We start from the raw sequence: 67,900 nt of genomic DNA, 5'->3' as shown, positions 1-67,900 counted from the left end.
TTGTTTGTTTTTTACATATACAGTGAGGAAAATAAGTATTTGAACACCCTGCTATTTTGCAAGTTCTCCCACTTGGAAATCATGGAGGGGTCTGAGATTGTCATCGTAGGTGCATGTCCACTGTAAGAGACATAATCTAAAAAAAAAAAATCCAGAAATCACAATATATGATTTTTTTAACTATTTATTTGTATGATACAGCTGCAAATAAGTATTTGTAGTCACTTGGGTATGTTAGGATGACTTGCTTTCTTTTCCTTTAAAAAAAATAAAAATAAAAAACTTGCAAGATTACATTAACTAAATGTGTGTTGTAAATTTGATTTTATGCTTAGATTGAATATGATAGTTGCAAAGGCTGATATCACAGGGACTGCGTGTGCAGGCCAAGTTTGGAGGCAGTTTTTATTTGTCCTGGATGTCAAGACCCTGTGTAAACTGTTCATGTATGTTAATTTTTTTAAATCATCTTTTTGTAATCATATATCTTGTCCACATACACTTTTGTAAATAAAACTTTAACACCAAATAATTTGCTGTCTATTATATTCAGCATAACTTTTGTTTTACAGTATTAACTTGTTTTACAATAAATGTGCAAACTAATATGGTATTACTTTGTCATTCGTTCTTACCATCTCTTTTCTTTATTGCACTCATCTTTTTACCAGTCCATCAAACAAATCTGGTAAGTTGGAATCAATCAACAAACATGGTGAGTTATGACATCTTCTCCTATTATTGTTACTTGCCCTGCCTGCCTCAGATTGTAGCCTTCTCTGTCAGCGGTGAGGGTTTCACATGTGATAAATGCAGAGAAATAGTTAGGCTGACAAAGAAGAATTCAGAATTAGAGACACACATCCAAAATTGACAAAAATAATGCAAGGGCTTTAGATACTGCTTTGGATGCGACAAGTTTAGCGATCCCCATACATTGTTAGGATCCGGTTGCAGAGCCCCCACAGCAGGGCAACTGGGTGACTGTGACACAGCATTTTCACGGGACAAAACATCACTGTTCCATTCCGATTATAACATCAAACAGGTTCTCCCCACTCAGTGACGCACACACTGAAAATCCTGTTGAAAGTGCCCTAGTGATTGCCGATTGTATCTTCCTGACTTGTCTCAACTCCTCAGCATACCAGATAGCTTAGAAGAACTCAACGTTGCAACATAAACTATCAACTCTCTTTTCTAGCACTTTAGACTTGGTTGCTCCTTCAAGCTTAAAAATGATGTAAACAACAATGCATCCATTTCATACTTATTTAGAAAAATAAGTACTCTCAATCACAAAACCATCTGTTATTGTTCAAATGAATGCATGCCTGACAGTTCAATCTTTGTGCAGATTTCTGGACAAATTCCTGGCTGGCCTGTCTCGTGAGATTAGAAGGAAAGAGTCATCTGACACTCTCACCTTAGGTGATGTATGACCAAAACTCATAATATTCATTTTGTTCCACCCGTAAATCATCACATAACAGGTGCCTCGTGTGAGAGAAAGTCAAATTATTTACAAATTCTTCATTTGACATTGAGACCATTTGTGGTAATTTAGATATATTTTTAAGAAGTGTTATATCCTGTGATGTATTATGTGGTGATCTGTGGGAAACTGTGGTGTTCTTGTGCGTCAGAATATTCCTACTTTCCTACTAAATAGTAGGAGAAAACAGTACGTGAAAGGAGTAGTATGTCTGAAACCTCAGTACTCATAAGTAGTATTAACATATACCATGTGTCACTTTTGGGTTAATATTTGATTGATTTATGACCCCCTGTCACTCATGATTGACAGGGAATCCGTGCGTCAAAAACAGGGTCTCTGATTTACGGTGTCGAGTTTGGTGAGATTTGCGTCCTGATTGACATGTAAATACTCACACCTCACCATATGCCAATGAAGTTTTTATGATATGGTCCTCCCTGGTCTGCCTTTTCACACCTACGTCACTATCTACATCATGGATTAAATAAGGTTAGGGGGTGCTATGTTAGACACAGAAGACTTTCTGCATCTTATCCTGTTACAATGGCTGCTCCGGGAACTCCTAAAACCCCTAGAAAGATCATGTGTATTTCGCCAACAAGAGGACCTGTTGAAATGAGAGAGGAACTGACTTTTGCACCTAGGAAAAAGCAAAATGTTAGCTTGACAAAGTTTCTTCATGAAGACATAGCTAATGTGAAATGTGATTTCCCAATGTCTGGTAAACGCATGCTGAGATATACGTTTGACAAGGTGCTGCGTGTTGTGAAACTCTACACGGCAGATGTTGGAGACGAATTTACATGGCATACTCCATGTCTGATTTTTCAAGACAAAGACTGGTTTCTGTTTTTCAACTACGTTTGGAGAGATTTGAACGACTGTGGTGATGATCCCTTATACGTTGCCGAGTGGGATGGCTTAACTCCTAACACAAGATTTCGTGTGGTCGGGGACCATAGTAAAAAACTACCAGACGACTGTGTTTATATTTTTTGCTGCAACGACAAGACAAAGCTCAATGCACGAGCATGGCCTATTCGTGAATCTGAGCATCACATGTGCTACGACATGAAATTTCTGTTTCAGTGGAAGGATGTTCGTATGCTTGACAATATATTTACAAGCATAGATAAGATGTTTAGATGGTGTGACATGTATGATCGTTACAGCTCTGTAAAGATGCAATTGTTTCACCCGGAGAAGGGCGTCACCAACTCCAAAGACCGCCTCTTAAGCCCACCCACATATTACAGTCATTAAAAACGCATACGGAATGGTACAATCGCTACATTCATCCACCATGTCTCAAGGATCTACACCTGTCTACTGCTACAGCAACACGCCCGAGACTGTCCCTGCGATGCCTGACGACAATGCCACACCGCTGGAACCCCACCCCCAAACATGTGACAACAGTTGGTTGGATAAATTTTGCATGGATCTGGGATATCACAACCTGACCTTCCTTACAACTCCATACGGCAACAGTGGTGCAATAGCTGGAGCTGCAGCCTTAGCAGGAATTGACGACACAGACAGTTGTATCCGTTCTGACGGATTCAAAATCATAAAAGCTACTGTTGTGGTCCTTCTGGAACACATCATCAACAAAAAACTGAAAGAAATCTGTTTGGGGTGTGAAGTGGATCACCCCAGTCAGATTAGACATTCCTGCTTGTTTGAACCGGACCCCTATTTCTTTGACTCCTACTTTGAGGAATTGACACGTAATCTGGTGAGACCAGACCTTAAACACATCGTTGCTCAAGCATTGAGCCGTTGTGGTTTAAGGGTTCATCCCCAGAGGATTCAGGGGTCAGTGGATGCTATTTTACATGAACTGCGTGACGAGGTTTTCATTGTGGAGAAGCTTCATGAAGCCAGAGAGAAAGTTGTGGACGGCAGCAGTGAACAAATTGTCTATGACGCTGTGGACAGCTGGAAAGGTATTGTCCAAGTTGACTGTTTGTGACAACAGCATGGGGAACACTTGTTTTGCAGCTGGACTGGCTAAGTGTCTACTTAAACAACGTATTAGATGTGAGATGACCACCTTATTGTATAACTACATTAATGAATGTGCCAATGTATCGGTTACTGTAAACAGATGTGGTGTTGATGCCAAACGTTTTACAAACCTTAAGAAACAAATGTGTGTTGTAAGAAATGTGTCAAATGAATGGTCAGATATGATGCGATTATGCGTTAATGCTGGTGATCCAGTTTGTGTAACCATCAGAAAAGTTTTAGACCTGATGACTGAATGTGGTAGCTTTATTAGAATAGCTGATATATTGTGCTTGTGTACATATGTGTCGGATTTATGTGTAGACATATTGACAAGAAACAATCAGACTGATGTATGTGAAATTGTTGAAACATTGATTGATTACATTCTTGAGAAAAACATTGTGATGTGTATAAAATTTCTTCACTACATTGATGCTGTATGATACCTTTTGTATCCTTTTAATATTTAAGAAATAAAAACCCAAACCACTTAAACCAACTGTGTTATTCATTTGTGGAGCCTGAACTGTCAATATGTCAGAAGAAATGAAAAAGTTTTATTACACACCTTCTAACCCTGGTTCTTTAGGGGGTAAAAAACGTTTAAAAGAAGCTGTTTTAAAAGAGACGGGGGTCCGTTTAACCGATAAAGAAGTTTCAGACTGGCTCGCTGGCGAGGATGCATATACACTACACAGAAGTGCACCGCTAAAATATAAAAGGAATCGGGTTTTTGTCTATGGTGTTGATATGCAGTTCCAAGCCGATCTAGTAGATATGTCTGCATATGCCAAGGTAAATGACAACAACCACTTTCTGTTGACATGCATCGATTTGTTTAGTAAGTACTAATGGACGCGTGCATTAACAAACAGGAGTGGTGCAGAGGTCTCTAAAGCTTTTGAATCCATACTGAAAGAGGGTCGTGTGCCACAGAAATTACAGACTGATAAAGGAAAGGAGTTTTTTAACAAACACTTTCAAAACGTGACAAAAAAGTACAATATTAACCATTTTGCAACAGACACAGAATTAAAGGCTTGTGTTATCGAGCGGTTTAATAGAACCTTAAAAGGAAGAATGTGGAGATATTTAACAGCTATAAACTCCAAACGTTACATCGACATACTTCAAGACATTACACAAGGATACAATGTGAGCTATCACAGAAGCATCAAGATGAGACCGATTGATGTGGGAAAAGAAAACGAATCTGTGGTGCTACATAACTTGTATGGAGATACCAAACCTTACAATGTTAACCCCATATTTAAATACAAGATCGGTGACGTGGTTCGAATTTCTAAAGTCAGAGGCCCGTTTGCAAAAGGGTATGAGGAAAACTACACACAAGAGTATTTTACTGTATCAGCGTGTATTCCACGAGACCCCCCTGTTTACAGATTGAGTGATTATGATGGGGATGTTATCAACGGTGTTTTTTATGCTGAAGAATTGCAAAAAATATTTGTCAGTAAAAACAAGACATTTAAAGTTGAAAAGATTTTGGATAAGAAGACGAAGGGTCGCAAAACATTAGTACTGGTACAGTGGCTCGGATGGCCTGCAAAATTTGCGTCATGGATCGATCAGAAAGAATCAGTCGACGTACAGGTACCATAAAAACAAAGGACAAGGACAGACTGTCTGCAGTTGTATAAAAACAGACATGGCAGAGGGTGGATTTTATGTCACATTACCATGCAATGCTTCACAGTCTGTATACCCTGATAATACAATCTCTAATTATAGAACAAGGCTGGCTACCCCTATAAATATAAAAGGAGAATGGGAGGTGGGCCTTGTTCAAATCGAATATCCTAGAAGTTGGTACACCTTTAACACCAAAGATGCCATTTTTGAGATAAACATCGAACCCACCACAGTCGACGACGAAAAAAACACTAACAACATACGCCGTGGTGTAGATGTGAAGAAGACCGAATTATCGAGACTACACATACCGATAAAAACAGGTTATTACAACAAGGTGCCATCCCTTGTTAGTGTAATAAATGATTTACTAGCCCCTCATGGGTCATTCGGTTACGATGATGTAAAAAACAAAGTATTTCTGAAAGCAAAACCTAACGTTTCAATAACTTTACACGGAAAACTAGCCATTATTTTAGGGTTGAAACCAGGCGTCCCGATAGGAGATTCTATGCGACAAAAAACAAACCCTGGAAAAACTCATTTTGAAAAGGATGTTGTAACATATGCAATGCATCAGGCGGACATACACGGTGGCTTCTATACTCTTTATATATACACAGATATTATCCGATACCAGTCAGTAGGTGATGCCTTTGTACCGCTCCTGGAGTGTGTACAAATAACCGGTGATAACAATAACACAGTCAGTGTTCGATACGACAAACCCCACTACGCATCTATCAACAAATCAGTCATCACAGATATTGCTATAGAAGTGAAGGACGATCAAAATCACCACGTCCCATTTTCTTACGGGAAAGTGTGCGTTAAACTACACTTTAGGCCAGTGAAAAATTTTCATTAAAATGGTATATTTCAACAATCACAATGTTGATCCCATGCGTTATGTGGCCTATTACCAGAATCAAGCAGGAAATTGACTTCCGGGGTATGCAGGAGGCGGAGTTATGTATGGCGCTGGTTTGGGCGGACTTTTTAGGGGTCTCTTTAGAATGGCTATACCACTACTAAGACGAGGATTTAGCATAGCCAAGCCACATCTTAAATCAGCTGCGAAAAACATACTAAGTGACGTTGTTAGTAATACGTTATCACGATCTTTTAATAACAATCACGATACTCAAGACGGATCCGGGTTAATGGTGATGGCACGTGTAACGACAATGAGAAGAAATCAACCACAGACTAATTTTCTTCCAGAAAATTAATTCAAACTCTCTACTTCCTGCCGAACAAAACAGAAGATTGGTTCAGAACGTCAAATGATCCTCATCACTCTGGCTATTTAAAAGAGCCTCCCCCAACACTAACTAAATAACTGGTCAATGGCTAGCTTTGTGGCCAACTACGGACTGGTTAAGATAAAGACAGTGTCCTCACAGTCCAGAGCCATAAGTCACCCATCCTGGCGCCACAGAGTCTGCAAAAGACCCTTCTAATGACCAAACCAACGAAAACCCCCCAACTAAGAACCTTTATGAGCCCAGCTAAAGGAAGAACTTGTCAATATGAGGGGGTTTTTAAAAGACAAATTGGTTCAGAAATGACACCACAGCATTCCTGACCCCTCCTCCTTAAGACCTCTGAACAGAACAAACAGTGTTCTGTCTCTTCAAACCAGAGAACTGATTCTTACCAATAAACTACATAAAATCATTTAAGAACAATTCTCAATGGACTTACAATCAAACAATCACGCAACTACATAATCCTGTGTGTTTCCACCACTTATATGCATATTCTAATAAGATATGCTTTAATCCCATATAATTCATGTAATTGTTATAATTATTAGGTGTGTGAATGACAGTGTGTACTGTTTCATATCAATGCTATCTTACGAACACAACTAGCAAGATGGCTTGAATGATATCGGTGTAATATGTTTTGATCTTCTTTTAATTAGAAATCATGTCTAAACTGTGGCCTCTGTCCTCTCTGCTTAAAAGTTAGAGAACACACCAACACTCCAGATTTACGATGAGACAAAGCCAGTGTCTAATTGGTCCGCTCTCTTCAGGAGGGGGGACAAACTTTTAGTTAAAACCTTAGACCCCAAAAACTAAGCTCTCTCTCTCGCTGCTCTCAAAGCTCTAAGCTCTCTAAGTTCCGGCAGACTAGTACCATGTAACAAACGAGCAGAAATAACCCAAATCAAGATCTGTAGAACATGGGTTAAACAGTTTCATTCAAGCCGTCTTACTACTCTCGTCTAAGTCTTCTTTTCTTTTCTAAGTCTTCCTTTATTTTCCGATTGAAAGTCTCGGTTTTAAGTTAAGTTTTGCTGCAAAGTTTCGTTCCACGATTCGCGGCTGCAACGCACGCTTTCAACTTCAAAGACTCATTCAACCATCAGCAACCGCCAGCCACACGTGACTGGTTCTCGCCCCATCTATCCATGCACAAGGAGACCACAGCCGACGAACGAACCCGGGGGAACCCTCTGTTACGCAACGAAGGGAATTCCCAAAAAGGAACGAGAAGACAAGCAAGTAACCTCCAGACTGAAAGCTAAACTGGTGTATTTATATAACTTTAATAACCTGCCTAAAACGATAGAAGGGTTAAATTAATGTTTGATGGTTCGTTCAGGTCATGTCTAAGTGCATTATGGAATCGTGAGATTTCATCCTTTCACTCTTAAACCCACTCTTTCCTCACTCTCTTCCTTTCTGCAACTCGTATGAATGTGTGTGTGTGTGTGTGCGTGTGTGTGTGTTTGTGTTAGACATTAGCTGTACGTGTTAGTATATAATCAATAAAGTATTGTTTGTATTTGAAAAGAGATTGCTTGTGTATGTGCTTATCAAATTTTATTGTCTTGAACTTCGATCAAAAGTTACCTATGCTGTTACCCTATTTCTTAACTTACTGTTAGGGGGTTATTCTTTCTTGGCCAGGAAGATATTATATTTCCTAGAGTTAATAATTGTTTATGCTTTCTGTTCATTGGATGAACTGATAAATTATCATATTATTGATTCTGTTACAGTAAATAATTGAAAATAATTAAATTATTAATTATTGATCATAATTCGTTATGAATAATAATTAATAATATTTATACGTGGGCGTATAAACGCTACATTTATGGTGGAGACGAATGCGGGAAGTTTAACCTAAAATTGTAAGCATATACGAAGTAATTATCTTTTCGAGAGAGATCCGGACCTCTGAGTCTGTGTGTGACGTATGCAGCGCGCGCCGCGCGCTCTGTTTGAATGACTGTCTGCTGAGTGAATACACAGAGAGCTGTTACTCTAGTCTAGGCTGCCTGCCTATTTTTATTTTATTTTAAACTGCAGTAAAATAACCCAAGATATAAGATCTCACACAACGACAAGGTAACAATTGAGCGTGTCCCTCGATTCTGAAATACTTTAATTATAGCTTAAGACATCTGCGTGTTCCAGAGTCTTTCAAATAGCTATAACGTTATGTGTGTTTGTATCAGTCAGAGAGCTGAATGAAATTAAAACTGCAGTAATTAAAATAACCATGTAAAGGACGGACGAGCGTGTCCCTCGTCTAACTTGAACGTTAGTCCTTATTTATCGATCGTCACTCAGTGCGTGTTCCACTGGGACGAATATTCTCACAGATTAGTCTTTATTTCTCAGATTGTCAGTGCGTGTTCCACGGCAATCCCCGTGATAAACTATAAGCTTATCTGTGTCTGTTCAATTAATTCTCGTGTAAACACTGCGTATGTCCGAGTGTAGTTGAATAGGAATTATTTAAAGTTGTGTTCAAGTAAAGCTTGACGTTGAAACTCAACCAACAGTTAAAAACCCTGTTGTTTTTGCGTGCTCAGATAACATTGCACAGAGACGATCCGCCGAGATCGTTTGTTCCATCTATTACAGCACAAAGCTGTCCTTTAAAGTTAATCACTCTTAAACAACCGAGTGAAGCCCCACGTCGTAAAAACAGCTACGAGTGGTGTCCTTTATTTGTATTTTTGAAATGCGCCGACATTTCATATAATATGATCGACGTGCATATTCTTTGAACATTGTTTGAAATGTGCCGAAATTTCATGTAACTTAACATGCATTACTGTTTACGAGCTGCAATTCACAAGTTCGCCCACTAGAGTTTGTTTTGTCGCCATAGTTACAATCGTGACACGGAAGTCTTAACCAACGCTTCCGGGGGAACTCGGACCCCACAGCAAAGCCCGTCTGGCCACAGTGTAAACAAACTGAAACAAACCCATTTGTGGCTAAGCTAAGCTAAGCTAAAGCTAAGCTAGGTAGTTGTTTACATTGAGGCCTAACCTATACTAAAGCCTTAAGCATTATTTACGGTTGTCATTGACAGTGGTTAAATACAGTGTCTGTTTGAACAACGTTAAAAGGATTTAACCATTTAAACACCTTGATGTTTACACCTGTTGGTCTTTTCTTCTTTCCTATTTGACCTGTCTCATATTATACTTTACCCATATTTTTCTGCGAAAAGGAAATTTCGGTTCACAATTATTAATTTCATTTACCTGCATTTTACTTGAAAAGAAAATACTGGTTTATGATTATTAATTGTCAAATTTTAATTTGATTTAAAAAGGGTTTAAATTCTATTTTCCTAAACAGGTAATTTCTAATGATTTCTCGATTTATTTTTAATAAATCTAATTTCATAATTTTTCCTAATTTCTAAAATTCTCTTTTAGATTTAATCACTTCAGGTGAATACATTTTTGAACTTTGAAAGCTTGGGAGTAACACACCTGAGCCTCAATAGGAGACATTGGTATCTCACTACAAGTGTCAAATAAATCAGAGATAACCCTCTCTTACAAAGTTTTATTTTTGAATGTTTAGTTGTTGGCAACTATCAATTCTACACTCGTAGTTCGACACAAAGGCTTCAGAGCCATTTGTGGACCCAATCTCCTTTCACTCCTTCCTCTTCCTTCTTTACACGTCTTTCCTGTTCTGTCCTGCTTTATTCCATCCCCTTTCTTCACATTTGTAGGAAACAAACCTGGAAGAACCATCAATCGAGTCTAAAGAAAGAGAAAGATAATTTTTCGAAAGAAAACAATTAATAGGTATTTGATTTGTAATCAAACCCTCTCTTGTTCTCCATACTCTCTCTGTTTTGTAAACACAATTTACAATTTAACATCTTATCCAAGATAAATTAACAGAGACAAGTGTTGAGCAACTGTCGCCTTCATAGCATCCCAGCTGTAAGCAGTCCAACTGACGGTGTGTGGTGTCAATCCTGTAAAACTCGGAAAAAGGTATCAGCATTATTATTGTATTATTTTTCCTTGTAAACATAAACAATAATATTGTTTACCTTTCTGGAAACAGATTCTCACCGATAGGCAGCATTTATGAGAAAAATAATATTTCTCCTACTTAAGAATTTTCTTTCTTGTTTTAGTGAAATTGGTTTTAACCTCTCTCTCTTTTCCCCTTTCTCAGTTGAGTGAAACATCACGAGTTTAAACCAGTTTTTCATTGATAGGAAATATTTATAAAAATATTCCTCCCACTGAAAAAAAAAAAAAAATCCTTGCAATTGAGATTTGTTTTAACCTTTTCTCTCTCTTTCTCTCACTTAGTTGAGTGACAAAGTTTCCACATCACTAGCCTACCTGTCTACACTGAGACCAACACTTAGACATTACAACACTTCACTATTGTTGTACAGTCACTGAAACGACACTTAGCTGTTCAACCACATAGGCTTACACCCCACACAGATCTGTGTCAGTCTCTTCACCCCAGCGTGCCAACATGCCGTGGACGACAAACCCCACCGACGTGGACGCCTGGCTCAGAGGCATTACGGACTGCCTCACACCAAAGACAATTGAACTGTTATTATTTTTAATAATAATCATAATTCTGAGAAGATTCCTGACACATGATTCAAGCCAGAATCAAAACCACAACCACGTGGAACTAACCAAGATTATCTGTTCCCTAAGCAATGCCTTCACAGCCCAGCTGACACTAAGCGACAAGCACATCACCCACCTTCGGGAGGAGCTGACACGTGCCCAGAGCCGCATGGACAAGCTGGAAGTGAAAGTCCAGGACGACTTCAAGCGTCAGACCACTGAGTTCCTGAGGGAGCTGATGCACACCCAACGCTGCACAGACCAGCTCAAAGCGAAAGCTCAAGTGCCTGACGAAGTGGAGCAAGAAACAAAGAAACAAGTTGACAAGCTCCAAGAAGCCCTTGCAGCCACTGAAAGTGACAAACAAGAATTAAAGACTGTCCAGAAACACCTGGTAAACCAACTCCAGTCTGCTGAACATCAGCTAGAGAAAGCTAAAGCTGACATTGAAGATAAGAACTCTGAAATGAATGCTCTGAAAGACCACCTGGAAAGGTGCAATGCTGAAATCAACCATCTGACCCAACAGCGAGATGACGTCAACGACGAGCTCTACGCGGTCAGAGATGAACTCCAGCACATTTTCCAACAGAAACCAGAGCCAAGAAGGGAGAGACCTCCCTCAGCATCACCACTGCCGAGCAGGACAGAGTCCTCCATCCAAGAACTGCCATACAGTGAAAGAAGTGAATGGCCACAACCCAAAACGTCACAGGCCTTCACCACAGAACCGTTCACTGCCAACAAGCAACGAGAGCTCATCCAGGCAGACTCCAGAGCTGCACCGGCGATGACCTTTAAAGATCTCAACAAGCTGGTTAAGAATATCACTCCGTTCAACCCGAACTCCACGGAATGCCCGGACATCCAGTCCTACATCCGAGATATCAACTTCCACCTAGAGGTGAGACCTCATGTGACTGACAGAGACAGGTTCTACCTCCTCAGATCGACATCCAGTTCAGAGGTACGAAGCTTCCTAGACCGACAACCTGCTCATGTCAAGTCAAACTACCAACTGCTATGTAAGACACTGATAAAAGAATTCATAGGCCCAGAGTCAGAACACGGTGTGTTAATCGCCTTGGAAACCAAACAAGGTCGACACGAGACTCCCCAAGCATACTACCACCGTTTTCGACAAGCCTTCTTTGGTGCACATAACTCACCTGAACAAGAAGAGGATGTGAACTTCAAAAACCTCTTTCTGAGAAACCTGCACCCCGGATTAAGTCATCATCTTGGTCTCGAGGCCTGCGCAGACACAATGACAATTCAACAGTTACGTGACCTGACGCACAAGGCCCACATCAAACAGAAGATGTCCTCAAAGAAAGGTTTGAAAACATCCACAGTTTCAAACTCCTTCAGCCAAGACACAAGCCTTGCACTGGAAGACAACCAGTGGCATGACAACACCACAGTTCTTCGTAAGAAGCACAGAGAACGTGATTCCCATGCTGATGACAGATACCACACCAACCACATGGAAAAGCCATGGGACCAGCCACGCTTCTCAGGAAACCCACCTCGGCACAACTCAGTTAAGCACAGCACTGAGTATGCCCAAGAACAAGACAGTTTACCCTCAGAAGATATGGAGCAACTAATGAGGCGACTGGAAGTGTTCTTAGAAAACAGGCTGAACACGGAAGACCACTGATTCATCTGATGCACCTTCATAATGAAGATGACAACCACTTGTTCTACAACAACACAGAACAGAGTGGTCTCTCACAGTCAACCACTGACAAACACCCAGAGGTACCAGAAAACACCATCCTGGCTACCCATCACTCATAAAGAAACCACCAAACGAGCTCCAAACTCAAGAACCATATGTGTGCTACAGAAACAACAGTAAGCCCAGAACGTCAGAAAGTCTGTCACAACCAAAAGGTATCATCGGAGGAATGCAACAACGGAGACCAAGTTTTGCACCACAGCTTCATCCAGCCATGCCAAACTGCCTCCCAATGTCTGCCAGAGAACTTCCTGCCTTACTGGTTTGACTCCCAGCAGATCACAGAAGATCCCTTTTCCAAGGCAAAGAGGCAACAAGCTCATCAAAGCTAAGCCATCAAGCAAAGGGGGGAGCAAAACAGACTGAAACAGATCTGACCATACATACATACATGCATACATCCCTAATACATACATACATACACTACACAACATCCCTAACATACTCACTAACATACAGAAGTTAACTGCCTCTACTGTGCAAAACATTCAACAAACATGTTTTCCCCCACAGGTAGAAACTAACTTCAGAAACTAGCTTAACAACTTAGCTACACTTACCATAGGAAACATGGCAACTAACTACTCATCCAACAAGTACACCTGAGAACACCTATCATTACATCATGATCCCTGACACCTTAGCTGTGCAACAGTAGTTACAATTCATATCAGGAGGAACACTCAACTGCTTTGTTTTGTTTTACCTCTTCCTTCCTTCCTTTTCTTCTTTTATTAGGTAAAATGCCTGTCCGCCCCATAAGGGTCAAGGTCACAATAATAGGATTGACACACCACGCCTAATATTTGTAAGTCACCTCAAAACGAATGTGAGCCAGAGAACTCCCTGCATCATTCGAATCACAAATTGAAAGGTAAATTGGTCTAAACCTAGAACAATTTAGAAGAGAATAAAACAAACAAATCAAATTTAGTCACAAAATTAATTAATCACCGTCCCAAAACAAATTAGGATAACGTCCTAAAATTGAACTAAACTTTAGTCAACGTGATTAACTATATTGAGAGAGTGAACCTGTTTATGCCTAGGTAATCTAATGCCCTGCACCAGTAAAGTGACCAGTCATGGAGGTGTTGTCTTGTTGTTTGCTGTTTGTGTTTGCTTCCTCTACCCATTTCTCCAGCGTTCACCGATGTCTTCTACTCAACACATCGTCGACCGAAGGGGGGATATGTAACGACAATGAGAAGAAATCAACCACAGACTAATTTTCTTCCAGAAAATTAATTCAAACTCTCTACTTCCTGCCGAACAAAACAGAAGATTGGTTCAGAACGTCAAATGATCCTCATCACTCTGGCTATTTAAAAGAGCCTCCCCCAACACTAACTAAATAACTGGTCAATGGCTAGCTTTGTGGCCAACTACGGACTGGTTAAGATAAAGACAGTGTCCTCACAGTCCAGAGCCATAAGTCACCCATCCTGGCGCCACAGAGTCTGCAAAAGACCCTTCTAATGACCAAACCAACGAAAACCCCCCAACTAAGAACCTTTATGAGCCCAGCTAAAGGAAGAACTTGTCAATATGAGGGGGTTTTTAAAAGACAAATTGGTTCAGAAATGACACCACAGCATTCCTGACCCCTCCTCCTTAAGACCTCTGAACAGAACAAACAGTGTTCTGTCTCTTCAAACCAGAGAACTGATTCTTACCAATAAACTACATAAAATCATTTAAGAACAATTCTCAATGGACTTACAATCAAACAATCACGCAACTACATAATCCTGTGTGTTTCCACCACTTATATGCATATTCTAATAAGATATGCTTTAATCCCATATAATTCATGTAATTGTTATAATTATTAGGTGTGTGAATGACAGTGTGTACTGTTTCATATCAATGCTATCTTACGAACACAACTAGCAAGATGGCTTGAATGATATCGGTGTAATATGTTTTGATCTTCTTTTAATTAGAAATCATGTCTAAACTGTGGCCTCTGTCCTCTCTGCTTAAAAGTTAGAGAACACACCAACACTCCAGATTTACGATGAGACAAAGCCAGTGTCTAATTGGTCCGCTCTCTTCAGGAGGGGGGACAAACTTTTAGTTAAAACCTTAGACCCCAAAAACTAAGCTCTCTCTCTCGCTGCTCTCAAAGCTCTAAGCTCTCTAAGTTCCGGCAGACTAGTACCATGTAACAAACGAGCAGAAATAACCCAAATCAAGATCTGTAGAACATGGGTTAAACAGTTTCATTCAAGCCGTCTTACTACTCTCGTCTAAGTCTTCTTTTCTTTTCTAAGTCTTCCTTTATTTTCCGATTGAAAGTCTCGGTTTTAAGTTAAGTTTTGCTGCAAAGTTTCGTTCCACGATTCGCGGCTGCAACGCACGCTTTCAACTTCAAAGACTCATTCAACCATCAGCAACCGCCAGCCACACGTGACTGGTTCTCGCCCCATCTATCCATGCACAAGGAGACCACAGCCGACGAACGAACCCGGGGGAACCCTCTGTTACGCAACGAAGGGAATTCCCAAAAAGGAACGAGAAGACAAGCAAGTAACCTCCAGACTGAAAGCTAAACTGGTGTATTTATATAACTTTAATAACCTGCCTAAAACGATAGAAGGGTTAAATTAATGTTTGATGGTTCGTTCAGGTCATGTCTAAGTGCATTATGGAATCGTGAGATTTCATCCTTTCACTCTTAAACCCACTCTTTCCTCACTCTCTTCCTTTCTGCAACTCGTATGAATGTGTGTGTGTGTGTGTGCGTGTGTGTGTGTTTGTGTTAGACATTAGCTGTACGTGTTAGTATATAATCAATAAAGTATTGTTTGTATTTGAAAAGAGATTGCTTGTGTATGTGCTTATCAAATTTTATTGTCTTGAACTTCGATCAAAAGTTACCTATGCTGTTACCCTATTTCTTAACTTACTGTTAGGGGGTTATTCTTTCTTGGCCAGGAAGATATTATATTTCCTAGAGTTAATAATTGTTTATGCTTTCTGTTCATTGGATGAACTGATAAATTATCATATTATTGATTCTGTTACAGTAAATAATTGAAAATAATTAAATTATTAATTATTGATCATAATTCGTTATGAATAATAATTAATAATATTTATACGTGGGCGTATAAACGCTACACACGCAAAAGTGTACCTAGGCCTCCGGGGGTACGGAGGAGTGGCCATAAGCAGAAGAAAACAAAACAGCCCCCCAAGAAAACATCAGTTGTAAAACGCAAGCGCAAGGAGACAACTAAGAGCAGTGCTTCAAAAAGATCAAGGAGTTCTGTTAAAACAATATTTTAGATCATGGCGTTACTACACAACATGTCAGAAGAATGTTTAAAAACCGAACTGGATCTGTTTACTGTACCACTGACACAAACCGCTATTGAAAAAAACACTTATATAGAAATACCACCATTATCAGCGATATCTGACACATCCCCTCTGGAATTTTTTATTGCGGGGAATGGGGAGGATTACGTGGATCTAAACAACACATTGTTGTTTATGCGTCTCAAAATCACTTATGCAGATGGAACGGACATTAGAGATGGAGATCCCGTAGGACTTGTTAACTATCCGGGAGCAACTATTTTTTCACAAGTGGATGTATCGCTTGGAGATCGTCTCATTTCACAGAGTTCTAGTACATATCCATACCGCTGTATGATAGAGTGTCTTACTAATTACGGTAAAGACACCCTTGAAACACTCTTCTCAGCGGGGCTCTTTTATAAAGACAAGGCGGGGCATATGGATGTGTCGGACCCCGCCGGAGAAAATAATGGCCTGACAAAGAGAGCAGCCTTCACCAATGCTAGTAACGTGGTCGAACTACTGGCACCAGTTCACAGTGACATCTTCTTTCAAGATAAACTTTTACTCAATGGATTGGACCTTAAAATTAGAATGACTAGAGGTAAAGATGAGTTCTGTCTGATGAGGAGCAATGACACAGCCTACAAACTGAACATCCAGACAGCATCGCTATTTGTGAAAAAAGTGACAGTGTCACCAGCTGTGAGACTGGGTCATGCGCAAGCCCTACTCTCAACCACTGCCAAGTACCCGATCGACAGGGTGTGTTTGAAAACCTTCTCATTACCAGCCGGATCACGGGTCTGTAATCAAGAAAACTTATTCTTAGGTCCATTACCAAAATCTCTGGTTCTAGCGATGGTTGATAATGATGCATTTGTTGGGGCATATAATAAAAACCCTTTTGCATTTAAAAACTACGATTTAGAATTTTTAGCCATTTATCTGGATGGACAACAATACCCCTCAAAGCCTCTGCAGCCTGAATATGAAAATGGTTCTGCAGTGCGGGAGTTTTACCAGTTAGCGCTGGCTTCCGGAAAGCATCTTAAAAACCAGGCTCTGAGTATCGATAGGGAAGATTTTCTGCATGGCTATACACTCTACTCGTTCAATTTTACACCGGACGAGGAGTGTGGTCAGCATGTATCGCTTATCAAAAGTGGCAATATCAGACTAGAAGCCTGTTTTAGACAACCACTTCCACAGACTGTTAACTTAATTGTTTATGCCTTATTTGACAGCATAATTGAAGTGTCAAATCGCCGACAGGTCCTTGTTGATTACTATTAATGTGTTAAAATGAACACCGTACAGCTTACAAGTGTCATGGATAAGATTTCGTGCAATACTTATTTTCTTGGAGTACTACCATGTGACTATCTACCGAAAACCCCTTTAAGAAGATTACCATCAATGGTTTTAATCAATACAGATCCATCAGGACTCCCAGGCCAACATTGGCTGGCCATCTACATAAATGATGATAGCGTAGGTTGTTTTTTCGATAGTTTTGGTAATAAACCAGATTACCAAGGCTTTCACCCTGTTATCAAAGACTTTTTAAATCTCAATTCTAGTGAAGTACAACATTCTACTGTACAAGTCCAAGATTTTTCATCAGACACATGTGGTCAACACTGTGTGTTCTTTCTCTACCACATGTCAAAGGGTTTTGATTATGATTATGTGTTGAAATTGAATACCAATGATTTAATTAAAAATGATAAAATGGTGTCAACATTTGTGAAAAAACTAAAACATGTACCATGTAATGAAAATGTTTTCAAATGTATTCAGTGTGTGCAATTGGGTGAAATGTACATGTATCATGCTTAATATCTTTAAATAAAGATACTCAAGAACAGATCTTTCTTTAAACTCTTTTTTATTACACATACACACAACATATTCAACAATACATGTAATTCATAACACATAAGTTCTCAAAACAGACAAACAAAAAACAGAGAGAACACAATAGGCTACACACAAACTGGGAGATTAAAAACTCAACCATCGACTTTGGTCTAGACTGGGTGATTTGAACAAGAGGTCTTCTGGATGTTTTGAATGTATCGGTGTGCTCAGATGCACTTTCCGTTTTTTACTCTTCTTAGGTAAATCGGCTACAGTCAGGGTCGATTTGGTTTTGAATGAGTTAATTGCTTGTCTGACATACTGGTTTGGTACCACAGAGTATGGCAGATTTAAATTAGCAAAAGCCTCCAGAAACTCGTGCCATCCACCAGGTCTCCGCTCATCAGCAATCTTATGTGGAGCTGTGATGCTTTTAACTAGGTCAAGCATGTGTGAACCGGGGATTGTTCTGCCTTTAAACACAAACTCCCCCGACTCAGTCCACGACGTAATATCTTTAGTTTTAGACATTTTATCTAAAATGTAACGGACATTTTTCACACTCCTCTGTGGAATATTTTTTAAAACCTCATCTGCAAAATCATCTAAACCATCACGGGCTGTAACGCTGTCTGTCGGGTGTGGATCTTCTTTTACAATGCTGTCAGGCTGTGGAAGACTTAATGTTAATGTGGAAGATTCCCTATCCCCCAGTCTAGTGAGTGTTAAAAACCTCTGTAAAACACTGGTGTACATCTTAGCTTTTTCGTGGTGATCTATGTCAGACCTTTGCAATATATTTCTTATAGTCGTATCCAAATTGTTCTCCACAACATGCTGTATAGACTCACGGGTGTTAGAGGATTTCAGTTTATCCAACTGGTGTTGCGGGATTAAAAACATCTTCTCAGCGTACTCCATCACCAGCTTATTTAGAGGTAATTAAACTGGTTATAAAGGGAATTGCAACGCTTAACAAAGGTAATAGAAATCCACCTTGTTGATTGATTAACCGTCTTTTACGTCTAACGCCAACCTTTTTATCAGCAACAATTTTGATCTCGTTTCTTTTTCTCTTTAGTTTCTGATATTGTTGTGGTGATAGTGGAATATTTCCATGGACTACATTAAGAGCTACTTCACACAACGTAACAATGAGTTCGTCTGCAGCAGCCTCTAAAATAACGCGTCTTTGTTTAGGTGTGGCTTTTAATAACAATTTTAAAGTCTTGCAGACATTTTCAAATTCCGTCTATCAATGTCAATGTTTTCTTTTCTGAACGTACACAACTGGATATTGTGACAGAATGTCTGTTCTGAGACGGTACTGCTCTGGTGTTTTTGCTTTAAAGTCAATCAAAAGGTACCCGAAAGGAATGCTGGTCGCATTTTCATAACACTCCATAAAAAATTTTGTGTTACGGGGGTACATTTGGCGTGCTAATACATTAATTTGTGTATTGTCTCTGGGGTTTTTGAACAGCACCAGATAATTGGTGTTCAAACTGATGGTCCTGCTGGATTTACCTTGAGAAAATAAGTTTTGTACAATATACAATGCACTCAGGTTTTTGTGGTGCACATACATCGTGAATAAACGTTGGATTTCAGAATTGTTACTAGCATCATCCATAACATCGTCTAAAACCACCAAATTATTCTTGTTGGGGGGAAACAAACGATCATCATTCAGAGTCTGGGGGATACCTTCAATAAATTTAATATCATACAGTTTCAACAATTCGTCATATAAAGATTGCCAACAATTATAAATGTATACAATGTTTTCAACATTTTTTGAAGTTACACTTTTAGCATTTTCCAACAACATTTTTACAAAAAATGTTTCCCTTTCAAGGGAACTCGCGTTGCGTCGAGTTTGACGCTATGGGAACGCTTTGCATGATGACGTCTTGAAGCACATGTAAAATCAGTCCAATGGTGTGGCGGAACGTCAGAGGCGGGTGACGTCACGTACCAGGAAGCTATAAAAGCCGGCCCGAAACAGAAAACGAAAGCTTTCTGAGTCTTCAGTTGCGCTCTGTGTGAAATCTGTCTGTATATTTGGTGTTGTCTGTCTATATCATATATATATATATTCAGTATGGCGAGCGAGCAGCAGTTTAGAGTGTGTGTCCATCCCTGCCCGCGTTATTTAACGGGAGGTGACACACACACTCTTTGTGTTGTTTGTTTGGGAGAGGAGCATGCCCAGTCAGCACTCGAGGGTGGTGACTGTGTGCATTGCTGTGCGCTTCCATTGCGTACGCTCCGATCCCGCTTGGCTCGGTTCAATCCCGACCACGCTCCCCAGGGCTCGGGTCCCGCCGCTGCCGAGGCACGGCGTCGATCTCAGACCTGGGGTTCACAGATGGATTTATCAGTGGATGTTGAGACGGGCTCTGCCTTATCTCAGCATCCGTCTGATAGATCCAGTGCCTCTTATCAGGGTGTGGAAGCACGCGCTGCGGTTTCTTCCCCCCCGATAGAGGTACCAGTACTGCAACTATCCAGCTCTGAGGAGTTGGATGTTGTGAGTATTGTAGCTGAGTCTGAGGATTCGCCACCTCAGTCTCACTGCTCGATGTCATTACTAGAGCTGTTGACAGACTGTCTATTGAGTGGCCAGAAGATAGGCAGGACGTTCGTTCGAAAAGTAAGCTCGACGAACGCTTCCTGCCATCTCGTGCGCAGCCCCAGCGCAGGAGCCTGCCGTTTTTCCCCGATCTCCACACCGAGGTGTCGAGATCGTGGGCGAAACCAGTGTCATATCGAGTGTATACTGCACAAACATCACACTATTCATCCATTCACAATTATAAAGAGCATGGTTATGGGGAGATGCCGAAGGTGGAAGAGACGCTCGCGAGCTATCTCTCTCCAGCAACGGCATCTTCTCTGAAGGCTCCTGCACTTCCATCCAAGCCAGTAAAAGTTACTTCTTCCCTGGTTCATAAAGCTTACCAGGCTGAGTTATTGGGTGATTTTGAGGAGGGCGGGGGTATTAGTGCTGATACGGTGTCTGAACTGCGTAGAGCCACGGATTTGTCTCTCAGGGCCACCAAGGAGACGGCTAAATCCATCGGCCGCTCTATGGCAGCCCTGGTGGCCACTGAGAGGCATCTGTGGCTCAACTTAAGTGACATAAAGGACAAAGAAAAACATGTTCTTTTAGATGCACCAGTATCCACGCAAGGGTTATTTGGAGACGCAGTTAATAGTGCTGTAGCGAAGTCACAAGAAGCTTCAAAACAGGCAGCTGCACTTCAGAAACTTCTCCCCCGCCGTTCTTTCTATGAGGCTGCTGAGCGGGAGCAGCCTCACTCCTCTAAAAAGAGCGTTGTGCACCGCGCCACTCAGAAACAGAGCGTTTCCTCCCGTGCTCCCCCACAAAAATCTCGGGGACACGGAGGGCGCTCTCAAACCCAGCAGTCTTCGAGGGGTAAAACGGATCTGCGGACCGTTATTACCGCCAAGAAGGCTGCTGGGAAAAAGTCCTGATGTCTGAGGGCTCAGGACAAATGAGGGTAGTCCCCCCCGAAGCAGAGCGGTTAACACCTCTTTTCACGGTGCCCGTCTCTCTTCGGTGCCCTCAGGGGACCGTTCTGCCAACCCTGCCGCCTCCGGCGTTACAGGGCGCAGCGGTCTCCGGCGAGCACATATCTCAAGGTCCACCCGGAAACGTAGTGGCCTCGGGATGCCCGCCCCCTCTGAGGAGGGTGCTAGAGCAGTCTGTTTGGTCGTTCCCTGCCGGTGCGCCGTTACAGGGCGACGAACCGACTACTCAACAGCAACAAAATCCAGAAACCAGTCTCGAGAGACTGGTACCTCTAGTAGAATCTTTGACAGCGTGGAAGCTACTGTCAAATGTTTCTCGTTGGGTCCTGCAGACCGTGGAAAAAGGGTATTAGATACAATTCTAGTAACGCCCACCGCGGTTTATGGGGGTCCTGCCCACAATGGTGGGCCCCGAGCAGGTTCTGGTTATGGAACAGGAAGTAAACACTCTGTTAGAGAAAGGGGCCATAGAATATGTACCTCCCTCCAACAGGGAAACCGGGTTTTACAGCCGGTACTTCATAGTTCCAAAGTAGGACGGGGGATTGCGTCCCATTTTAGGTCTTCGAGTTGTCATGCAGCTCAAGTTCGAAATGTTAACATTGAGACAATCGTGCCACAGATTAGTCCGAGGACTGGTTTGTCACGATAGACCTCAAGGACGCATATTTCCATCCGTCCGTGTCATTGGAAGTTCCTGAGGTTTGCTTTCGGGGGCAAAGCATACCAATATCGAGTTCTTCCATTCGGCCTGGCTTTATCACCCCGCACTTTCACCAAATGCGTGGATGCAGCTCTGGCGCCTCTGCGCCTCCGGGGTATTCGCATCACGAACTACATCGACGATTGGTTGATTTTAGCTCAGTCGCATTAGATGGCGGTTCAACATCGAGATGTTGTTCTCGCCCATATGAAAGAGTTGGGGTTACGGCTGAACGCCAAGAAGAGTGTGCTTCTCTATTTTAGAGGACCACTTTTTTAGGCGTGGTTTGGGATTCAGTGTCGATGCAGGCGCGCCTGTCATCGCCACGCTTCGATCCTGGCAGCTGTGAGAAGTGTAAAGCTAGGCCAGCTACTCACTGTCAAACAGTTCCAGAGACTGTTGGGTCTCATGGCAGCAGCTTCCAACGGGATACCTTTTGGACTGCTGCACATGAGGCCCCTGCAGTGGTGGCTCAGGACCAGAGGGTTTTTCCCCGAGGGGCAACCCATTTCGCACAATCAAGGTCACGCGGTGATGCCTACGTGCCTTGGTTATGTGGAAGAAACCTTGGTTCCTGTCCCAGGGCCCAGTGCTGGGAGCTCCTTGTCGTCGCAAACTGCTAACGACGGATGCTTCCCTCACGGGTTGGGGAGCGATCCTGAGGGTCGCTCATCTCAAGGTCTGTGGGAAGACCATCATCGTTCCTGGCATTCTATAGCCTAGAGATGTTAGCTGTCTTCCGGGCTCTGAGGAGCTTTATCACAGGTCTCAGGGGACACCATGTGTAGTACATACGGACAACACGTCGGTAGTCGCCTATATCAAGGGGGTTTGCGCTGGCACGCCATATCCTCTTGTGGTCCCAGGGGAAGTTGCTGTCACTCAAGGCAGCCTACATCCCCGGGGTCCAGAATATAGGAGCAGACACTCTGTCGAGACAGGGGCCGAGGCCCGGGGAATGGTGGCTCCACCCCCGAGGTGGTGGAGCTGATATGGAAATTATAAGTGGGTCTGTTTGCGTCTCGAGAGACGTCTCACTGTCCACTTTGGTTCTCCCTCACGCATCCAGCTCCTTTGGACTGGATGCTATGGTGCAGACGTGGCCGAGGCTACGTCTGTACGCTTTTCCCCCAGTTGCTCTGCTCCCGGGAGTTCTGGAGAGAGTTCGCAGGGACCGGGTTTGCCTGCTTCTTATAGCCCCGCGCTGGCCGGGCAGAGTATGGTTTCCCGATCTTGTGTCGCTCCTCGACGGGCCTCCTCCGGAGCTACCCGTCAGGAGGGACCTTCTGTCCCAGGCGGAGGGCTCGATATTTCACCCCCGCCCAGAACTGTGGAACCTGTGGGCTTGGCCTCTGAGGGGGCCCAGCTCATAGAGTCAGGTCTCTCAACTGAGGTTGTTGAGACCATTCTACAGTCCAGAGCTCCCTCCACGAGGAAACTTTATGCCCTGAACTGGAGAGTATTCACCTCTTCGTGTAGTGACCGTCGGTTGGATCCAGTCAACTGCCCAATTGGTACAGTTCTGGAGTTCCTGCAGGACTGGTTCACTGCAGGTCTGACCCCTCCACCTTAAAGGTTTATGTGGCGGCCATAGGTGCTTACCACATTCCTTTGGGTGGAATGTCTGTGGGGAAAGACCCCTTTGGTATCTCGTTTCCCTCGTGGCACTTGGAGGTCCTCCTCCCTTTCGAAATCGGACCAGGAGGCTAATAATTTGCTTTGCCCTGTTCGGGCGTTAGACGCGTATGTCCACAGAGCTGCCCTGTGGCGTAAAAGTGACATTTGCTCCCCTAACAAGGGAGGTCCAGTGTCTAAGCAAAGGATGAGCAGTGGGTGGTTGAGACTATCTCACTTGCTTATGAGGCGGCTGGACAGCCTTCTCCTTTGGCTGTCCGGTCGCACTCTACGAGGAGTATGGCGGCCTCTAAGGCCCTTATATCAGGAGTTTCGTTACAGGACGTTTGTGATGCGGCAGGCTGGTCCTCACCGCACACTTTCGTCAGGTTCTACTCTCTGGATCTAGACTCTGCTCCAGGGTCTCATGTTTTGTCTTCCTAGTGCTGCTCACCAGATTTCACACAGGACAGACATTTGTAGCTATGGAGGCGTTGGTATAGACGTTCCCATAGCGTCAAACTCGACGCAACGCGAGTTCCCTTGAAAGGGAACGCCTCGGTTACGACTGTAACCTCGGTTCCCTGAAGAGGGAACGAGCGTTGCGTCACCTTGCCATATCTCCTTCATGCCTGTCAACACGACTTCAGACTTTACGAAGCTTTCGTTTTCTGTTTCGGGCCGGCTTTTATAGCTTCCTGGTACGTGACGTCACCCGCCTCTGACGTTCCGCCACACCATTGGACTGATTTTACATGTGCTTCAAGACGTCATCACGCAAAGCGTTCCCATAGCGTCAAACTCGACGCAACGCTCGTTCCCTCTTCAGGGAACCGAGGTTACAGTCGTAACCGAGGCGTTTTCCTGAGTTAGAAGGACCACTTAATACACATGAAAATGGTGTTCCAATCTGAAATCGAATCCAACTGTGTCTACCACCCCTCGATGACCATAAACGTTGTCAGTAGCCATATGGTAATGTAGTTAGGTCAGGTAGCAAAACACGCTTGTTGTACACAACTTGGAATTTTTTCACAACTGACTTGTTGTGTAATGTGAACTGCTTTTTGTTCCTCACTATACTGTCGGCGTGTGCAAGAATATAATTGCTGTCGCCCCGCCCCCTCACATACTGATCAACAAGCCCTATTAACGAGTCTAGCCTAATAGCCTCAGAGTTTACTGCATTCAGTGTGATACCTTTGGCCTTCATACAGACCTTACCCTTGGCAGTACGATACCCGTAACTCTTAGGACCACTTGACGAGAATTCAACAATATGGTCTTCATCCCCAACTTCATCAGTAAGGTCACCAAGGTATGGGCCTAGTGGGGGTTCGTATTCACCATCTTTAGATATGTACACAACGCTATCGGTATCGCAATAAATCAGTCTGTTTCCCAACCTGTCCATAAGATCATAAAGTTCCAACCGTGCGTGGGCTGTCGTAAAAGCCCCTAGAAACACATTAATGTCACGAGTCTGAGCTCCTTTCCCATCTGCGTAAGACCACTGAACGATCGCAACGGTGTCTGACACAAATGAAAAATGTTTCACGTCATACTCAATGCCAAAAATGTGTCGGGCAAACTGTTCAGGGTCTGTAAGTATTTCAGTTGTCGGGAGTTGTTCGCGCATAGAGAACCTTCCCCATAACGAGTTCAGAATAAGCTTCATAATGGATCTGCGTGCGGCATTAAACTCGATCTTGTCCAGTTTCAGCTTAATCCCTTCTTTCTCAAAGTAATCTTTAACATAAGATTCTTTGTCTGCGTCAGTCACGACATCTTTTGGAAAACCTGAACTTTCCTGTTTGAACTGTAAAAATGTTTTAACATAATCACAAAACAATGTTTCAGATCGTTGGGGAAAATACCAAACCTCATCGATTTTTGTCACTTCATAACCCTTCTCAATTGCTTTTAACAGCTCGATGCTAACCCAACATCCGTGAATAGCCCTTTCCTCAGCTGTGTGTACACATGGATGTGTCTGGTTTTGTTGTTCAGCACACGACCTACAAAGTGGAAACATTAACTTCCCTCCTGTCCTATAAGGCAATACAGGATGAAGCAGCTTCCGCGGCGGGAGGACCGTAGCCTTGACGAAGCCATACTAATCTTCAAGGTTTTGAAAATCCTTGTATATTATTTCAGGATGGCCAATTGGATAACATTTTCGAGCCTGACAGTAGGGATAGAGTGAAGTAAAATCTACATACCTAATACGCTCGCCCTCCGTGACTTTGTGGTACAGTTTTAACGCATTAGTTCGACCCCCGAATAGCGCTGCACGTGGTTTCAATCTTTCAGGGTGATTGTAAGTAGCCATGAAGTCCATCACTGCTGTGTCAGTCTGTTTAGCATGGACCCAATCACACTCCCAAACCACTTCGACCTGAAGACCGTACGCACGCTCCAAAATTTCAAGCTTGTCATCACATTGTCTTTTCAGAATACCATAAGGTACTTTTGATAACGGATTGAGATCATTAGGGTTATAACAACGTTCGCAACCATGAAAAAAACACCCGAGAAATTCGAATGCTTTTTTCACGGTACCGTCGCCATAAAAACCATCCACATAGTATTTTCCAAATGACGCCTCACCACGGTTTAGAGCATGTTGAACATCTATGGACCGTGATGTTCGGATATATTCAAGCCATTCAATTGAAATGTTTGAATACGTCTTGTTCTGGTTGATGTACGCATTGTTGCGTGTTAGCGCTATTGTGTCTTTAGGGATGAAGTGTGTTTTATACGTAGCCATACATGTGGCCGCCAAAGTAGTGTAATTAAACGGATCAAGGCCTGCACACAGAATGAATTCATCGCGATACTTCATACATACGTCCCTCAGCAGAACGACGTCATTTTTACCATAAATCGCCAGTTCTTTTTTAAAATCAAACACTTTGTCGGTAGTGGTACTGTACCAGTTATCAAACGCCACTCTGTCTTGACTTGACATAGTCGAGTACCCGTAAAATTTCTTGTCAGGGTACGGACCTATGTAGTTGTCATTTTCAACGCGGTTAAAGTGATGCGGGAAATAACCCTTCTCAGCATTAGGCAGATTAAATGCTACAGGTGTCTTGGCCAACCGCATGGGTATGAAGGAGTATGAATCAATAAACCGCTGTTTAAATGCTGTGTCATACATTAAGATTAGACGACAGCCTTGCATCGTAATTTTAGGGGCAAACCCCTTCTTAGTAAAGTATTCCAAAAGGATGAAATTATCAAACCCTGATGCGTTATGCGCAATCCATGTGTAATTACGGTAACAAGGATGTCTGAATTTTTTAACGAGGCGATCCACACAACCTGGGCCTTCGGCCACGAATTCATCGCCAGCAAACGTAATAGCGCATACGAAATTGGCGATGTGTCTTCCATTTTCATAACGGGTCTCAAAATCGTAGAAAATGTAACGATCGTTTGGCATCTCTGCCTTAACTGGTTGGATAAAACATTGATGCACACCATCGGTAACCAAACTCTCACCACAGTGCACACAACGATCTGCAGGGCATTTATGGGGTTTGGGTTTAGGGCCGCTGACATGGTAACGTCTATTACATTTTCCGCAATATTTAGTCACATTGCATTGTGCGTATTGCATACCTTGAGGTGGTTTTTTATGCATCTCAAAACAGTAGTCAGACTTACAATAGCGCAGACAGTCATCGCAATGTTTTGGCTTTTTGGGTCGTTTATGACATTCTGGGTCATTACAGACATCACATTTGGTGTCCCAATAAACGCGCGTAGATTTTTAATCATAAAATAATGATTGTCATGCAGGTACAGAAATACTGTTTTAGCATGCGGGTCGTCTGTGTTTGTATACTTCTCCAAAACACCTGTATCAGAGCGAAAGAAGACAACTATTTTAACATTGAGCATGCGTTCAAACTGCCTGATGTCATTAAACGCTATCTTGTGTTGATCAGCATATCCAGCTGACTTCTGCAATGAATATGCTACAGACTCTAGCTCAGCGTGTGGTTTCTGGGGGTTAAGGAAATGTGCCAGGCAGATTGCAAAACAAAGGTTGTTTGAAACGTTTGTGGGGCAGAACAGATTAAGTCTGTTTTTGGCAATCACCTCATTGTGAGCAAGGTCACGTAACTTACGATAAGCACCGCCACGTTTACTTCTTGCTATCGACACTCTTAAATTCAATCTCTCATCAAACTGCACATCAGAGTTGCTCTGCATTATTTTTTCAAGCTCATTTATAAATAGATCTACACTGTAACCATTGCCACCTGACAAAAGTGTACTAACATCTGATGTCAAACTCGGACCCCTCAATGTGATGCTGATTAAACTACCATCTCCGCCTAACAGTCTGGAAAACGCCACTATTTCAGAAAGTGTATCATGTAAAAACATGGTGTAGGCTGCTAAATCTGTAGAAGATATCTCCCGCAGATTTATAAGCCTGTGGATTTCCAGACCATTGAACCGAGTTCGTGGCAGTACAGTGTACCCACTCACATCACCACCCTCTCTTACAAGTAATTCAATATCATCATGTGTGAGACCCATGTTGGGTGCATCAGGATTGAGTGTGGGTTGTGACTGCGTACACACCCCTTCTCCTGACTGTTGGGTAGTTACAATATGTTCAAAATCAGAAACTGGTTCTGTAGTAGGTTCAGACACCTCGCCTGTATGTTGGGTATTCACTAAGTGTTCAAAATCAGAATTTAGTTCTGGATCTTCATCTGACATCTCCCCTATGTGTGGTGTATTCACAAAATGTTCAAAATCAGAATTTAGTTCTGGATCTTCATCTGACATCTCCCCTATGTGTGGTGTATTCACAAAATGTTCATAATCAGAATTTGGTTCTGGATCTTCATCTGACATTGTACTCATGGTGTTTAATAATTCTAGCAATGTATCTGTTGTAGACCTACACTGTAAAAAAAAAACACAGAAAAAAACGAGCAAATGCATGGCAGCACAGGGTGCCAAACGTTTGCCATTAATGAAAATAACGGTAAAACCCCATGAAATGAAGTAACATGTTTACACAGCAACATGAAAAAAGATTATTGACCATACAGTACTATAAAATGTTTAAAACATAATCTGAAATAACATATTTTGTCTGTATAATTGCAAATACATGCATAGACCATTACATGTAATGGCATTATTTGACTGTAAGTTCACGTAACATGTTTAAACCCTTATTTAATAAAACATGTTTTAACTGTAAATGTTAAAACATGGTGTAGCAGTTGTTTAACTAAACATGATTTGAATGTAGATATAAATTACATGTTGATACCATTACTTCATAAAGCATGTTTTGACTGTAAACTGAAATCATGTTTTAATCATTATTTAACAGAGTTTGACTGTAAATTGAAATAACGTGTTGACCGTTATTTGAAACAACATGTGTTGACCGTTATTTGAAAAAATGAACTGTGATGGACCATAATTTTGAAAGGCATGTACAGCATTTTGATTTTGATTATAGCTTACAGATAATTTTATATGAAATGTATGTTATATGTCACACAAAAAGTCATTAGAGAAAATCATTTGTATTTTTCCCTCTTTATTTTCTTCTGTTACAGTAGTTTCCATTGTAAATAACAACAATATTAAAAACTTTAAACAGTGCAGTGCTACAGTACCATCATCTAAACATTGCTTATATGCTTAAAATACAACATTGACAATTCAAATTAATTTCATTATTGCATCTTCCACAAACTACACTTCGAACAGAACAATGGTCTCCAATTCAATCTCCATGTTGATGCCTTTAAAAAATAAGAGAGAAAATGGTTATATATCATACATCACATATCTATATTCATTATCATGTCTGATCATGTTACTCTTTTTAGATGTTCTTGCGTTTCTTACATAAAAAAATTATAGTTTTTTACTTAAAAAAATATTTGTTCATTAAATATGTAATGCACTTACAAATTTTATGATGGTCCACGACACCTTACTTCTTCAGACAGTTTAGTGATGTGACCTCACCCACTGACAAGGCCAAGGGTGCACTGCAACAGCAGAAAAAACTTAAATACAGTAACACTTGTTGATTACAATTTTATATTTAATATTACATGCCAGCATATTTACCCAGTATGATTACCTCACAATGTCGCAGGAAATTTCCAGTTTTGCTTTCTATGGTAGACATTTTTTGGTGTGCGTTTCTGCACTGTTTTGACCTTTCTTGTTAAGTCCCGCCTTCACGCACGCCATTGGTCAAACTGCTTCTCAATCATTGCCCTCGGCCCAACGGCATCAGCCAAGAGACAAAGCAGCAGCCTGTTAACTGCAGGTGGCACATCATGGCTCGAAAACAGCGTAAAAATGCCTCAAGGAAAAAATTCCTGTGTTTTTGTTTTGGTCGGGAAACGTGCTCATTGACATGGCAAATAGCTAAAACACGGAGCGGAGTTGGGTTCGCTGGATTAATTACAGGCGTCAGTTTGTTTTCAAATATCGTAAGTGACTTTGTTAAGTAGCTTTGTGTGTAAACGTGACCGTTTAGGCAACATATTCTGCTGTATGAATGCAATATATAACAGAATGACAACAAAACAATCATGGACCTCGATGTCGAGTGGTGAATGTTAAGTGTTTAAAAAAAAATCTGTTGACGTATCATCCAACGTAATTTAAAAGTTAATTGGCAACAGGTGAATACAATTACAGTGGCTAATCACATACGTTTTTAAATCTTATTCTTAATGTTTGATGCAAGTTGCATTAAGAAGTACTAAATAGGTTTCAGAATTGTGTTGTTGTTGTTTTAGAACGTTGCTTGCCTTTCACAATCATTTAAGAACACTCATATATGCATGGACAACGGATTTCATCTTATGAGGTGTGTTACCTTTAACCATATGGATGATGATGTATTCGTGCAAATTTTGTGATTGCTCTCTGAAGACAGTTAAGGGATATGTTAATCATCAAATCTTACACAGACATGAAGCAAATGCTCAATTTCCATGTTGCTTCCCAGAATGCAAATGTAAATTCTCAAAATACAATGCTCTCAAAGCTCATGTTTATCGCCATCACAAAAGACCACATACTCATTTTGATGATTCGTCGGGCACGTTTGTTTGCAACAATACAGACTGTCAACAACAATTTACAGACATGTACAATGTCCTTTCTCATCTCAGGTCACATTTAGCCAAGGGAGAGGTGGTGTGTTGTCCTTTTGAAAAATGTGACAAAAATTTCAGTTTAAGATCAAGTTTCACTGCCCATGTTTCACGAAAGCACAGGACGTCTACATTTGCACAATTACGGATTATGGATACTTTATCTGAGCAACCTTCTTCAGCATTTGTTGATGTTACTGAGGATGAGGTTGATGAAAGTGAATTCACAGACTCACTGACGAAATGTAACGCAAAGTCATTGTACATGAAAAATCTCTGCCTGTTTTATATGCAGCTACAAGCCAAATACCTGGTGCCATCGTCAACCATTCAGATGATTGTGGAGGAATTCAGTGGTTTAAATTATATCTGTCATCAGTACACACAGAAGATGTTCAGGGAAATACTCAAGTCAAAAACGACCCTCTCACAATGTGATATTGAATCTGTGGTGCAGACTTTGCAAGGCCAAGATTTACATTCAGCTTGTAATTCATTACTTTCCACAGAATACCAAAGAAGACAGTATTATCAGAAAAACTTTTCGTACGTGCATCCACAAAGTATGTATCTTGGTCGTGATGAGAACCGAAACCAACGTTATGCACAGTATATTCCATTGAAGAACACTTTAAAAACCATGTTAATAGACCCAGTGGTGTGGGAGCAGTGTGCCAAACATCAGCATGTACACTCGTCTGTGTTCTCTGACATCTGTGATGGCTCTGTATTCAAATCCAATGACTTGTTTAAGCAGCCTGAGATTACAATCCAACTTATCTTGTACCAGGATGCCTTTGAGATTGTGAATCCCCTTGGGTCAGCTAAAAAAAGACACAAAATGATTGGAGTGTATTTTACACTTGGCAACTTTGAGCCATTTTACAGATCATGCATTGATAACATTCAGTTATCACTTTTGTGTTATGAGAGAGACTTTAACTATTTTGGTCAAACCAAGATTTGTGCTAAGTTGTTGGCAGATGTCAAAGAACTTGAAGAGCATGGATTTGTGACATCTTCAGGTGACATAGTACGTGCAACAATAGTGGCTATTATTGGTGATAATTTGGGGTCCCACTGCATCGGTGGTTACTCACAGAACTTCAGTACTGCCAAGCATTGCTGTAGGTATTGCTTGGTATCTCGCAGTGAACTTCACAATGTGTGTGTAGACTTTCCCAATCGCACAGTTGAGTCCTATAAGGCGGCAGTGGAAACTCTAAGGACGACCGAAGAAAATGTTGTAAATGGGTTGAAGTTTGACTCCATTTTCAACTCTCTCAAATATTTTCATGTTGCTCAGCCTGGCCTTCCCCCATGCCTTGGCCACGACTTGTTTGAAGGTGTTGTAGCTATTGATCTTGCCATTTTCTTGGAATACTTTGTAAAAAGGAAGTGGTTTTCATATACACAGCTGAACAGGAGACTTGCACAATTCAAATATCTGGATTCTGATGCTGGTTCTGCCCCCTCCCAGATATGTGAAAAAGGCAGAAAGTTAGGTGGTCAAGCAGCTGAGAACTGGTGTCTCCTCAGATTTCTTCCTGTCATAATTGGAGACAGAGTAGAGTCACAAGACCCTGTATGGCAACTGACTGTTAAGTTGAAAGAACTGGTTGAGCTAGTGTGTGCTCCCAAGATTACCACTGCACAGATTGCATATCTCAATGTCTTAATACCAGAATATCTGGAAACAAGAAAGGAGCTGTTTCCTGGTGAAAATTTGAAACCAAAACATCATTACATGCTTCATTATACGTCACTCATTTTAAGTCTTGGACCTTTAATTCGTTTATGGTCATTGAGATTTGAAAGCAAACATTCCTACTTCAAAAGAAGTCTGAGAAGAACACAGAACTTCAAAAATGTATGCAAGACATTGTCACACAACCATCAACTTCTTCAAGCATATCTTCACTCACGGTCATTTTTTTCACCAAAGCTTAAAAGTGTTGACTTGGCCACATACTCTCCTCATTTGTACAGTGATGCTGTGTGCAAAGCTGTTGAGACAAGCTTGCTTAATGAACCAGACTTTGTTTCAACACGGGTAGAATACAAGGGTACCCTGTACAGGAAAGGAAACTTAATTTGCCTTAAATGTGAAGAGGAGTATTCTATTTTACAGTTTGGACAGATTGAGCTGATTTTCGTGAAAGATGATGAGGTGACTTTCCTTGTGACTCCCCACCCCTCAGTGTATTTGCATGATTATGGACTTTATGAGATTTTGCCTGCGACAAAGGAATTAATTTGTGTAAATGCTGAGGAATGTCTGGATTATTATCCCTTAAATGAGTACAGTTTTATGGGACTAAAGGTCATTACTCTGAAGCACAGCGTTGTTCATCTGTAAAAAGGATAAACTGTCCTCTCCCAACAGAAATGGATGCATTGTTGACTTTTATTGAGAATGTGTTCCTAAACCCTATAACTTCAAAGCTAGCCATAGAGGGTTTGAACAGCCTAGGTGTGGAGACCATAGATGACCTACAGTTTTTGAAAGAGGATGATCTAGGTGGCTTTCTGAGACCGATTGAAGCAAGAAAACTAATAGCCCAAATCCCAAGTAAGTTTTCAAATCAATGGTTGTTTTTACATATAAACTAGTCAACATTTGAAGCGGATCAAAAAGTTCATTAAGTTCACAAGAACAGGTATTGGTTTTATGACAACTATTATGAAAGGTTTGATCCACTTTAAATGTTGACTTTGTGTACATGCATACAATTACATGAACTGGAAAAACAACACCCCAGTCTCTTTCATGCTGTACTTTGTTAGCTGTACTCTTTACTTGTATTACAGTATATCAATGTGTTTCTTGTTTCTGCAGTATGGTTTTTAATGCAGTTTTTTGTTTATGCCATGTAGATATTGCTTCCACTCTGCAAAACACTGCCAATGATTTGTCTGCTGAATACACTTCTGATGCATCAGGTTCACCTGCTCCTGGATGCTCAATTTCACCATCCAGCTCTTCAAGTGGAAGACGTGAGTAAAACGCTGATACAACATTAAACAATCCACAAACATTTTGAAAGCAAAACATGTAATTTGTCAATTCTTGTAATTCATATACAGAGAATTTGCAACGTGAGCATGCCCAGCCTTTAGCACACCTGGCAAACAAATTGTGCCACACGTGCAGTTCACAGAGCGATTATATGTATATGTACAAACCCGATTCCAAAAAAGTTGAGACACTGTAGAAATTGTGAGTAAAAAAGGAATGGAATAATTTACAAATCTCATAAACTTATATTTTATTCACAATAGAATATAGACAACATATCAAATGTTGAAAGTGAGACATTTGGAAATGTGTCACTTTCATGGAATGAAATGTCTCACTTTTTTGGATAAGTTATATCCATATAAGTTTATGAGATTTGTAAATTATTCCATTCCTTTTTTACTCACAATTTCTACAGTGTCCCAACTTTTTTGGAATCGGGTTTGTATATGTATATGTGTATATATATACAAATCTGCAGATTTATTGTACACTAGTCAACATTTGAAGAGTTTTGGGTATTGGTTTTAAGACAACTATTATGAAAGGTTTTGATCCTCTTAAAATTTTGACTAGTGTAGTTTGATGGTACAAATCAAACTGTGATGGCACGGGGCCTCAAAACATTGATTTTGGAAATTGCATACATTGTGATCCGTACATGTGCCACTGTGGTGATTTACCTGGTGCATGAATGTCCAAAACGTCTCCAGTTGAGTCCGCAGCTTATGCCAGCGGAGAGTGAAGACTGTTGTGCATTGTTCAGAGCAACTACAGGGCCACAGTGCAGCAAATCACCAGCAACACGTTAAATGTGCCCATTTCATGCTAGTGATTTGTTGCACTGTGGTCCTGTGGTCCCTGTGAAAAATGCACAACAGTCTCCCCTCTGACAATAATGCACTGCGGACATAAAACAAGTCTGTGTACCACTTTAAATGCATACTCTATATTGGCACATGAACAACCCACAAAGTTGCCATCTCTGTTTGTCCGTTATTAAACTTCAATAAATCTGCAGCTTGAGAATAGGCAATTTTGCCAAAAAATTACAGCTGTATGAAAAGTGTTCATCCTGTAACCTGTGGACATTGGTTTATCTTCTAGGTGACAGTAGCTGTGAAACTTCGTTTTATGACCATGACTGGCATTATAGTTTTGATGTTCCATGGCAAAAAATGCCAGCAAGTTTTATGGAAAAAATTGCAAAATGGCGAAAGGCCAAGTTGCTCTGAGAGAAGACAGTTGGTCCGCATTGTTGCTTCTGAGATCCTGGAAGTCAGCAAATGTCCAGCAAAAAAACATGTATCAGAAATAGCCCGACAAATGGTGATTGCATACCCAAAGTCTTTCAGAGATGAGATTAATTCCCAGGTTGTAGGAAGTGGATATGATTCTCTCCTCAAACAACTGGTGTGTAGAATTGACAATTTTAAAAGAGCAAAAGCTATTAGTACACCACTTTGTGGTACTCTAGAAGTATCAACAAAGAAACGAAAATTGTTATATGGTTGTATAAATTCTGATCCACAACTGCTAGTTGGAGAAACATCCGAGTTGCAGCAGGAAAAGAAAGAGAAGTTGCTAGTAATGTTTCAAAATAATGAAAGTGATGTAAAGACAATCTATGACTTAATGACTTCTACTTACACCTCTCAAAGAAACAACATCCAATCTGGAAAGGAAACCAAAGATTTACTTGATGAGTGGCCATATCTTTTTCAGCCAGCAGGAATGAAAGCACACTTTAAAGAGCTCACTGGCATTGACATAAACAACAGCTTTGAAGAATCTGCTTCCAGTAAGTTCAGAAGAATATTGGAGTACTTTCAATTTCAGTGCACAGAAAGAGCAAGCAGAGCAGGGAGAATCCTCACAAAGTATAGAGCTGGAGGGGATCATGTTTGTGGGGCAGTGATGTTGCTGCTAACCCATTTCAAAAATGACCAAGACCACTTTCTTGTGATGGTAGAAGACACCTCTGTTCCAAGTGATATATGCTCAGAACAGCTTCCAGCAACACCATGTATAGTAGTGTGTGGTGGGTATTATTTACTATGATCTTGCAACACAATAATTCCTGGTTTCGGGTGACCAGAACTCACATTCTGTTAAATATTATGTCTTACCGATTTTGTGTTTGTTCAAAGGAGAGAACCCACTGACAGCCAGTGTGTACATGGTCGCAGTAGACCAGATGATTGTAAATGACCATCTCTTGAGTTTTACAGAAGCCCTGTATCTGATGTTCTCTCTTTACTATATTGAACATCAGTTACCCTGTAGAACTGGGAGCCACACTAGAATTCTTGCAAAGGTAATTCATAGACTGCATTCCTTTGGTTAAGAAGCATACAACAATTATTTAAGGATATTGTTTGTGTTGTGTTTTAAAGGTGCATCTTTAGGATAAATCCTCATAAAGGTACCAAGGTGGAAAAGAGAGAGAAAAAGAGAGCGTACTCTGTCAACCCCAGAGTATTGAGTCTGACGTCAAAAATTGCTGCATTTGACTGGGGAGAGTAACAGGTATAGAAGCTCTGTTGTCTTGTATAGTAGTGGTAGACTTCATCTTCTGTGTTTATCATTCATCGATGATAAAGTGCACCAAAGGACAATCATTTTTATAATTAACTCCAATAAATGTGATGTAATTGTCTGTGGCCAAAACTGAGAGTATTTGGTTAAGGCTTGTTGCTGTTTCTGTTCTTATTTTGGTTTGGGTTTTAATTATAACTGTTTGTGTACCCACAGATGTGGTCTTTCAGAAGATTGACATTTCGCTGAAGAACAGGACAGACCGACTTTTTGTACTTAAGTGCAGCGCTTTGTTCCTTAAATCATTTTTATTACCTTGTGATGTGATAAACTTCAAAATTATCAGAATCCAGGCCCAGTTTTTTTGTTTCTTTTAAATTTAACACATTTGTGTTCTGAAACATGCTTTATCCATTTTCCCCATGTGACATGTTCAGGATTATCAGAATCCAGGTCGACTTTTTTTTTTTTTTAATTGAACAAATTTGTGTTCTAAAACATGACTTTTGCTGGGAAGTGTTTTTCCATTGTTTGATCTTGAAGGTTTGCTATATAATAAAAATCTGAAGTTGTTTACAGCAATACTCTGGCTACCATAATTTATTGTATAACATTTTACAAAAATGTGTGTTTCAAGAGTATTTTTAATATATATTTTTTTTGCATTACTTCTGTCACACAGTATAAAAAGATGTCCCTGTACATTTGGTTTAAATGGGGGTGCACGCCGAGGAAGTTTGAGAACCACTGGATTAAATTGTGATTAAAAAAAGCCATTTATTTGCAATGAAAATTTAGAAAATGTTTGAAAAGTGGAAATAAAGTGCTTTATTAAGAGAAGCGTGTTTATTAAAAATAAAGTATTTATTGGGTAGGCTTGGGTGTCGGTGTAGAAGGGCTTTTATTCTCACAACAATGTAGCATCCATTTAACAATTTTAATAAATATAATCATTTGCACTCTATGATAATTATTGGATCCTGTTAATCTACAAAAATACTAAAGTGCAACTATCTGCCAATATAGATAGCATCTAATTAGTATTTACACTTACTGCAAATTTGATGATTTTCATTTAATAAATATAATTATTTACACCTAATGTAAATAGCATTACGTAAAAATGCTGATATTGTGGTGACTGGTGAACACACACACCCGCAACACGCGGGTGCAACAACACGCAACAATTTTAATAAACAGTCGCAACATGCCGGCCGTGAGACTCGAACCAGCAACTCTATGGTTACAAGCCCGACTCTCTAACCACTAAGCTACAACTGCCCCCACAGCAATAAAATGCTCTAACAGCCACAAGAGAAAACTGATACCTTTCACCACTAACCACAGCGGCAAAAAACAAAAACAAAAAATATGATTTTATAAACAACAAAGTCCAGCGCCAGATCGCCTCTTTAACAAACGAACGATATGTATGACATGCATAAAAACAATAGTAGGCAAAACACTGACTATAAATCAAGGAAACAACATAGTACATTGTGTCGGATCACCAATGAAGTTTAGAAAAGATGCGCAATTTAATCTAATGTCTTCAGTGGCACAGGCACTAGTGTGGAAGCCTCGTTTATTTGATGCTTGTTTCAAAGTCCTTGGTTCGAATCTGTATTTCATACCTTTTGGTATCACAAATCACATCGAAGAGGCATTTATTTTCAACAAAAATGAAGTAGAAATAAAGTGTCTAACGAGTGTTTAATAAAACACTTTTAGCCTACTATTATTGCATCCTGTTAATGTACACAATTACTGAGATGCAAACAGAATCTGCCAAAATATAGAATATAGAATCTAATTACTATTTACACTTAGTGCAAACTATCGCGACATTTACATGATGTAAATAGAATATAGGCTATAGCTATTTGTTTTTAGTGTAAATCACAACTGTTGCTTTTTGCACTTAGTGCATAGTCACTGCCTAATTCAACTGGAAAAATGTAGGCTATATTTGGTGTTAATGTATGCATTTTTAGTGGAATTTCACCGTTCTGATGAAAATGTGATATGACTGTGAAATTCTACTGGTTTTCTCTGTAAAACAAAATTTTTTTCAACTCTGACCAAAAATATATACAGGAATGTTTTTTTAAGGACATGTCAGGATAACAATAGACAACAATTACTGTTATTTAAAGGAAAATGTCATTTTTTTGCAGTAACAAATTTAAATAGTTAAAAAACAGGGAAAATGTACATTAGATGTCAAAGTTAGCATTTTTATGGAATTTCACAGTTCTGATCAAAATGTCATAATACTGTTAAATTCTACCGTTTTTTTCTGTAAAAATACATTTATTTTTTACAGTGTAGGCCTATTAATTTCATCCATTGTCTGTATTAAATAGCGCAATGTTTCTGTGGTATTGCATTGATCAAGGGGCACCACACTGTAGGGCTGTACCAGAATATTCGAGTATTCGAATATTCGTTCGGTGGGTTGGTATTCGATTTTCAAATTTGACATTCGAATATTCGTTTTAATTTTTTTTTTAAATTTTTCCACACCTGGCATCCCCCTAGAAACGGTTCCCATTCGCGCTTGAATGGGGCTGTCATGCGTTTTCTCAGATCGGATAGCTCTCTCTAAATTATAACTATGAACAATGAACACATAAATGTGTTTTTGCAAAACGGATATGAATCCGAACTTCAAATCCCGTGCTATAGGCAGATGTAATGGAGTGCACGTCACCAGCAACAGATAAGCTGCATGCATTTTACTGATCGTCAGCTAAAATTTCTAAATCAAAGACCGCAATAAGAGAGCGGCAACAGCCCTGGTAAGATCATTTCGGTTCTTTACTTTTAATGAAGTTGATTGTGTGTTAAAGCATCTGCGACCCACTTTCACTTTGGTTTGCGATAGTCTGCACGTTGGCTTGATGAATAGATGCTGATCTGCGGTGACGCGTGCTGTAAGCGTCGTTATATCTGGCTATAACATGATATAGCCTAAAACACGCTCTCACACGGTTATTTTTTTAGCATTTTTGGGCGAAATACAATAGGCTACTCTTATTTTAGAGCGCAGAACAGCGGAGTTTGTATGGGCAGAAGTGCATGCCTGAGCTTGTAGGCTATAAGCTGCGTTGCTTTGACATTGTGGAAATAGAATAGAAACAATATATTAGCCTACCCTTTACTGTGTCAGTAATTACTGTGCTGCTGATTTCTGATTTGAGAGTTATTTGTTACTCAGAAAAATATTAGGCTGTGTTTTGTATCACTAGTGCAGTGTCCGCTCTCGGAGCATATAAGCCCTGCGCGTGAGGCGCGCGCGCTTCCCGCTCGCGCTGTTCTGTATTAAAAGTTTATTAATTCTGAACGTGTCACGTCTCGCGTGTCTATATTGCACCAAATGTGACACTACACTCGTGAAGTCGATTGGATGAACGGTTCAAAATGCAAGATAAATAATCTAAATGCAAACAGACAGACGCATAGAGATTCCTGCCTTTATTAGAGAGAAAAATATGTTCAGCCCCCTCCCTCCGAAGCTTCGAATATTCGATGTTAATTCCTATCGAAGCTTCGAAGCTCAAAAAATGGTTCGGACCAGCCCTACCACACTGCCATCATCTCGTCTAAACCTTGCTACCCGATCCTGTTCAAAATCATCTGACTCCCGACAACGTTTGGCCATTTTAAAACAATTTTTGTTTTGTTTTTATTTAAACACACATAGGTTATACACATGAAATAACTATGGATAATAAAACCAGTGAAAAAAGAAAGAAAACCAACTAATCAACAACTATACAATCATAGCGATAACACGCACAGCTTGGGATAAATGTAGAGAAAAAAAGAAAAAAAAAATGTATAAAAGAAAATGTATAACACACCCAGCAAAAAGAAAAAGAAAAAGACAACTCACCAGTGATTCTTTTTTGCCCTGAACACGACCTTCTTTAACAATTCCACAGACAAACTTTGATCTATGGCCGCTTTTTGGACAGATCCACTATGCAGTCGTTGTGCAGCTGTGACCTGCTTGAACGAAATACTATGCTGTTGTTGTGTTGCCATGAGCTGCTTAATCCAAACACCATGCTGTTGTAGCACTGTAGCTGTAGCATCAACCTTTTTCTCAATTGCATGTATCGCTCTGATTATTTGTTGAGTGTCTATATTGGGCTGTGATTCCCGTCTGAAAGCCTCCTGATTTGAAGGTAACACATTAAAGTCAGATTCTTCCGCAGTCACCACGTGCTTGATGGATGGTCCAGACCCCTGTGCTTCTTTAGGCTCTGGTGTAAATACACAATCATCCCACGAATCTATCAGATCCTCACTCCAACTCTGAACATCGTTTATATCGGGAACCGCATTGTCATCCACGTTCACATCTGTTGAGAAAAGAGATGGGGAAAAAAAAGTATAAAATATGCATTAAAAGATGAACTTTGTTATATTTTTTATTTTTATTTTCAACAAACCTATTTATAAAGGTATTTGAGAAGAGGTGTATACACTTTTACAACTACAGACAGTTAAAAAAGGTAGGCTAAAAGCATACTCTAAGAGATATGCATGTTTACGTTTTAAACATTATGCATGTCAACAACAGTTTAAACTACCAGCACACACACACACACACACCCACACACACACCCAGAGAGAGACATGAGCACTCTCTCTATTACAACCAAATAAAAACAATATCATACTCTACTACATTATTTGTATCTGATTTAGTATAAAGAGAAATCATTCCATCAGTTTTGTTTGTTCACATACTTTTAACAGCTGATCGTCTTGGCTTCTTCCGGGTCGATGTCTGTGGTTTGAAATCAGCTGGTACTTTTGCTTTTGGGCGGATGTTCACAGCAGCTTTACGCTTGAGTCTGTTTTTCGGTCTTGCCTCTATTCCACGCGAATTAGTCTTCGCCGCATCATTAGTGGATTCAGAAGCATCAATACGGCTCACAATGTTTGATAAGCCTTCTGGAAATACATATAAGGAAGTTTTAAACTAAAATCATCACACAGTAATAGCAAATAGTATAATGATCGATAATGTCGAAATACACTCACGGATCGGGGGAATGTGCACATTGTCTCGCGGTGGTCTAGTATGTACTAAAGCTGTGACAGTTTCCCGTTTCGGTCGGGCTGTTTAAAAAAAAAAGATAGAGAGAGAGAGTTAGTTACAAAGAAAATACGATGTTTTTTCCTACACACAATACAGTATAAATCATATGTGTTCACACACACACACAGACACAAAACGCATACGGATCAGTTTTAGGAAACAGAACACTTACTGTGCGTTCACACCGGACGCGAATAGCGCGTCAAATTCGCGCCTGCCGCGTCTATTTATACGCTTGACCACTTTGTGTGCATTCGCGCGTCAAGAGCGAAATTGACGCGCGTAAAATCAAAAGTTTGAAGCGAAATTTACGCGCGTCACGCGCGTCAGAGGCAAAAGTTTCGAAACCTGTTGGCGGCCATCTTTTTTTGTTTATCGAGCATTAGCATTAATCGAGAGAATCACCGCTCGTATATGCTCTGGAGAGCAGAAACAGCTGCGTAGGGGACATCGTCGCTGTACTCGGGTCCACCAAACCCTCCGGAGGGTTTCAGGAGTTTCACAATTTGCTCCAGGAGCTAGGTTTGGTGGACCTAACGGTGAGGACGCTGACGAGGACAGCGTAGGCCGTATAAGCCTCGGCCTCGAGTGGTCGCTGCATGACGAGCCCGCGCTGTACAGCCCGGCTCGAGGTTCACCCTCGCCCGCACCTAATCTGTGATTTATTTTTGTTTTGATAATAAATGGAGCCAGCCTTCAAAAGTGAAACCTGTCCTGTGATTTTTGTTTGTTTTTATACACTAAATTGTGTTTGTTGTCTTTACATTAGATTAATAATGTTTCATATAATCTAGAATAGATATGGAATAAATAGCATTCAATACAAAATGAGTATCTCTCATATATTGAAATCGAGTTTTATGTTTTTATTTGCTTTATTGTGCATTTTAGTCATATTACAAAATAATTTATTGAGGCCAAACATAAAATAACATTATAAACTGTCACTTCACCACGTGACAGCAGCATGCAAACAGGCTCCTGATTGGTTAACGCGGCGCGAATTGACGCAGAAGTTCAGATTTTTCAACTCGGGCGGCAGACGCGAATTCGCGTCAAACGCCTGAATGCACAAATAGCACTAATAAAATCATTCGCGCGTAACGCGCTTAACGCGCCAGACGCTCATTTCGCGTCATTCGCGCGAACTTGACGCGCGAATGAAGCGAATTCGCGTCTACCGCGCCGCGCTAAACGCCTCATTCGCGCCGCAAGATATCCAGACGCGCGTAAACGCGTCTTACCATTGACTTAACATTGAAATCACTCGCGCCAGACGCATATTCGCGTTTGGTGTGAACGCAGCATAATAAAATCATTCGCGCGTAACGCGCTTAACGCGCCAGACGCTCAATTCGAGGCGAATTCGCGTCTACCGCGCCGCGCTAAACGCCTCATTCGCGCCGCAGGAATTTTTTACGCGCGTAACGCGTCTTTGCATTGACTTAACATTGAAATCAACTGAGTTTTGCGGAGAAATGTTCGTCTCACAGATAAGAAAATATTGCGAGCGAACGAAAATCAATTTTGCATTTAAAATAAGTATTTGGATGTGCGCGGACGTCCTCTTTCGCGTGTGCAAAGTTTCACTTTCTTGCTCCTTTCATACCAGCCGTGAGCTCTCTCTAAGGGACCGTTCGGTATTTATGGAAGGGGCCACCGGAGGAAAATAGGGGAGGGTCATGTCTTTTTATTCTTTGTTGAGGGGAGGGTCATCCAACTTTTTTTAGTCTAGGGGGAGGGTCACCCAACTTTTATATTCATGAAAACAGCAACATTTCAAAGTGGCTTGTTTGGTGCTATTTTTTTTCCATTTAGCTCCATGTTGATCTCGCGTTATCAGCCCCCCTTCCATATCAGATGGGTCTGACCCAACAAAAATCCAGTTTGGCCCTGTTTGACAATGCGCGCGCACTTCAGTTCGCGCTTAGAAAAAGTGCATCATGTCAGAACAGAATGCCAAAGAAATGTTTACCCGGCAAAGCTTTAAAGCACGAGCAAATAATGAACTTTTGCTAAGTGCACAGTGTCCTGTGAGTGTAACTCTACCGCTGCATTAACATGTGATGTGAACGTACGTTGAGTTTTACAGTATTGGGACTGAGGCACCAGAACTGCAGCTGATAGAATGTGCGCTGTAGCGCGATACTACCATATTTTAGTTTCCATTCTTATTTTGTTTCCACGATGTGTAAGATGTAGGGCTACCACATCTTTAAATTACTATTAGTATTATTTAAGTTAACATAAAATACGTAGACCTACACCACAAAAACTAGTTGAGGATAAATTTGTTAAAATTGGGCGATTCCAGTGTTATGTTTATTTTTGCAGTCAAAACTTGAAATATAAATTCTCAGAAAATGCATTTAATACCAATATTTTGAAACGTCTGAAAGGAGTCAAGACATTAGAAAAATATCAGTCTACACATGCGTTTTATATTTAATATGAGGGAAATACACATGTGACGTGACACAAAAAATCTTTAACTTTTAGGTGGCAAAATATTTTTTAGTAATTCTATAAATTGCACTGTGCAAACCAAAAGATATATACCCACCGGATGAATAAAGATCGGCCTCCACAGAACATAAAATATTATTTTTATTTTATTTTTCGTGTTCGCATTTATGTGAAAAAAAAAAAAAACGAAAAAAAAAAACAATGTTATGGACGTGACCAGTTCTCCATTACGGACATGACTGCTCTGAAAGCGACTTTAAAAATTTCACAGAGACCTCAAACAGAAAAGCACAAAGCCTTTCTTTAAAGTGAATTTATTTATTTTTTTTAATTGTATCTTAATTTTAATCAATGTTTCATCTGGATTTAATAAATAAGAAGTAAATATAGTAGAAAATAGATAGGCCTAATCATGACACGGAGGCGCGGGCGAGTGAACTGGACTCTTGTCTCATAAATGAACCGAAACTCAGCGTAAGGTATTCTACTTGCCTCACAGACCTGAGAAATATATAGAAAGCTTGAAATGTCTACTTTTAAACAGAACAATTCATAACGAAGGAAAACAGACTGCTTTCTGCTTATGAAATGTGCATTTCTCTCTGGCGCGTTCTGAGAAGATCGCGACGCATCGTCAACTTCATCTTTGCAGTCGACACAGAAAACACTTGTTTATTAATAAACAATTAAAATGTCTCCTTGCTATATTTGACATATTAATAATCATTACTTTTGCCGGTTCTTTGTGACAGCTTTTAGATGCTTTATTCGCAACGCCACCCACATGTTGAACGAGTCACACCGCATCAGCACCGAAAACATGATTTTTTTTCAAATCTAAAATCAAAAATAGTGATACGAACCGAATCGTAGGTTTGGTCTATCGTTACAGCCCTAGTAAGATGAGAAAGCAAGAGTTTATGGTTTAAAAAAAAAAAACAACAAAACAAAACACAATGGCTATCTGAACATCTTTGCCAAGCGCAAACCAGTACAGAAGTAGGCTAATCAATAAATTATCGGGGAGGGTCATGCCTTTTTTCACAATCATTTTGGAGGGTCATAGAAAAATGTATTGCTGGCGAAGGGAGGGTCATGTCTTTTTTGACAACAGATCTCAAAACTCCTCCGGTGGCCCCTTAAATAAAAAACGAACAGTCCCTAAGCGCAGACGGCTCGCTTGCTCAACACAACCCAGCGTTACAATATGCCATAATTCCAGCCAATCAGAGATGAGACTGTTTAATTATGATTGGCTGGCTTGAAAACCAATCACAAGACTCCCTGCATCACCGACTGCGGAAGAGGAAGACACGAAATGTGCTGAAAACGTGTGCTGAATACTGTCTATGGATGAAAAGGAGAGTTAAATGTTGCTCATTTAAAAAATTAACTAAGAAGGAAAGGAGAGACGATCCAATAAAATGGCCAACCAGGAGGCTAATACACCGCAGCGCCAAGTGAGTTATGTTTTTGTTGTTGGTTTGTTTACTCTTTATGAACAGGTAGCCAGCGTTAATGTACTTGAGTAACGTTAGCTAGTTAGCTAGCTGTCTAGTTAGCAGATGAGTAACTTACTGTGATTTTTATGATTTTGATGATCTTTTAATTTGTAATGATCTACTTTTCTCGGCAGTTTTGGAACATTTTGTTGCATCACTTTTAAATAATAACTGTTTGTTTATAGTTGCTCTGATTTGGAATGCAAATGCTTCAATTTATTTAAAATGATTCAGGGTCTTGGAGAAATCGAGTCAGCAGCAAGGAACCTGGTGACGTTGCTGCTCAGCTCAGTGAGCACTGACATGCAGGCAGCAGAACCTGAGAGACCAGGCCCAAGTGAGACAGTGCAGAGACCAGGCCCAAGTGAGACAGTGCAGAGACCAGGCCCAAGTGTGACAGTGCAGAGACCAGGCCCAAGTGTGTCAGTGCAGGAGGAGATGGCTAGGTTCATGCTCACACTTTGTTCTGAAGAAATATTATGACCTCAGTCAACATTGTGTTTAGTTTCTGCAGAGAGAATAAACTTTAGAAGTCCCACTGAAGCTTAAGCTTTACTTAAAAGGAAAGAAATATTTCATAACCCAATTTAGTAAACAATGTTTTAATGTTTAGAAACATGGTTATGCTTTTCCAATTTGATATTGGATCTATCAGACTGTAAGAAGACTGTAAGGCACATTATGTTCATGTCTTCTAGCAACATTGACTAATCAACTGATATTTGCACTTTATAAATCCGCAGGTCTTTTCCGGGATATTTTAGGCCGAGCATAAAGCGGGGCAAAAAGAGAGCATTACCTGTCCCTAAGCAGAGTAAATTAAGTAAGGTAATTTCACTAAATTTTTACCTGCTTCCTAAAAACACTTCAATTACACCATTGCCAAATGAGGAGCTTGAACTCCTGCAAGCAGGGATGGGAAGACGAACCGTTTCCATTTCTGAAGACAGTGACCATGCAGAGGTACAGTTTACTAAAATGATTTGAGACATTGTGGGACATTAAATGTAATGCCTCATAAATTAAAGGAACCATTAATCCTGTTCTATTTCCTTGACCTCTTTTATGCTGTTTGCCATTATTCAAGATCTCAAGAATACTAACCCAAACATATCCAAAGATGGAGGGCCTTTCTGGAGGGTGGCTTTTACACAAGGCAACAGGTGTGCAGGATTTTAGCTGGTCTAACATGGTATCCTCCTGGCCAGTATGTACTGGTAATTACATTCTGTTTTTTTTTGTTGTTGTTTTTTTTGTTTTTTTAAGGTGGTAGTGGTAGAAGAAAGCTGGTGATCATTCCTCCAGAGGCAGAGGGATACTCTGCAAAAGCATTAAAGTCTGTGTCCTCTGGAGGTAAAGCAATATTCTATATTGTGCCACTCCAGGAGTCATTAGACACCTCTCCTCTAGCTCCTGACTCGCCCCACTTTTCAAAAATGCCTAAGACGACCTGCTATCAATGTAGTGAGGTGATGCCACTGCAAATGTTGGCAGTGCACATAAAAACCTGCATTGGAAAATTGTCCTTCGATGAGGATCAGGTGAGAACAACTAAAGTAAACTCTTTTTTTTTTAAAGTTGTGTTAGTGGCAATAGATTTTTAGTGTAAGTATTGTCTTTAAACCTACAGACCTCCGAAGATGTATGGGTAGTTGAGGACGAGAGTAAGGTAAACTCAACACATTGACCTCCAGTTTCACAGACAAGGCTTAAGCTAGTCTCAGACTAAATTGAATGTTTGAGATGTTTTAACAGAAAGCAACTTACCCTGATATATCTAAAAATATGTCAGTGCCATTGTTATTTCTTAAGATGCACATCAGTAATGTTTTTATCTAAGGTATGTTTATAAAAGCTACTTAATGGAATAGTTCCACCAACAATGAAACTTCTGTCATTTACTCACCCTCATGTTGTTCCAAGCCTGAATGAATCTCTTTTTTCTGCTGAACACAAAATATGGTATTTTGAAGAATATGGGCAACCACCCAAGGACCTGTTGACTTTCAAAGTATGGGGGAAAAATACTATGGAAGTCAATGGGGCCCAATCATTTGCTAAAAGAGGTTTGCTAAAATAAATTTTTAAAACATATCATCTTTTGTGTTCAACAGAAGAAAGAAACTCATTCCGGTTTGGAACAACTTGATGGTGGGTAAATGACAGCATTTTCATTTTTGGGTGAACTATCCCTTTAAATGTCCTTTGAACTAAGGCCTAATCCTGGCTTAATCTAAACCCTGTCTGTGAAACAAGGCCCAATAGTATTAAAAGTCAAGTTTTTCAATTTGGGCCAGTGTTCTCAAGTCTGTCATTGTTTGTAATACATTGCTTTTTTTATGGGAAACCATTCAGGTGTCTTGTCCAATTTGCTACAGAGAATTCATGAAAGAGGATATTACACTCCATGCAAGTGTCTGTGGAGAGAGGTGATTTGCATAGCAGTGTTTTATATAACATGTCTGTATGCATGCATGCCTGAATTTATTTACCAATGTATTCTTGCATTTGGTTTTATGTAGTTTGTGTACAGTGACGTCTGCAGCAACTTGCGCTGATGAAGTTATTCCAGTGCACACACCTGCATGTACACCAAAAAGGTAAGAGGTTTTGTCTTTTCTTTCATTGAAAAAAAAAAGTTAGGCTGTTAATCAAAATGCATTATACACTAATATTACATAAGTAACCATATCTTTAATAACTCCAGATACACATCAGTTGATTTACATTTAGAAATGTGTAATTGGTCTAATATTATGTCCTTCACAGCCTTGAAGAGGTTCTGACATTCCTTAAAGAGCAAGTTGACACAACAACAGAGTTTAAGTTGTGTGTCGACCGAGAATATCTTCCAGAGAGAGGCATTATTCAATGGAAGAGAAAGAAAATGGCATCTCCTGTCAGTCTGCTTAAGGTAGTCTTCATAGGAGAGTCAGGCATTGATACTGGGGCTCTCAGAAAGGAATTTCTGACTGGTGAGTTATTTTTACTTATTTTCTAGATTTTTAATCTGATATAACAAAAAGCAGTTAACAAAAAATTGCTCTTTGCTTAAGACATGATTTCTGGGATTGAAACACGGTTCTTTGAGGGAGCTGGGAGCCAGGGGAAAAATCCCAAATACTCTTTAACTGACCTTGATGATGAGACTTTCAGGTGGGAAACAGTCTTTTATCAGAGTTAATTTATGTTAACGCTTTGTAAAGATGAACAGGCTTTTGTAGTATTATAAGTGGTCCTTTTGGTTGTCCTTTTAAAAACAGAATAGTTGGAGAAATATTTGCTGTCAGTCTTGCACAAGGGGGCCCTGCTCCTGCATTCCTGAGGGAGTGGTGCTACAACTTTCTCTGTGCAGGAGAAGTTAACTTCAGTTTTCTGAGCAAAGAGGATGTAATGGATCTGGAATCTTCTCTTCTCATCTGTAGGGTAAGTAATCATTTGTTGAGTGTGTGTCAGGTTAATATCATATTTATTTATGATTCTTAACCATCTCTTCCACTGTTGAATTTTGCAGGTTGAAGATGCTACAGATACAGAATCTCTAATGATGTTGGCTGATGAAATTGTTAGTTGTGGGTACACTAGTCAGATCAATCATGAACAGAAAGAGAGCATCATTCGGTGAGTTTTTTTTTATTTTATTATTATTATTTTTTTGATCATTTGTGTTTTTTAAAATGGTTTGCCTGTTTTTCTTTAAAGGGCTATTGTCTTACACTCGACAACAAGGTTGATTCCAATTCTCCAGCAGCTTCAGAGTGGCATGCAATTGTATGGCCTGGTGGATCAATTGAGTAAAAACCCTGAATTATGCAAACCACTGTTTGTTCCGGGAAAGATAACAAAAGTATTTTAAATATTTAATTGTTTTAATTCCAGTACTATTTTCTTTTTTTAGAAAGGTAATTACCAATTTTTATTTTTATAGCCTGATGCAGACTTCATCATGATGAACTGTCAGCCATTATACAGTGAAAAGGGAACGTCGAAAGAAAGAATTGAGAGGAAGGTGACTAACTTCCTTCAAGACTTCCTGCAAGAGCTTGAAGTGTCAGGTAATTCGTTTTGCCGTACTTTTCTAGCAGAATGACCTTATGTACTGGTTTCTTTATTTAAACCGAGGTTAGACACTACTTTTATCAAAGCTGTACTGCTTTGTTTGAAGACCTAAAACAAGAACTTTGTTGTTCTATTTTTCTATTTGAAGTTGATGCGCCCATTGCTGATGATGGAGATACAGTTCTGGGTGACACACAACCGCTCTTTGTCCAAAAGGTGCTCCAGTGGATGACAGGGCAGTCCCACATTCCCATCCTTCCAGATGAAAAAAGACGGTTCAAAATTGCATGTCATTTTGATCATGATTGCATAGAAAGACTTGGAAATCACTCTGTATGTTATCCAGTTGTTAGTGCCTGCACTTGTACAGTAACATTTCCTGTTAAACACCTGAGCACATACCAGGAGTTTAAAAGAATTATGAGTGATGCTGTAAGATATGGAGGAGGATTCTTCAGAGTTTAAAGCATGGTAGTCAGACAGATCTATTAACACAGCTCATTGTTTACAGCAGTTTATTTTTGTTTAAAAAAAGCACTTTAGACAATGTTGCACTTTATCCTGTTTCTGGGGTTAATACAATAATAGGTCTTTGGAGATTTGCATTGCCGGAGATTTGTATTACTTAAATCAAAACAAATGAGCAACTTTTTTTTTTACAGCTGTTTTCAAATGACAGCTATTGAGAAGTGTCCTGTTTCACTTAAAATTTTTGAACAAAAAGTAAACAAATAAAGTGTTTGCGTAAATGTGTGTAGTAGTTCCTTATTGAGCTATACTATTGAGAAATTGGATGTACAAGTCTCGACCATGTGAAGGAGAGGAAGAAAGAGGATCAATAACTCTCTGCAGCTCGGTCAATGCTTGCTCGTCAAGTGGGCATTCAATTTCAGGGACCACAACTGCACCAGTAGCATTCTCTTGCAGTATGGTGCTTTCCCAGTCTATGCCTGGATCTTGAAGATCCTATAAATTCATAGAAAAATAGAAAGTAATATTATTGTTCACTGATGGTTAAATACTCAACTACTGGTTTAAATTTCTAGTGTGCTGATATGCCTTACAATTGTGTGTCTTATCACTAGAAAACAAATTCTATAATTTCTATAGTTATCTCTTCTATAATTTACTCACCCTCAAGTTGTTCCAAACCTGCATAAGTTTCTTTCTGTTGTTGAAAACAAAATATATTTTAAAGAATACGAGTAACCAGTTGATGGCAACCATTGACTTCTACAGTAGGAAAAAAAATACTATGGAAGCCGGCTACTATCAACTGTTACCAACATTCTTTAAAATAACAGAAGAAAGAAACTCATACAGGTTTGGAACAACTTAAGGGTGAGTAAATGACAATTTTCATTTTTGGTTCAACTAAATAAAAACACATAAAATATAGAAAATGTGGGACCTGAAGTCTTTCCTCCTCTTCCAGATCTTGCGCATTTCCCAATAGCCGTAGTTGTTCAGGAGAGAGATGTCCTTCTGTTCGCAGAGGGTGATTGTTCCATCCTTCAATGAAGCAATGAAGGTCTACCCTAATGCGGGGTAGAAAGATGTAATGTACGCCAAACAGGTGGAAGATGTCCGAGATGTCCAGCAGCCCATCCTCCTCAAGAGCCACCCAGACATCTCGCCAAAGGCGCTCAATACTAAAATTAAATGAATTTATTGAAATTAGTTTTTAGAGAAGGACTGTTTTAAATTCCTAATGCTAATAATACAAATCTGAATTTGTCAAGGCCACTGATTTAAAGGATGCAAAAAAAATAATAAAAAATACAGCTGATTGTGAACGCTCTTTCCGGAAATAAAGCTTGCCCTTCCTGTTCCACGTGTGGAAAACATGTAGTGAGCAATGTCAACATTTTCCACTCCCTGATCTCCCCTAACCCTACAACAAAATAACTAGTAAGGAAGACTTTTAGGTGTAGTATAAAAAAAAGCCATTAATGCTGGTTTTATGACCATAAAACTATGTAAATCTGTGACTTCAGAATTTATAATTTCAATTATGTTTTTGAACTGAGCAAAATACCTTGATGGCAAACCATGGAGGTGTACAGATTTAAGGAAAAATGAGAGTGCTGTTGAAGCTTTATTATTAGTAGCAGCGTCCAGGTACATAATCTGCAATTATATAACAAATGAAAAGTACCAAAGTTACTCAGCCTTGTGTTTCAAATATATATGACTTATTAACACAACTGAGGTGGATTTCAAGGGCCCTTAGAATTAAATAATCTCTAAAAACAGTAATGAACTTTAAAATTGAACAATCAAATCATGAACAATTACCTTCCGTGAGTAGCCATCTACTCCTCCAAATACAACAATATTGTACCTACATGGGATGAAAATAAAAATAAATAAATTATTAGGCAAAATATGACAGTCCTTTGATTTTTAACTAGACTTTTTTTTTGACTAGCCTCTAATTTTCCACCACTAGTACAATACAATATTCCACTCAAAGACTTTTATTAGGCCAGAATCAGATGTATTATGCTCTCAACATCTACTTCATACATTAATTCCAATGTAAACATTATACTATACCTTATCAGTTTATGATTGGTATCAATATGGACCAAGGAAAGGGGGCCTCGCACAGAATAGCTTCTCCGTACTACACATCCGAGTTGTGAGAGTCGTGAAAAGATACCCACTGCATCGACTCTATGCATGGATGCCATCATTCTCCACCATTGAACACGGTGTCCCATTGAAACCAGATGTCCCTGAACCATGCGGTAACCTGCATTTGGCATCTGAGACTTGATAGCTGAAATTACATTATCTAGCTCAGGGTCTGTGATGGTGCTGTATGTTCCTCTAACAGAAAGACCATATTCTTTCATTCTCCTCTGAACTGTACTTGTAGAAACACCAAGGCATTAGGCAATGCAATAAACAGGTAGATGTGTATCCAGCAAATCTTGTAGTTTTTCTCTCTCAATTACAATTTTTGGGCATCCAGCACCTGGACCAACGACTCTTTCCACTTCCACACTTGGCACACATGTGGCTTCAATCTCAGACCTTACCAGGTGATAAAGATTTCGTAGTCCATCTAAAATCTCTGGGGGAATGTCTATCTGTCCAGAAAAGGATTCAAGTATAACAAGCTCATGGTGGCTCATGAACTCCAAGTAATCAAGGTTAAGTGGTTGCTGACTTATTGCAGATTGCAATTTGTTCAAAAGTCTCTCCAAAAACTGCTCTTTCAGAATATCCTGTGGAATAAAGGTCAAATTATGTTTCTGTCAAATTACATTTGCCTTAAAAATTACACATGTATGCTTGTCATATCAATGTAAAGGTGGACCGTTTTGCATGTATTATGTATATTAGTCTACTGTAAAAATATAGGCTGGATTAGTAATCTTAACTACTATTTAGGATGGATTGTATGTGGGATGCAGGCTTATTTTCCCTCACTGCAAAAAAAAAAAAAAAATTACCTCTCAGTAATGTTAATTACATAACTTGCAGTTCAGAAAGAAGTTAGAACTACCACTTGAGGTGTAGGAAACACTGGGACATGCCACTATGTACATTATACAGTAATAGTACGATTTAATTTTGATTAAAAATAAGCTACTTACGTGTGGTCTTCGAATGGTAGACATTTGAACTTAAATTGAATTGATAAAAGTTATTAAACAAACATCTCTTCCACCCTTCTTATACTGTCTATGCTTCCACCATGCACTTTTCCTCTTCCGCAGTCGGTGATGCAGGGAGTCTTGTGATTGGTTTTCAAGCCAGCCAATCATAATTAAACAGTCTCATCTCTGATTGGCTGGAATTATGGCATATTGTAACGCTGGGTTGTGTTGAGCAAGCGAGCCGTCTGCGCTTAGAGAGCGCTCACGGCTGGTATGAAAGGAGCAAGAAAGTGAAACTTTGCACACGCGAAAGAGGACGTCCGCGCACATCCAAATACTTATTTTAAATGCAAAATTGATTTTCGTTCGCTCGCAATATTTTCTTATCTGCGAGACGAACATTTCTCTGCAAAACTCAGTTCACGCGCGTGCGAAATGCCCTTTTGCACGCTCAAAATGTGATCTTGCGCGCACAGAATTGTGACCGAAATCTCACCCCATACTCAACAATATCAAAAAGACTCACTCCAGTTGCATCACCTGAATCGCAGAGAAACCTGTTAAAGTAACGCAATAGAACAGTAACTCTTGTAAGTTTCTTAACAATATTACTAAACAATAAAAACACTTACTGTTAAGACAAGCGTCCATCTTCTTGTGAGTTCACGCACACGTTTCCAACGATATGCAGCGTAGAAAATTGTAGTTTGAGAACGAGACAGAGACGCTGATGCGAGCTGTTTGGTGAATGCAATGAACCCCGATTTTTATACAGGTACCTACGCATGGTCAAAAGTGTTAAATGTAGGCTGCGCCCTTACAAACGCCATTTACATACACACCTACCATCACAGAAAATATTGCAATACACATCGCGCGTCCTGTCCAGACAAACACCTTCGGCCCATCAGACTGGAAGGAGACAGGTACCAATCAACAAATGGCTAGACAGTTTGGCACTGTAAATCACACCAAGCTCGACACCGTAAATCAGAGACCCTGTTTTTGACGCACGGATTCCCTGTCAATCATGAGTGACGGGGTCATAAATCAATCAAATATTAACCCAAAAGTGACACATGGTATATGTTAATACTACTGGTGTGTGCTGCAGCGATGCAAAGTCCAGTTCACAGTTATTGCATTGTGGAAAATATGAATAATACACTACAAAATATGCTATTGTTGATCTCACTTAATTAAACAGGGCACATGGACAAATAACAAACAAGAAAAAACAATGTATACGAGGCAAAGAATCATTAGAAACCAGGAAAAATGTGTATAATGGTGTGTGCTGCAGCGATGCAAAGTCCAGTTCACAGTTATTGCATTGTGGAAAATATGAATAATACACTAATTAAGTGAGATCAACAATAGCATATTTTGTAAACAGGGCACATGGACAAATAACAAACAAGAAAAAAAAAATGTATATGATGTGAAGAATCATTAGAAACCAGGAAAAATGTGTACAATGGTGTGTGCTGCAGCGATGCAAAGTCCAGTTCACAGTTATTGCATTGGTGGAAAACAACAACAAATAACAACAAATTGGTGGTAAAAACAACAACAAATGAGAAATCAGCTACACTGAATACAGAAACTGGAACATCTCATTGGAAACCAGTCACATCAACAAAGAAGTGAAGTGTAAATAACCCAGAAGACAGCAAGGAGGCAACATTTAAAAATAATAAAATAAGCTAAAACAGTCTTACAAAATGTAAAAGCTTATGGCTGCATTTCATGAACAGCACTCGTGCACTTTCATACTGACTTCTCCTTTTGGCTGTTATACCTCTGTTTCTTACAAAATCCCTAATGTTTTGTACTGACCGGTTTTGTAGCACATGCTCTTCAGCAGATTTGCATTGAAGACACTCAGATTTTGTGGTCAAATGGCCTTTGGCTATGTGGATTTTAAAATGCCGTATCACAGCAGCAACTTCTGCTTTTGACCATATTCTTTTCTTCCCACGATGTTCAACACTTTCAGTCACTAAAAACAAGAAAGATAAAAACAAGAAAACATTGCAATGTGAAATGTTTTATATTAAAAAATCAGTTACAAGTATTTACAATTTAGTTCACAAAATGTTACAAAATGCATGTAACTTTGATAATACATGCATTTATGACATTTTATGAACAAAAATAGACTAGAATGTAAGGTTTGCTAAGTTGTAAATGGCTAAAATTAGGGCTGTAACGATTTGAAACCTCCCAGAGTTATCCTTCCTGTCCAGATCCAATGTTACCACATCTTTAAATTACTATTGGGCAATTCCAGCGTTATGAGTGGGACATTTGGAGTCAAACCATGAAATATAAGTGATCAGAAAATGCATTTAAAGGTACACTATGTAACTTTTTTTTGCCGCTAGGGGTCGCTAACCTCTTACAATAACAAAGGCGTAGGTTGATGACGCATTACGCGGAATTATGGATCTTGTCGTCAAGCTGATGGATTAATAATGTTTATGGATGAGTGAATACGTTGATGTTTTTAACATGACTGTGGAGTGAAGCAGGGCACGATTGCTAATAAGAGACAGATATCAGCACCACACGCGCGTCCCGCGGATATAAAGGATTGAGGACATTTCATTCAACCAAACTACACGCAAGTGCTGAATTACTACTCACACAAGTCAGTTTATTAGACGAATGAAACTTGTGAGGAAACGCAGCGCTGTTTCACTTGGTCTAACAGTTACACTATCACACTAAACTGCATTTGAGTGTTGAAAGTTATAATGTTATTCTATTTGTTAGTTTGTTGGCTGTATGAGACTAGCAGTAAGCTAGATCAATATTAGAATAACAGTGGTCAAATTCTAACATTTCATCATGTTGAGCTATATAACATTAATTTGTTTCGTTATATAACATTTGCTCACTTGTTTAATAAAATACATTCAACACTCTTGACAGACACCACTCGTGTGTTAGTCGAAGTTAGTCGCGGACGTGGAGCTTTCGGCATCTCGAAAATTATATTGATCCTCGGTTTAGTCCTCTTCTTGTCTCAAAGTCTGCTTGCCATGGTACAAAATGTTTGAACAAAACAACAACAGTGTGAGCGTACCACTACTGCTAGGCGTAACCCAGTTGTCCACGTCTATCGCCATGGTTACTATGGCAGTATGAGCAGAAACTGAGGGTAACTCTGATATGACGCCATTTACTGGCGACTCCCTCACACCTGCTCACACATCCCGTTTCCTTGGTTAAAATCGCAATTTTCTCACGATTTACAAATAGTTGGAAACATTTGGGATATTGTAAGTAACCAACTAAACAAAATATATAACATGGGCCTAGTGGATTTTGGATATTTTACTGCAAAATTCTTACATAGTGCACCTTTAATACCAATATATTGAAACGTCTGTTTATATATCCATACTCCCTTAATAAAGGAGTCCAGTCATTAGAAAAATGTCAGTCTACACATGCGTTTTATAATTAATATGAGGGAAATACACGTGTTACGGAGGCAAAATATGTTTTAGTAATTCTTTGAATTACACTGCGCAAACCAAAAGCAATACTACCCACCAGATGAAGAAAGTTGGCTCTCCACAGAACATGAAATATTCATTTTATTTTATTTTTCGTGTTCGCATTTATGTGGAAAAAATGTTACGGACGTGACAGTTCTCCGTTACGCTGTGAAAGTGACACTAAAAGACCTCAAACAGGAATGTAAAACGCCCAATATTAAAGATTGGCATATCAAGCAAAATAATATTGGATCATTGTTCGAAAATCGTACCTCTCCCCCCACATGCTCAGATGGCGTTCGCTCAAATCCTGCTCCGACATTAAATTTCTCTGTACTGTAGGCTAATAGGCCTATGTGTTGTAGCCTAGTCTTTAAAGAAAACGATTTGGTTTCATATTTATGTTTAAATAAATATAATTTATTTTTTAACAATTTATTCACAATTGTTTTATTTTTTTATTTCATCTGTTAATTATATGAAAAGTGAAAAGCATGAGTAAGATCATAAGATGCGCAATATATTGGGAGACAAATGGAGTGGGCAGACATGATTTTGACCCCTTCATTAAGTTTGTTTTTGTAGAAAGTAGGGATGCTCCGATCGATCAGCCGGAGATCGGTATCGGCCGATAATCACATTTTACGACTTGATCGATATTCGGTACTTACTAAACTTGGCCGATCTCACAAACCGTTCACAATTTGATGACGTCAAGACATGATGCATAGGGACTTAAATGATTTGTCATGTCATCGCCGGTGTGGAATTACTTATTAATAAAAAAAACTTTGCTATGTGTATGTTACAAAGAAATCTCACGTGGAGGAGCACTGTCCTCCAGAGCGAGAGTGCCTTTCTGAAGAGTATGCTTCGCTCGCTCAGTCCACACAGTGCCGCTCGCTCAGAATGTCCACAGTGACATGCTGGTTAGAAAATATGTGAAATCAGTTGGGCTGCCCGTGCACGACTTAAGTTTTTTTCTAGACGACTAGTAGTAGTTCATTTAAGCCATTAGTCTACCGTATTTTCCGGACTATAAGTCGCTCCGGAGTATAAGTCACATCAGTCAAAAAATGCGTCATGAAGAGGAAAAAAACATATATAAGTCGCACTGGAGTATAAGTCGCATTTATTTAGAAATTTATTTCACAAAATCCAAGACCAAGAACATACATTTAATCTGGAAAGGCAAGTTATTTAACTACACAGTAGCACACAGAACAACAGGCTAAGTAGGTGTCCGGTATGTTAACGCAACACATTAACAGTTATTCAGCTACACAATAGCATAAAGAACATATACCTGGGAGGCTGAATAGGCTAAATTAACATAAGCCAGGGAGTCCAACAAGCAAGTTACCAGTAAACAAGTTCACCAAGCTCCCGCGATCTCATTCCACATCACTGAATCCATTGAATTTTCTTCATATGGTGTCGCTTCTGAATAACTCCGCCAACTAGAGCGCCCTCTCGCGGCTGTAGACGGTAATGTTTTATCTTGGTTCATCTCAGTCTGAATTAATTTTGATATATAAGTCGCACCTGAATATAAGTCGCAGGACCAGCCAAACTATGAAAAAAAGTGCGACTTATAGTCCGGAAAATACGGTAAATCGCATATTTATATTAATTAAATTACTTAAATATACATGGGAGAGAATACTAAACCATAATGAGCGTTATCGTAATACATTGCCTATATTCAAGCGCATGCATAAAACTTCCTACAAAGAACCGGCAAAAGTAATCTTTATGCAGCATGATGCATTTTAATTGTTTATTAATAAGCTAGTGTTTTCTGGTCGCAAAGATAAAGTTGGCGATGCTGACTTGCCATCTTCGCATGTAGTGAACGCGCCTATAGAGAGAAATGCACACTTCATACGGATTAGCCTACATAAGCAGAGAGTAGCCCATTTCTTTTCGATTTGAATTTTTTTTTTTTAAGTGGACATTTCAAGCTTTCTATACGTTCTCAGGTCTGTGAGGCAAGTAGCTTATACGCTGAGTTTCGGTTATGAGACGCGCTGCAGTTCACGTGCGGCGCCTCCGTGTCCTTATTATATTGTCTGCTATATTTTCTTCTTATTTTTTAAATCCAGGCAATTGGTTGATGAAACATTGATTGAAATTAAGATACAATTTATACAAAACGAAATTCACTTTAACGAAAGGCTTTCTACAAAACAAAATTTAAGCGTCTGACCCACTCCAAATGTCTCCTGATATATTGGGCATCTTATGATCCTATCTTACCCATCTCATGACTCATGCGGTTCTCTTTTTATATAATCAACAGATAAGCGGAGTAATAAACAGTGAAAAGTCCCAGTGCTGATACTGGTGAAATATTTGAACACATTCGAGATATACAAATCTAAATATGTATACAATAATAATGGCAATATATTTAATGTGCTTGTGTTGTTAAATTGAGCTTATAGTTTTCACAGTCTTTGGCAAAGAATATATATCTGTGTTACATGAATCCATTGTAATAAAGTTATTCTCATTCTGGGCACAGTATGCAATAGGCTACCTGCTCTTCCTCTCTCATCTCACTTCTTTCTTCTTCCCTCATCTCTTTATCTTGACCTGTAAGTAAATATCTCCTTCCCAAAGCTGAGCTTTGATCGATACAGTCATTGAAAAGTGATTATTTCTGTCGGCCGTTTAAAACTTCTATCATAAAACCTGTACCTTATCTCGCGCCGTATGACCGTTAACTGAAGCGTGAAGCGTACAGTTGACATGTATATTTGACAAAATACTATTAGTGACCAAATTTGTTTGTGTTTGTTGAGTGTTTTAATTAGTGTACACATTAAAGCCTGGCTCACAGCCTGTAAAGCCTGTATGATTTTGGCTGTCTGAGGGAAATGTTGGGAATCCTAAAAGATTCCTCTGATTCCAGAACAGTCTTTGATCATGTAGTTTGACGTTCACCGACAGCAGATTTATGATCATCAGATTTCTTCTCAGATTAAATTCTGCCAATGTCAGAAGATTTGACTCTCAGTCCTGCAGTGTGGCTTCTCCGCAAACGCTCGATATTCGCCTCAATCGCGTCAAATTCGCTTGACGCTTAGAAATTTTGTTGTTGTTGATGATGTGCGTGAAGACACTCCTTTCACTCCGAGTGATGCGAAAAACAAGTAGCATCCCGCAAGTAATCTAGAGCAAGTAACGCGATGCGAATATACACTTCGCGTTTGGTGTGAACACACCATTACAGTGTGACGTGGCTTACGGCAATAATGATCATGTTCGTACAAACAGCAACAGTCGTAAAGGACTGTTATAAATCATACCGTGTGAACTTGCTTAAGAGAACATGTGAAATCCTGTTGTTGATGTGCATGTTCTTCACACAGACAAATACACACTCACCAGCCACTTTATTAGGTGCACCTGTTCAACTGCTCTTTAATGCAAATGTTTGATCAGCCAATCACAGGGCAGCAACTCAATGTGTTTATCATGTAGACATGATCAAGATGATCTGCTGAAGTTCAAACTGAGCATCAGAATGGGGAAGAAAGCTGATTTAAGTGACTTTGAATGTGGCATGGTTGATGGTGCCAGACGGGCTGGTCTGAGTGTTTCAGAAACTGCTGATGTACTGTAAACAACTCCAGGGTTTACAGAGAAAGGTCTGAAAAAGAGAAAATATCCAGTGAGGGTGTAAATGTCTTGTTGATGTCAGGGGAGAATGGCCAGACTGGTTCAGCTGATAGAAATGCAAGAGAAACTCAAATAAGCACTCGTTACAACCGAGGTACAGAAGAGCGTCTCTGAACACACAACACGTCCAGCCTTGAAGCAGACGGGCTTCAGCAGCACAACACACACACCGGTGACACTCCTGTCAGATGAGGACACGAGACGGAGGCTATAATTCACACATCCAAAACCGGGCAATAGAAGATCGGAAAAGCGTTTCCTGGTCTGATGAGTGTTGATTTCTGCTGAGACGTTCAGATGGTAGGGTCAGAATGTGGCGTAAACAGCATGAAAGCATGGATGCGTCCTGCCTTGTAATCTACCTTCCATCTTCTAATGGATACTTCCAGCAGGATAATGCACCGTCACTAAGCTCGAATCATCTCAGACTGGTTTCTTGAACATGACCGTGAGTTCACTGAACTCAAACGACCTCCACAACCACCAGATCTCAGTCCTATAGAGCAGCTTTGAGATGATGTGGAACAGGAGGTTTGCATCATGGATGTGCGCAGCCTATAATAGTTTATTTCAATATGAACCAAAATCTCTGAGGAATGTTTCCAGCTCCTAGTTCAATCTGCCACAAAGACTTCAGGCCGTTCTGAAGGCAAAAGGGGTCCGACCCGATACTAGCAAGGTATATATACTAAGGTGGCAAATTGAGTGTTTGTGTGAAATATCCATTCACAGGCTGTTCTGATCTTCACGAATGGCATATACATATTTCATTCATAAATCAAAAAAATTCAGCTGTCAGCCAGAGTGAGTTTGCTGAGAATCAAAAAATCCTCTATTATTTTTTTATTTATTTTTTTCTCTGCACCTCTCATTTTGCACCTGGTTCACACCACACCTTGTGTACATCATTCTTTTCCACATGAAATCACAGCATTTTGCAGGCACACTTCTTAGAATTTACACTTGTGCTTCACACAATATGCATCAGGTGCTTGGAATGCCAAAGCTGCCAAAATAATAAACATAAATATACAAAGAAATGAAAAAAAAAAAAAAGTTTAGACCCCATAAAAGCCAAATTGGTAATGATTAAAATAATATTATTTGTCAATGAACAAGCATCAGCCATGAAAATATATTGTTTTTACCTTGCGCTATACGCAGAGGATTCCCGTAAAAGAAAGGCATGACTAGTCAGATGAAAGAGGAGTTTGGGCCGTCCACACATGTAAAACAATAATAAAGAGTTAACACATTTTTTTGTTCATGAACAGTGAAACTGCAACTGATAACTAATGATCATTTGATTTTCTACTGAAAGATAAATAGAGAACTGAGAAACAGTTTGATTTTGTGAAACTGAAGAAATAAATGTGGAAAAAGCTACAATTATACACAAGGACATAAAAGTATAAATACTAATTCTTTTTTTTTTTTTACATTTATTTGTATAATTATGTATTTATTTATTTGTATGTTTATGTATTTATTTATTATTCTGCCAGCTTTGGCATCCAGACAGGTGGCACGTGGAGCAACACTTTGTAGCTCAACACTGTTAATTTAACACTGGGAAATTTGCTGTGCAGGAGAGACTGATCTCAACAGAAAAAAGTCAAAAGTCGTGACTATCAAAAGATCACAATGAGGCACTACTGTAAAAATATGTGGCCATTATTTGTCTTGCATGTTATCACAACTACTAGAAAACCTTAATTTATTTTCCACTCAAAATATCATAGATTAATGATGACAAACACTGAAATGCAGCATCAGACATCTTGGAAGATCAGAAACTACAGGGTTTGGACAATAAAACTAATAACACCGGGTTTTAGACCACAATAATGTATTAGTATTGTGTAGTGCCTCGCTTTGCAGCCAATACAGCAACAACTTTTCGTAATGACAGATGCATGTCCTGCACAGTGGTCCGGGATTTCGAGCCATTCCTCTTCCAGAACAGTGGCCAGGTCACTATGTGATGCTGGTGGAGGAAAACGTTTCCTGACTCCTCCAAAACAGGAGTTAATGAAGCCTCTTCAGGGTTTCTACACACCGTTACTCCCATTGATGTGGGAAGATAGTGAAGGTGGACTCATTAGAGAACAATACATGTTTCACATTGTCCACAGCCCAAAATTTGCACTGTTGGCACCATTGAAACCGGCATTGGAATGAGCAACCAAAGGTTTGGCTCCTGTGGAGCTCCCAACCAACACTTATAGTGGAAACAGGAGAGTCGAGGAGCGCATTTAATTCTGCAGTGAGTTGGATGGCTGTGATTTTATGTGTTTTTGGGTATAATCCAGGTTAGTACCTAGACATCCCTTTCAGACAGCTTCCTTTCGCATCGGCGGTTACTGCTGTTGGACGTGGTTCCTCCTATGTGGTGGTGTGCCGACATTACACTGCTCTCGACACACCACAAAGACTTGCTGTCCTGGTCACAGATACGTCAGCGAGACAGTGGAGACTTGAAAATTAAGCTTTTCCCTGTTATGGATGAATCACGGAAGCAACACCAGTTATTTTGCCAAGAGATCTCTTATTTATTATTTTATTACATGTCAGACATATGAGAGAAACAGGCATACAAGAGGAAGGTTACAGGAGTTTTATTCCAGATTTCACATGTTGCATTGCACACACACTCCTGCGCCAGATACAGCTCATCCCATATCTCTCCTCAGCACACATGTACAAACACACTCTGACTTCACAAAATACATTATACAAACTATTATGAATACTAATAAAGAATAATAATACTGAAAATAACAAACTATACAATTTTAGTCTTCCTCATTAAGCTCATTAAACTTTACTCCCTCTAATTGCATGTAAGTGTGAACTCATGAAATCGAACATTTGTGAACCAGGGATCGTTCTACCTTTAAACACAAACTCGCCTGAATCAGTTCAGGATGTGACATCTTTAGTTTTTTATCTAAAATGTATCTAACATTTTTCAAACTCCTCTGTGGAACATTCTTTAACATGTCATGCGCAACATTATCTAATGTGTCCTGGACACTCGCACTGCCTGTCACAGGTGAGGACTCTTATTCAGTGTCGTCAGGCTGTGGAAGGGTTCATGTTAATGTGTTGGTTTCCCTGTCCCCTTGTCTAGCGTGTTAAAGTGTTACATCTTAGCCTTTTCATGTGTTTCCAGATCAGTCTTGTGCAGAATATTTCTTATGGTCATGTCCAAGTCATTCTCCATGACCTGTTGAATAGATTCACGGGGGCCGCCAGTCTTGAGCTTATTCAGCTGGTACTGTGGTACTAAAAACATCTTCTCAGCATACAATGGGTAACAGAAATCCTCCTTGTTGGTTGATTAACTGTCTTTTTCTACTGACGCCAACTTTCTTAGCTGCAGCAATTTTGATTTTGTTTCTTCTCTTCAGTTTCTGATTTTGCTGTGGTGTGAGTGGTATAGTATTATCATGGAGTAGAGCTACTTCACACAATGTTACAATGAACTCGTCTGTGGCAGACTCTAAATAATTTGTCTTTGTTTGGGTGTAGCTTTTAATAACAACTTTAAAACAGATGGGCTTCTTAAAAGTCTGATTTGTCTGCTCTGTCTTTTCCTTTGGATAGATGAGCTGAATAAAGAACAACATTCAGATTCTTCGTTGGCGGAGCTGTTCACTGCTGCGCTTCAGGACAGTGATGTACCAGATAAGATATTTAGATGATCTTGTAGTGTTCAGCGATAGTTGGGACTTGCATTTAAAATATTTGAGTGCAGTTCTGAGGCGTTTGTCAGAGGTAAGACTGACGGTGAACCTGGCAAAATGTGACTTCGCTCGGGCTACAATAACTTACCTAGGTAACTTACCAAAATAACTTACAAATAAATACATATAATACAAAATAACTTACAAATAACTTAAAAATTACAATAACTTACCAAAAAGTGGCCCTGGACTTTCTGGCCCACAGCAGCCCCCCACATCATAACACTTTGGCTCATAACCACCTTCTGTTGGTGCCATCTTTACAGCAGAAAACCTTTTGAACCAAAGCTTTGCTTGAATTTTGTTGAGGGTGAAACTTGAAAAATATGTCTAAATTTTCTGATGTCGGTGCAGTGAAGAAATCAAAGCTGGGGATGGCTTCCTGACTCTGGCTCAGTCTATCTTCCTGAATCTGAATGAATGAATGAATAAATGAATAATAATAATAATAATAAAAGGTTATTTAAGTTTATTTAACATATAGGTGCAGTTCTTCACAAAATAGGCTCATCTGTGTGTTGGCACACTGTTACCTAGCACTAAAATGCAAAAAGACAAATAATATTAATACTCCTAAAACCTGCCCAGAAACCCACACGGACAAAAAGGTGCAAACTTCTTGTGTAAGATGTGTTGGTCCTATCTGCAATGATCATAGCTACAAAATCTACAAAGGATAGTAGCAAATTTAAATTTCTCTAAAACACAATAACATAAAGATAAAAGCTAAACATAAATATAAAACAAGGAACTTGTTTTTGAAAGAAAACAATATAATTGAATAGGGTTTATTATTTAAATTTTATACTAATGGTTGAGTTAAGAACTAATTTCACAGCACTCAGCAGTGTTTGGAATTAATATTAACGACCATCATAGTTAAAATGAGTAACTAGTTTACTAGTGCGAGCTAAATAATGCTACTGCTGATTTCATTTCAGCTTACCGGTTCAGTTTGATTGCCATCTTCACTACTAGCCTGAGGCTCAGGTACAGGTAAGAGGAGTTCTTGGTCATCATCAGCAGGCGCTGGTTCATCATCAGTGACCTTGGTGCTGGGTCCAGCCTCGCTATCATTGGCCTTGGCTGTAAAACTAGAGCCGTCAGAGCCTGCTGAACTGCAACTTCCCTTCGCGCCAATTCTGCCAAATGCATAATCAGTTAATTTGAAGCATTTCACAGCATCTACCTCTAATGTGTTTTTTTTTTTTACGCGTAACTTTTCAGCTCAACCTTTTCTTTTCTTCCCCCTTTCATCCATAGACAATTATTTGTTATTATCTTATCTGCTTAGAGAAATTCGCTGTACCGGATCAATCTGTCTTTCTTTCTGTAAATTAGACGTGAAAGGGGGCGTTTCAAGATACGCAATGGAGTAGACCAAACTAAACAGGGAGGGAGGGCAATACACTCACATGCAAACAAAACACACTCCTTGTCGATCGACTCACTCATCCATTTGCATAGAAAAGAGATGTAATATTATGATTTCCGTAATTTTTTAAAAATATATTTGTGTACCAGGTGGGCCGGCCCACATTTGCCAGCGGCCCACCCGGAAAAGTCCCGGTGCTCCAGATGGCCAGTCCGCCCCTGGTGGTGGGGAATGGTGAGGGTCGCCCAGTAAATGCCCAAATTCATGCCATTCATTATTATCCTGCACCTACTTCAAAAAAAACAAGCTTATGCGTTTTTTAGGGTTAGTTGGTTATTATCGTTCGGTGCAGGCAGCGATGGGTGCACAAAAAGCTGTATAGCACACATACTGAATACAGTATTGAAGCACAACTTCAAGAAGTCTAAGGAATGTGATAAAGAGGATGATAGAGATGAGGAAGAACTGCAACAAGAAAGAAGCTGCATTGAGCAATGCAATGCAAGACCTGGACAACATTTTTCACAACTTCAACTCAAGCAGTCTTTGAAACAAGAGTTTGAAACAAAATGTAATACTAAATTGGAGATGGTCAAATCTGTGCATAATGCATTTAGAGACATTCAGTCCATTCTGCTTGAACAAGGAGAGATGCATCACATGAGTCACATATCCAAAGGCATTCTTCAGATGCTTTTACAATTCCTGTAGCCTGAAGAGCTCAGTGGCTCAAAGTACTGTACAATAAAGCTTAGTGGCCCTCTGGAAAACCACGCCGATGACCCATTGCCACTTCTCCCAGTCCCAAGCTGATTCAGTGCCGCTCAGGATACTAAAACACAGGTAAGATGTAGTCTAACAATTTCTTTTCTAATTTTTTAACACATTGTCTTTATATATAACTGTGCAATATAAAAAAGTTGGGTAACACTTTATAATAACTGCACACTATTAATCATTAGTTAAGCATTAGTAAACAGTTAATTCATCATTTATAAAGCATTAATAGACATTAAAAGCAGTTTATAAATACAGTTATAAATGCTTTGTTCTTGATTTTAAAGCATATATATAATGTGTTTAATAATTGTATTTTCATACTTTATTAATGATCAGTTTATCATTTCTAAATGTTTGTCTCAACAGTTCAGAGGGTGAGATCAGAGAAAAATGATAAAGCACAGCACAATCAAGCTTGGAGGGATGGATGTCAAAAGAGGTTAAAATAGAAAGGACATCTACACCACCACAAAAGTGAGGAAGACTGCCAGCATCCATGGTTATCAAGAACATTACAGGTCCGACACGATTTGCTATCTCAAGAGTCCACAACATACGCTCAGCTTTCAAACTTTACTAGATTATCCTGGATATGACCTAGAGGGAATCTGGAAGATTGCTAATTTTAGCTGGAGTGTGTAGATCAAAGGCAGAGGTAACTGACAGTTTTATGAGTCCAGCGTGTGGAAGGCCAATATTTCGCTGCACAATGTCTCAGGAAAGATTCCACAGTTTCTCTGGTCATTCGTTTTGATGACAGACCCAGTCGACGTGAGAGGGTCAAATTAGCGGCAATCAGAGATGTGTGGGATAAATGAGTAGAAATTCCCCACTAAGCAAAATGATGTCCAAAAGACGTCTTTTCAACGTCTTTGTCACAAAAATCGGACGTTGAAAAGACGTCCACTGAGGGTCTAGAATGAAAGTTTTTATGACGTCTTTTTTTGACGTGTTCTGCACGTCCGATATAGACGTTCATCGAACCTTCATACAAGTTTAAAAACTAGTTCAGATGTGGGCATTGTGGACATATTTCAACATCATTTATGGTCTCATTTAGACATAATTACTTTGACTATTGCTGTCAGATGATCTCAGTGAGAATTAACAGAGGTTTAGATGTTGATATTTGTTTAATTTGAAGTGTCACCATTGTGGTGATCAATGTTTGCTTTAGTTGGTGACAATTAATCAATTCACAACGACGGTGACAATTAAAACAAAAAAGCTTGAGAATCAAGGATGAGTTTTGTACTATGAAAGCTACCCATCATGCATTGCAGCATGAAGCTTTTTTTTTTTAATTGTCACCATTGTTGTGATTCATGTGCAAAATCTTGATGTCTGTGTGTGACTATATGATACATTTGCTCAAAACATCATGTGCACATGCTTTATATACCTTCAAATAAGTGATCATTTTAATGCTATTCACACCAATATTGCAGTTCCACAAGTTTGGTGGTTACGAACGC

General features: G+C 39.8%; 1 protein-coding gene and 3 long non-coding RNA genes across 4 annotated transcripts; all 4 read left to right on the top strand.

Annotated features, from left to right (window-relative positions):
• The first annotated feature begins 35,887 nt into the window (after positions 1 to 35,887).
• On the top strand, positions 35,888 to 37,150 carry LOC311087744. The gene is made up of 3 exons (XR_014607362.1): positions 35,888 to 36,347; positions 36,427 to 36,559; positions 36,785 to 37,150. It is a non-coding gene; the product is annotated as an uncharacterized lncRNA (long non-coding RNA).
• Positions 37,151 to 46,442: 9,292 nt separating this feature from the next.
• On the top strand, positions 46,443 to 47,219 carry LOC311088537. Its single transcript, XR_014607514.1, has 3 exons — positions 46,443 to 46,618; positions 46,743 to 46,818; positions 46,922 to 47,219. It is a non-coding gene; the product is annotated as an uncharacterized lncRNA (long non-coding RNA).
• Positions 47,220 to 47,282: 63 nt separating this feature from the next.
• LOC311088925 lies at positions 47,283 to 48,530 on the top strand. The gene is made up of 4 exons (XR_014607586.1): positions 47,283 to 47,324; positions 48,011 to 48,084; positions 48,178 to 48,255; positions 48,425 to 48,530. It is a non-coding gene; the product is annotated as an uncharacterized lncRNA (long non-coding RNA).
• Positions 48,531 to 48,921: 391 nt separating this feature from the next.
• LOC311087740 (uncharacterized protein) lies at positions 48,922 to 50,216 on the top strand. The gene is made up of 5 exons (XM_084121141.1): positions 48,922 to 49,081; positions 49,170 to 49,276; positions 49,358 to 49,502; positions 49,584 to 49,710; positions 49,863 to 50,216. The coding sequence occupies exons 1-5, from the start codon at positions 49,049 to 49,051 to the stop codon at positions 50,177 to 50,179; spliced, it is 729 nt and encodes a 242-aa protein (XP_083977267.1). The 5' UTR covers positions 48,922 to 49,048; the 3' UTR covers positions 50,180 to 50,216.
• Positions 50,217 to 67,900: the final 17,684 nt, after the last annotated feature.

The sequence above is a fragment of the Abramis brama genome, assembly GCF_963993115.1.
Source record: "Abramis brama genome assembly, chromosome: 8".
In the NCBI taxonomy this organism is placed as follows: domain Eukaryota; kingdom Metazoa; phylum Chordata; class Actinopteri; order Cypriniformes; family Leuciscidae; genus Abramis; species Abramis brama.
Note: the sequence above shows the minus strand (reverse complement) of the source record. Positions and strands in the feature narration are given on the sequence as shown.

Coding starts and splice junctions, on each gene's coding strand:
- LOC311087740 (XM_084121141.1), top strand. CDS start 49,049: ATGGATCTGGAATCTTCTCTTCTCATCTGTAGG. Junction 49,082..49,169: donor CTTCTCTTCTCATCTGTAGG/GTAAGTAATCAT, acceptor TGAATTTTGCAG/GTTGAAGATGCTACAGATAC. Junction 49,711..49,862: donor GCAAGAGCTTGAAGTGTCAG/GTAATTCGTTTT, acceptor TTCTATTTGAAG/TTGATGCGCCCATTGCTGAT.